This window comes from Lolium perenne, chromosome 3, assembly GCF_019359855.2.
Source record: "Lolium perenne isolate Kyuss_39 chromosome 3, Kyuss_2.0, whole genome shotgun sequence".
Classification (NCBI taxonomy): Eukaryota; Viridiplantae; Streptophyta; class Magnoliopsida; order Poales; family Poaceae; genus Lolium; species Lolium perenne.
The window spans coordinates 237,798,884-237,869,538 of NC_067246.2; the positions used below are offsets into that span (position 1 = coordinate 237,798,884).

Consider the following 70,655-nt stretch of genomic DNA (forward strand, 5'->3'; position numbering starts at 1 on the left):
TTTGAGAGCAAGGTTGTGTGGCGCTTCATGGTTGTGTGAGGCTTCATCAACACGGTTCATTGCCATGAGCCTCTTTCCCGCTTTGGCCATGTTTTCATTGGCGGCCACATAGGAGACTAGATCATCGGAGTTGAGGTCGGCACTCTTGGTCATGATTTGCAAGTTGAGTGCGAGATTGGTGTCTTCTTGTTTGACGGCAATCATAGCAATGACCTTGGACTTTATGAATGCTTCATTCATCTCGAAGCCGTCATTGTACTTCTCAACACCAAGTCCCTTGACCCTTACTCTAAGAGCACCAAGTCTTGCATAAGCATCGGCCACGGACTCTCCTTCTCGAATCATGAATTGATGGGCCTCTTGCTTTGCGGTCTCATAAAGAGCGGATTGGATCAAATCGGTTCCCTCTTGGAGTACTATGATTTGATTCCACAACTCTTTAGCGGAGTCTATGTCATTGACTTGATCAAGGAGCTTGCGGTTGATGCCACTCCTAATCTTGTCACGTGCGGAGGCGTTGAGTTGACGGTTGTAGAATTCGGTGGAGGTCAACCGAATGGGATCTTGTGGCTCCCGGTATCCATGAACAATGATCTCCCACAACTCCACGCTGCAGCTGCGAATATGAGATTCCATAGAAGATTTTCAAAAAGAAAAGTGAGTTCCATCAAAATGGGGAACATTCCCACTATGGTTTATATGAGGCATGGGTGAAGTGTTTTTGGGATAGTCATGGTTGACTTCGCGATAGGGCCCTAGGGAGGCCGAAGCCGTACTAGGAGACCCATTAGTCAAGTTCTTAAGCATGATAGACATCTCTGCCATTTGGCTTTGTAGCTCATCCTCCCTTTTCTTCTTCTCGGCATCATATGCCAAGAATCTAGATTTCATCTCTTTAACCGAAAGGTTAGAGTCTTCATCTAGACCCTCGAATAGTTTATCCATCTCACTCTTAAGGCGGTGAAGCCCTTAATAAGAGTCCAGGCTCTGATACCAATTGAAAGTATAGAGATGGTAAACCTAGAGGGGGGTGAATAGGTTTCTACAGATTTTAATTCTTTCTTTGCAATATTAGGCTTTGCGGAATATAAAGGTGAGCCTAATGCAAACTAGGTGAAACAACCTATATGAGGATACAACTAACTCGAGCACGAAGGCTCTCTCAGGCAGTTAAATCACAAGTAAGGAGTTCGGTTAGAGATAACCGATAGCACGCGGAGACAAGGATGTATTCCCGTGTTCCCTTCCTTTGCAAGAAGGTACGTCACGTTTGGAGGGGTGGAGGTCCCACGAAGGATTCCCCACGCCACGAAGGCTCACCCTATTCTCCGGAGCCTATCCCACGAAGGAATAGCTCACTCACTTGTGGTAGACTTTGAGGTAGCCTCCAAACCTTCACAATCTTGCCCGGAGCAAATCCACAGCCCGGATGCTTCCGGACTCCTCTTGCCCACCTAGGGTTTCCAAGGAACCCTAGGAAGCAAGCTTCTTGATGAATACAAGGGGGAATGAGATTTGGCTTGGTAGAACAGTAGATCGGGTCCTCCTCTAGTGATTCCCCGGAGGGATTTGAGTTTGGGTGGAGGAGGAGGGAGATCGGAGGCTTTTGGTGTTTCTAATAATGGAGTAAGAGAGAGAGAGAGCTCAAGAACAGCTTGTAGTGTAGTGCCTGAGTGTTCTGAGGTAGGAGAAGGCCTATTTATAGTGTACTTCGAAATATGGCCGTTGGTCACTTGCCACCTCAGCTTTCTTCTCGTCAAACCCGGTCAACCGGACCAGTGACCGGACTGTCCGGTCAGTAGTCCGGTCCGACCGGATGATCGGACGGCCGGTTGTGACCGGATCTTGGGCCGGATTCTCTTTTTCTTCGTCCAGGAGCTCCTCCGGTTGGCGCCGGTTAGCGTCCGGTCAGCCGGACCGTGCGCCGGACTTCGATCTGAGCCGGTGATCGGCGGCAAACCGGATTCTTCCGGCGTTGGTTTGCAGCCCGGTTGGTGCCCGGTCGACCGGACCGTGCGCCGGACCAGCCGGTCTGGGGCCCGGTCCAACCGGGTGACCGACCGGATTTCTTCTGTAGACCCCTTTTCGATTGTTGTTGAAGTGGGGGGTCTCCTTTAGCCTTCTTGTTCCTTTGATACACCATTTATGCCTCATTGCCTAATACCTGAGATAATCCTTATAAACGTATTAGGTCAATTACTCTAGCACGGTGTCATTGTTACCAAAATAATGGATAAGGGTAAAATACCCTTACAGGTGTGCATGCATACGTTCATATGAGTGGGTGTACGTGCGTGTTTGTGAGCGCCTGCGTTGTACCGTGTTCTAAAAAAAACCGAAGATGTCTCACTTGCTAGAAGTTCTATATGATTTACAACTCAAGGAAGCAATCCATATAAATTTTAGAGGTTTCATTAATTCAAATTTAATGGACTCTACAGAAAAAAAAATCTTGTACGTGTATAAATTTCCTTTTTTAAATTCATTCGAAAATCCAAAAATGGGTACATGTTGGGGATGGTTGACAAACTATCGACGTGAACCAACGGGCTGGTCGGATGTCGCTAACTCGCTATGCACAAAACTTTAGTCTTATCCTCTCAACCGAGACGGCGATGCGTTTGCTTAATCAACACACCAAAAAGGAACGGCACGGACTAATCAATCCCTTCTTCCTCCTTTTTGTCTGACGGAAACCTTCTTCCTCCTCCCCTCACCCGCTCCCCATCAACCACCCTTCCCCTCCCCTCCCCTCCAAGCAAGCGCGCCGCGCCAAAACCCTAACGCCGCGCGCGATGTCCGGCTCCGGCGCCCCCGCAGGCCGGGGCTCCATGGGCGGCTCCCGCAGCTTCGACTTCGGCACGGACGACGTGCTCTGCTCCTACGACGACTTCGCCGCCCCCTCCGACCCCAAGCGGCCCGATCCAGTCGACAAGGTATACCACCGTCTCGCCCCGCAATAGCAGTTCCCCTACCCGTTAGACCCCTTTTGCGAGCGCTTGTGGTTGGTGCGCCAAGCTTCGATCGAAACTTGGGGGCTGAATTTCGGTTCTGGTACGGAAATCCCCCCCGTTCCATTGGAGGATTTGGAACCAGGAAAAACGAAACTGGGCTAAAATGTTTTGGTTTCTTCGTTAGGTGATGATTCCGCACGGATAGATCTCTATGTTCACTGTTAGTACATACACATCATATGTGGTTCTGCCTAGGGTATTAATCAACAGTTTTTCTATCATGATTGTCTGATGGAGGGAAACTCGTGACATTCTTATACTTGTGTAGAAAGGTCAACATCCAATGTTTTAGATTTTTTTGTCTTAATGTCTCGTGGTTTAATTCCCACTGTGATATAAATTATGAGGTTCTAAAGTATGCAGTATACTAGGAAACAAGTAGTCAGTTTATAGTTCATGTCAGGTTATAAGCTGAACGATCTAGTAGATTATTGCTGTTAGGATTTAGGACCACCACATGACAATGCTGCTGCTGGTTAAAATAAATCGCATGCCACCTATTTGATCAAACCCTGCAGAGGTTATTGTTTCGATGATGCTAAGTTGCTTGATAGGAAATTACGAGGGACCAGCTTCAATCAAAACTATTTTGACTGTACTGGAAATTTCATTGCAATGCCGTTTGTACTGTTGGATGGTGGATACCTGGTAGAATATAGGTCATCAGATGTCACTGCTGACAATCTGAAAATTTCAGCGAGCTATTGCCACTCTAAATGATAACTTTCATCCAATACGCTGATGGCTAATTTTGTTATGGCTGTGGATAAAATGCTCATCTTCTATTTATTACTTTTAATGCCCATTATTGTGGCTTCGCAACAGGACTTCCATGACAGCAGATATGGGAGACCATCAGTAAAAGTTTATGAACAAGAAAGTTACGCCAAAGAGGATGTACTATCTGCTGTTGAGAGATGCATGAAGAAATATGCCGACAATTTGCTAAGATCTCTTGAGGGAATTACTAGTCGGCTTTCACAACTGGAGATTTATTGCTATAAGCTTGAGAGGTCCATAGGCGAACTTCGAAGTGATATGCTTCGTGGTGAGACTGATCTAAGATTGAAGTCTCTTGAAAAACATCTACATGAAGTAAGTAAATATTAGTATATAAAGTAAAGATTGCTTTGAGAACATAATTTTTTCAGTTGTACGATCATGCTATGTGTCCATCTATATATTACTCTATCTCTATGACTTCCTTGATATGTATGCAGTATCTGTTGTGTCTTTAGATGTTACTGGATATTATTACATCAGAATATTTTATTAGGGAGTAGAGAGTACAGAACAGATGCACACAACACACCACCACCATTGCACAAATAAGCGTGTCTGTGTGCATTCCCAATGCATGCTAAATATTGGAGGCTCTGTTGCCCACGCTTAATGTGACGTGTACTCCAACAAGTTTGGCACATCTGATCTCATCAGTCATGCATCGAACATGGATGATTGGGAACACACATTTTCTCTCCCACCATTAGGTGGAAGGCCCATCCATTGCATGAAACATTTTATGTCACTTAAATGTGATGTTGCTCCTTTGCTCTGTAAATGTTTTCTCCAGCTTGTTCTCCTGATGTGTTTATGGATGGTATTGATCATCTAGGACGTGTTAGGTTACAGCGTTGCTTGTTTCTTCCGCTGTAGTTTTTGTAGCTCATATGTTTCTGCAGTATAACTATTACTCGCTGTGTTTTCTTTTGATCCACTCCAAGCCGTATTTATTGGTTAGTTGTAACATATTACAGCATGCATCATATTCATCTTAAAGCAACGTAACAGTGCCGTGCCATGCCTTAATTTTAAGGCATTTGTAAAATGGTATGAAATAGTCATTGTTGGCCTGAATGTAATCTTGTCATGGTGTGACCTGTCCACACAGGTTGTGTGCAGGCTGTAGTGTGAATATCACACATAGGTTGTCTGCTTGCTGTGTGTGAACAGGGCACATGAGTTGTGTCCTGTGTGAGTGAACAGTGCACATAGGTTGTGTACTGAATTATAGAAGTAATCTTGTCAATGTAGTTGGCTAGTAGAAGGAACTAGCTTAGACATGAAGTGTCTAGGGTATGTAGGGAGAACTCTAGAATTAGGAATGTTCTAGATTAAGATTCTATACCACTATCTAGTACAGCAGTTTTTTAATCTACATCTGGGTTTACAGTGTTCCCGCTCAATTAGAGAAATTTTGGCAGTCAATTGAATGAATCAGACGGTGAAGACATGAGCGAATCCCTGCAACCTCAGCTGTTCATTTATTCCATCCAACGGTTGTTATTTGTAGAGAGCAGTGGTCATCATGCATACGGACGCGTGGTAGAAACTGGAAACTGCTAGATTCAGTGACAAGGGTGGCAGAGCACCACGTGGGAACTGTGCAAATCGTGTTTTCTTTTTCCTGTTGGGTCCCATTGTGCTTGTTCTCTACTAGCTACAAGGGAGTAATTGCTAAAATAATTAAAAGGGATTAATTTTTGGGTCAGCTCAAAAGGCTTGGCTGGGTACTCATGCTGCTATAGTTTGGAGTATGCATGCCACACTTACACCGAACATCTCCACTAATCCATGTCTTTTTTTAAGGACTAAAAATCCATAAACTATGAATGTCAGAACGGTATGCTAAAATAAATACAGTATCAAAACGTTTTCAAATGACCATGCGGATAAAAATGAGTCCTACAAATTCATAATTATTACTCATAAAGGAGTTTGTAATGCACGTACACCTTACTAGTATTTAGTAGTATGAAATATCTAGAGTTTGTAGAGTATTCTAGAAGTATGGTGTAGGGTTTGGATTGTGCCACATGGAAAACAATCTAAAGGGTCATGTACAAGTATAAATAGGTCCTAGCATAGGTTGCTGGGGTAAGCATGGGTTGTTAAGTTCTGTAGGCATTTGTTGCTGAGTAGTGTAGCATTCGTTGCTACAACAGCTAATAAAAGAAGAAGGCATCTGTTGCCTGAAACTATCGTGTGTTCTTCTCTGTAGTTCTAGTCCTTCATTTTCTGCTTTTACTCAAGAGAGAGAACAGAGAGAAGGAGCAGAGAGGGAACACTAACAGTTATCGACTGTATCCTTTATACTTCCTTGCCTCGATGAAGGGGTAGCACAGATTGGAATGGGTACTTACTGGTAGCCAACCCAGTCATTTCTCACATGCGGATCAAGCGTTGCCCAAAGTTCAGGGTTTGGCTCGGCCTATCTTACATCTCACTTGATGTGCCCAAATATTTGAAATCCCAAACTGAGCTGGACCTGAACGTTTATATGGTTCACTAAAACCTGTTGGGTCCAATGTGTGATGGTTTACTATGGCTTGGTGGTTTGCATAGATGATTTATCTTAAGAGGAATATGCCTCAAGCAATTTTAAGCACTAATTCACAGAATTGTCGAGAAAGTTCCATGGTCACTTGGCATCCATGGGGGAGCTTCACTCGTGTTCCAATATTTATCGAACCTGTGGTCCTGCCTGAGTTACTAAATAAGAAGTCAAATCATCACAGCGACACTATAAATCTCTAGTCTTATATGTAACCGTGAGGTATCACAAGTATGCTCAGGCTTGATTTCATACCCATGGTACTCCATGGAAGTTACTGTCTTTGATGCTCTAAGCTATTCTCCTTCAACCATTGATCTAGTTCTACACTCTTTTAGTAAGGCATCAAGTATACTGCATGTTAGGAGTCAATATTATTTGTGAAGAACAATCAGTTAGGGACAGCTGGACTTGCTTTGGCCTTCATCTTATTGTGCCCTGTCCATTAACAGGGCCTTCATAAGTCGTATTTGAGGAGGCAATTATCAAGTATGATCTCTATCTGTCTTATCTGCACCTTTGAGATTGTAGACATTGGTATCTCAACGTAGAGCTGCCACAACTGATGATATTTCTCTAAGGAAACACATTAGGCCAATCCATGGACCGTGATGCACCAGAGGATATAAGCATCCTCAATGTTGCTGATAGCTGAATGCACATGAAAATTGACATTTTCTTACTTATGATAAGCCAGTTTCATTGCCCGTTTATGCACTTCACTCATCTGATGTATATTATGTCTCTGTATACAATTGGAAGCTGCAGTTAAAGCACACATTCTACAACATTTATATTGTTTTGTACTTTTATTAAGAAACATTTTGCGAACCCTGCAACTATGGAAATTTAGAAACTGACTACATATTGTTGCCCTTACGTATTAAGAAATCTGCAAACCCTTAGATTATGGAAATTCAGAGAATTTATGTTATACTTCACATTGGTGCTTATGTATTTGATAGATGTAGAGCATTGATTCTGTTTAATCTTTAAACTGTGATTAAGATTGTACATAATGCAGGTACACAGGTCTATTCAAATTCTTCGTGACAAACAAGAGTTAGCAGAAACTCAGAAGGAACTAGCCAAATTTCAACTTAAGCAAGATGAATCTAAAAAGAAAGAAGATGTGCCAATGCCTTCTGAGCCTAAGAAGCTTGAAGAAAAGCGGGAACAACAGCTGGCACTTGCTTTACCTCATCAGGTGAACTCTCCGTCGCTTGCACCAAGAGCTTCTGAACCAGTTCAACAGTACCATGATCAACCTGTGCAGCAGACAGCCCCTAGCTCTCTTGTACCACAGCAGGACCGTTATGTTGTTAGCCAAGCCATTGCTTACTACCCACAACAGCAAGCTCCAGGCAACCATGACACACAGGGGCAGCAAGTACAACCAGAGGTGCAATACTTGCCAGCAAGGCCTCAAGCTCAAGATGTTCAAGCTTCATCCCAGCCTCAGTCAGCAAATCAAACCCAGCCCCCGTCTTACCCTCCTTACCAGCAGCAGTGGCAGCAGCAACCCTCTCGTTCATCTCCTGGACCAGCGGCTCTGCCTCAGCAGACTTACTCGCAGCAGCCATTTCCTCCACCTGTGCAGCAGCCACTTCCTCCACCTGTGCAGCAGCCACAACTATCTAATGCCCAGCAGTTCGCAACACAACCACTGCAGCAGTCCCAGTTGTCTAATCCTCAGCAGTTCCCTCCACCACAACTGCAACCACAGCAATCCAACTCTCACCTTCCTCAGACAGTGCAACCACAACATCCTCAGGTGCAAGCTCAGATGAGACCTCAGACTCCACCAAACTACTCCCGCTATCCACCCCAACAGCCATTAAACCCTTCCCCGGAAACGCTGCCTGGCAGTGCATCTATGCAAGGACCGTACAGCGCCGCTGCTCCATCAGGTGGGATTCATTCTGAAGCGCAATATTCATACGGTGGACCTGGCATCCCACCATCTCAGCCACCCCCTCAACACAACATGCAAAGGCAGCAGCTACCTCCTCCAAACCAGAGCTCGTACGGGCCGCCTCCAAGTAAGGGAGCATATGCCGGCCCTCCCCAATACGCGCCGCAGGGGCATTCACAAGGTTACAACCCAGCATATGGCTACCCGCCAAGCGGCCCTTCAGCAGCCCAGGCACCACAGATGCCTCCAGGTGGCGCTGGTATGAGCCATCCAGGGTCATCGCAGCACATGATGCGCGGCCATCCGTATGGTGAGATGATTGAGAAGGCGATTACCATGGGATATCCAAGGGACCAGGTGCTGAATGTGATCCAGAGGATGACGGAGAGCGGCCAACAGATAGATTTCAATGCATTGCTCGACAGGCTGAACGAATCAGGGTCCGGACGTGGGTGGTGATATTTGGGGGCCGTTTCCGCTGGGCGCGTGCTCATATGTGTGGTATCGTGCTTGTCTAAATAAGTGAGATTTGATATGATGCCGTCTATTGCGTGTCCGTCCGTACAATGTACATATAAACACTGATCTTAAATTTGATGCGTCTCCTGGCGTTTGCACGTGCACAACCAACTTGATTTCAAACTGGACTATTGAGATCTCCATATTCTGAAGCAAATTGATTCTGGGCATCTTGTCATTTTGTGGTGTGTGAGATGGCAGTTGATGTTTGCTGCGTTCTGTATTTGTACTTTTGTAGTATTCTCTCCATCGTGCCGAGCCAGCTTTGATGTGTATCCAAGGTCTTTCTCATGGTATGTACTCCCTTCAGTAAATTGTAAACTCATGTAGCTCGATGTGCACCTTTCTTTTCTTTTCATACACATGTGATTTTTTTTCGAGACTAGACACTGGAAGATGTGTCAATCATAGAAGAGAGGCCAAGACGGCATGCACAACGCCACTCCATGGTGCCACGCCACGCCATGGTACAATGCTAAGCTGCAAACAAACCTTGCCCAACATTCCACCACGAATGACTAGAGGAATTGGCGAGGAGGAGGTAGGATCCGGACGAACTCAGGGGAAGACGTGGATGAAGATGTGTCGCTATGTCGTACATTGCGCCCCTGAAGCACAAGCCCAGGGCATCAACCAACATCGATAGCGCCTCATGGCCGTTGTCTCCAATTGTCGCACCAGCCCTCCCCTGATGGCCAAGACAACGTCTTCAAGCTGACGACACTGTGGTGCCGCCGCCTAGACCGGTCGCTAGACCTAGGGTTTCCACTGGCATCTGATGGGAGAGGGGCACGGTGAAGGCCATGAGTACGCCTTCAAGAAGGAAACTGCGCCCTTAGGCATCGCCGTGATCAGCTTCGGCTTCCGCCAAGCAGGGCTTTCGCCCCGCCATTCACCGTGACCACACCGTCGAAGCTGGACTGGAGATGGAGGGTGATGAAGAAAACCACATGCTTGGGCCACCATCGCCAAGAGGAGAGGAACACCAGCGTAGGAGAAGGGCGTCGACCAACACCGGCACCTTCACGGCCACTGAAGCCTAGACCGCCGTCGCTAGCACCCCCACGGTGCCAGCCGGCCAAGCGCTATCGGCGCCGCCACTGCGCATACCTTTCGCCGCGGCTAGAAGCGCCGGCTCGCCCAAGCCTATCTGGGCTCGTGCCGGCCCGGAGCTCACTGCCACTCCAGTAGGAGCGCCTCCACGGACCACGATGGCCTTGTCGGGTCAGGTCCGTCGACGTCGAAACGTGCTCGCCGGCATGGGAACCTCGGTGGTGGGAAGGGAGACGGGGGAGGAGGTCGGGGGGAGGGGGCAGGAGTTTTCCTATTATAGAAAGCTCACACATGTGATCTTTTCCTTTGTAATTTTATTCAGTCCAAAAAATAAATCACGAGAACATCTGAGCATGGGTGCCTACCTACCTGTCTTTACAGCCCTTGTGCACGTCAGCGAGCGTGCGGAAGCATTGCCTGGCTTGGACCGGAGTTGGATTTGAAGAGAGAAGATATTTTGACGGCGCAGAGAAAGAGAGAAGATAATTGATGCGGTACAGTTGGGAGTTGGAACCTGTGCAGCGTTCGGAGAGAACAAACCGAGCCACTGAGTTACCGGGGCCCACACAAACAAGAGCACCCCCAAAGCATCTCCGCGAGGAACGAACGGAACGGAAGGAACGAAACGTCTCAAATTCGCTAACGGCAGGAAGGCCGGGCAGGTGTCGACTGGCGAGCGAGACGCCGGGGAGGCGGCGCTGCGCAGGGGAAAAAACAAGAGGAGAGCACGCGCACAGGACAGGAGGAGGCCAGCAGAGTGAGGCAGCGGGAGAACTGAGAAGACAAGCCGGTAATGAAATCCGTCTCTCAATTGCTCTCCCGAATCCCTTCCTTCTTATACAGAGGTCAATCTTAATCCTCAGATATTTTCCCTTTTGTTCTCCCTCTCTTTATTCAGGTGTAGAGCCTCTAGAGGCGAAAGAAGATTGAGCCGCCGCAGCAGCAGCCAGGCATCTCAACGGAGACGGCCAGCGGAGGAGGCCGGTACTCGCCGCCGGTCGATTGAGCAGGTGAGAGTTCTAAACCCTTTCTTCCCACCCACCGGCACCAGAATTTACGGCCTCCGTAGATCGCCGTTAGCTTCGAGGTTTCCCCAGCTCCGAACGGTCGCCGTCGTCCTCCGAGCCGAGCGGGGCCTCAGTGGCAATTCAGTAAATTACTATCCCACTGCCGTTACTGTTGCTAGCACGTCCCGACTCCCGTGCGGCCGTGCGCCACTCCAAACGGCGACTGGACGATACGACGTGTTCATCTCCTGAGATGTCGCCAGGTTTCGCAGCCGTTTCCAGCGTAATCCATGGCGGCCACCACCTCTCCCCGAGCATCCAGGTCCCACGTCTCAGTGGCCCGGATCTTCGCTCGTGTCGCGCTGATCTTGTGGCGCCTCTGGCCAACTGAGAGGCGGGCCCCTCGCCCACGAGGGGTGCGCTGGCCCACTTGCCATTCTATACTGACGCAGACTGCTCTCCCTGCGGCGTGCGTATCGCCTTTTCGGTCATGGCGTCAAGCAATCAAACAGCGGCGTGCGGGCAGGGGATTTAAAATAGAAACCAGGGTCACTGCCAGCAACGTCTAGTCTAGGGACCGTGGGCATTTCAAATCTGCAAGCATTGTTGTGCGCTGGTGGGGACCACCGGGAGAAAAAAAAAGCGTATAAAGAGGTGTGTAGTCTTTTTCTTTTTGAGAAAAAGTTTGGGCTTCTTTTTCACATCAGGAATTTACCAAGGGCATGTCGTTCCCTTTTACCCCTTCCCTTTGAGGCCTTGTTTGGTACTCCCTCTCTCACAGTTTATAAGGCACGCGCGTACCCCTAGGTCGCAAATTTGATCAAGTAGTTATATGTTATAAAAATTATATCATTAGAAAGTTCAGATGTTCTATTTTCTAATGATATAATTTTTTATATTATATAATTTAAATTATATAGGTTAAATTGGTGACCTAGGGGTATTATCGGAAGGAGGGAGTACTAGAGTTTTAGTGGGGATTATCGGAATAATCCGCTCCAAACTTTAAATCCCCACTTATCTCCAATGCATGTTTGGTGCTAGAGTATGAGCGAGTTTAATCCCCACTTTTCCCCAAATTTAGTGTAATTTTTTCAATCCCCAATACTCTACCCCTACCTAGTGGATCGGGGATGGTGTTTTGTGAGGATTGGGTGACAGTAGTGATTCATCCAATACTCTAGAGTATTATCCCCACTGAAACACTAGTACCAAACAAGCCCTGACGGTGATGTAGCGAGGCTGTGGTTTCTTCTGATCAGTACCAAGATTTTAAACAGTAGGGTAGCTTTGTGTTAAATTAATAACGCCGATTAGGGCAGATACCAAATACTTACTAACAGGTTGATAGGCGACACAAGCAAACTACGGATTACGCAAAAAAAAAAACTGGCCGGTACACCTAGACCATAGCTCGACGTCGAGAGGACACCTGGAAGGCAGCGAGGTCTTGGGGGAGGCCACCGAAAATGTGTCATCATGCTCCAACCAGACATCAAGCCACAAGCTCCGCTGTTTGTCTTCACCTCTGGAAAGGACCCGATGTCCGTCTCCTTGGATTGAAGGGCGTTGCAACGTCGGGACGCAAAGAGATTACCCTAAGAAAACGACAAAACTAAAAGAACTATATCGTCGGTGGAGAAGCCATCGGAGACACCCATGAAGCTTCACCGAGAACACCACCCCCAAGGGCTCAACCGCAACACCGAACCGAAGATGCTAGACGAAGATGCACCAAAGAAGACAGGCCGCCACGACTGCTGCTCGACCAACACCTCTGCAGTTCCCAAGATTGCGCCTTCGAGAAGGCCAACAACATCGCAACACCATGGTTGTATGCAAGGAGAACCACTCCCAACGGAGCAGCCTTGTGCCGGGACCTTCGGCCACCAACTGCACGCCGTCCATGCTGCCGAGGGAGAAGGACAACACACCACTGCCACAACCGCCCGCAGGGTCGACACTGTCCTTAACCCCTGGTACCGGTGTTCCGTAACCCTCCACCCAAGGCAAAGCGGCGAGATCCCTCTCGCCACCTTCACCGGTGCGCACGCGCTTGCCCTAGCCCCCCTAGCTGGGGAAGAGGGAGTGGAGGCTAGGGTTACTAGGCACCTGAGCTGTGGGAGACGACGCGAGGGACGGCCAAAAAGGCCAAAGCTCTTGATCGATACTGTGCAAACACTGACAGTGAAAAGCAAACAGAAAGCGTTGTTAGAGGCTTTTAAGAGAAGTATTATGCCCGGAAAACAAGCGTCACGAGGACAGGTTCCCCCAAAAGCAGTCGCTGGCCATCGGCGATAGATACACCATGAACTTTCGGAATTTTGGTCTGCCCTTTTTCCCTCTAGTGAATTTCAGCAGCCTTGAGATCTTGATTGACGTTCGAGTTTTAACTTTTAATATGTGCCGTGCCGTGCACCGCTTTCAGGCTGCTAGCACTGCTGTACCCCAGCGCTCGCGGTCTGGTTCTTTTGGGCTGTCAAGCGGGGACACGGCACGTGAGCAGAGCATGTAGGCAAGTGTTTCCAATTGTAGAGCAGAAGTAAACAAAAGTCTGATGGATTCTTATGCCATATGGCTCCAAATTAAAAGTTCCCTTTGCTTTCTCACCCACAATTCAAAAAGTTATCACACACGGAGTCCTTTTTTCCACCCATATCTGGAATAGGAGTGAAAGGTCGCTCCAGTTTCAATGTAAGATTGACCACCGAAAGCGTTTTGTAGACGAGTTCGCTAGGATTTCCAAACACGGGAAAAAAACATGAAATTGCTAGTATTGCAAATTTCGCAGCTTCACCCATTTGTAGATTTATGATGCCACCATTTCCTTTTTATTATTTTTTCGTTCGTAAAATCTGCTGTAGATTGCAATCTAGCATTAGAAGAAACTGCTGGAGAAGATGATGAGACGCCACACACAGATGTGATGTTCACTTGCTGACCTCCCTTTCTGTACTTCCCGTTCATTCTTATCAGCGTCATCATTATCCCAACCGAAAAACACAGCGCACGGAAACACTAGCAAAGCTTAGAAACCCCAGAAGCAAAGCAAAGCAAAGCAAACCAACCCCCTCAAACCCCAATCAGCCAAGAACACAAACGAATCCTGTAGAATCGAACAAACTCAGCCATCACATGATTCTCCCCTCAATAGCCGCATCCTAATGTACTTCCTCCTCTGCTCAATCTTGATTCTTGACTGGCTGAGACTGTGCCTTTGAATGAATGATTGCTAACGCCGCCGCCCCCTACCTGTTTTGCAGCTGCCTGAGAGATGAGCCGCCTCCGCAACCGCCGCCCGCCCGCCGGGTCGGCGGCGGCGTCGGCGGAGCAGCCGCCCGTGCAGGCGTCCTACAACATCGTCCCGATCCAGGACGTGGTGATGCACGGGCAGCACCCGTCGCTGCGGTTCCCGGAGGTGCGCGCGGCGGTGGCGGCGCTCGTGCACGTGGCCGACCTCCCGCCGCCGGCGCTCGCCCGCGGCTGGGACTCCCACCGCGCCGACCTCTTCGACTGGCTCGGCCTCACCTTCGGCTTCCAGCGCCACAACGTCACCAACCAGCGGGAGCACCTCGTCCTCCTCCTCGCCAACGCGCAGCTCCGCGCCGCCGGCACCCTCGCCCTGCCCCGGGACCACCCGCCGGACGTCCTCCACTTCTCCATCGCCCAGGACATCCGCAAGAAGCTGCTCAAGAACTACGACGCCTGGTGCGCCTACCTCGGCCAGAGGCCGCACGTCCACGTGCCCCGCCGGAACGCCGGCGTCGACGTCCGCAGGGAGCTCCTCTACACCGCGCTCTACCTGCTCATCTGGGGGGAGGCCGCCAACCTGAGGTTCATGCCGGAGTGCCTCTGCTACATCTTCCACTACATGGCGCTCGACCTCAACCACGTCATCGACCGCTCGGTTGACATCGAGACCGGCCGGCCTGCAATCCCCGCCGTGTGCGGCGAGGACGCTTTCCTCATCCGCGTCGTCACGCCCATCTACACCGTGCTCGCGGCCGAGGTCAAGGCCAGCCACAACGGGACCAAGCCCCACTCCGCCTGGAGGAACTACGATGATGTCAATGAGTACTTCTGGAGCCGCCGGGTTTTCAAGCGCCTCCAGTGGCCGCTGGACACATCGAGGGGCTTCTTTGTGCCGCCGGGCAAGTTTGGCCGCATTGGCAAGACTGGTTTTGTGGAGCAGCGGTCATTCTGGAATATCTACCGCAGCTTCGATCGGCTGTGGGTGATGCTTATACTCTTCTTTCAGGCTGCCATGATCATTGCATGGGATGGTCGCGCTTATCCGTGGCAGAGCCTCAGGTTCCGGGACATCCAGGTCCGTGTGCTGTCGGTGTTCATCACTTGGGCTGGGCTGCGGTTTATGCAGGCGTTGCTTGACGCGGGTACTCAGTACAGTCTCGTGTCCAGGGAGACTAAACGGATCGCTGTCCGGATGGTGCTCAAGGCGTTTGTTGCTGCAGGGTGGACCATCACATTCAGTGTGCTTTATGTGCGGATGTGGGATCAGCGGTGGCGAGATCGCAGGTGGTCCTTTGCTGCCAATACCAGGGTGTTGAATTTCCTTGAGGCAGCTGCTGTGTTCATCATCCCACAGGTGCTCGCGCTCGCCTTGTTCATCCTTCCCTGGATTCGGAATTTTACGGAGAAAACCAATTGGCGGATTCTGTATGTGCTCACCTGGTGGTTCCAGACCCGCACATTCGTCGGCCGTGGTCTGCGCGAGGGGCTTATAGACAACATCAAGTATTCCTCCTTCTGGATCCTCCTTCTTGCTGCCAAGTTTAGCTTCAGCTACTTCCTCCAGATCAAACCGATGGTGGCGCCAACAAAGACAATATTCACCCTCCATGACATCCGGCGTAACTGGTTTGAGTTCATGCCTCACACAGAGCGGCTCGCTGTAATCATCCTGTGGGTCCCAGTTGTCCTCATCTACCTCATGGATATCCAGATATGGTATGCAGTCTTCTCATCGCTTTATGGGGCACTTATCGGGCTTTTCTCGCATCTGGGGGAGATTCGCAGTGTTGGGCAGCTGCGGTTGAGGTTCCAGTTTTTTGCGAGCGCAATGCAGTTCAATTTGATGCCAGAGGAGCGCCTGGATAGGGTTCATGGTGGCATCCGCATCAAACTCTATGATGCAATTCACCGTCTGAAGCTGAGGTATGGTTTTGGCCGCCCGTACAGGAAAATCGAAGCAAATCAGGTGGAAGCTAAGAGGTTTGCACTGATCTGGAATGAGATCATTCAGACTTTTAGGGAAGAGGACATCGTTAGTGACAAGGAAGTTGAGCTTCTTGAGCTTCCACCAGTTGTATGGAAAATTCGTGTGGTACGGTGGCCATGCTTGCTGCTGAACAATGAGCTGCTTCTTGCTCTCGGTCAAGCAAAAGAGCTGGTGGCTGATGACAAGACACACTGGAGCAGGATAAGTAGCATTGAATACAGGCGATGTGCTGTGATCGAAGCTTATGACAGCATACGCCAGTTGCTGCTGGAGATCATTGAGGAGAGGAGTGTTGAGCACATTATTATCAATCAGCTGTTCCTTGCATTCGATAATGCTATGGTAGATGGGAAATTCTCTGAAGAGTACAGACTGAACTTGCTTCCTAAAATCCATTCATCTGTAATCACCTTAGTCGAACTGCTACTGAAGGCAGACAAGGATCAGACCAAGATAGTCAACACCTTGCAGACCCTCTATGTCCTCGCGGTTCATGACTTTCCTCAAAACAGGAAAGACATAGAACAGCTGAGGAGAGAGGGGCTTGCACCGTCAAGGCCGACTGAATCCGGGTTGCTCTTTGAGGATGCCATAACATGCCCTGGTGAGAATGATCTTAGCTTCTACAAACAGGTGAGGCGCCTGCATACAATTCTCACATCCAGGGATTCCATGAATGATATCCCAAGGAATCCCGAGGCTCGGCGGCGTATATCTTTCTTCAGCAACTCCCTCTTTATGAACATGCCTCGTGCTCCCACAGTCGAGAAGATGTTGGCATTCAGCGTTTTGACCCCGTATTACAACGAAGATGTCCTGTATAACAAGGACCAGCTTCGTCGTGAGAATGAAGATGGCATTTCAATCTTGTATTATCTTCAGAAGATCTATGAAGATGATTGGGGAAACTTTTTAGAACGCATGAGGAGGGAGGGAATGGTTAAGGACGAAGATATTTGGGCTGGAAAATTTCAGGAGCTCCGACTTTGGGCCTCATATAGGGGCCAGACCTTAGCAAGGACTGTTAGGGGAATGATGTACTACTACAGGGCTCTGAAGATGCTTGCTTTTCTCGATACTGCGTCTGAGATAGACATTACTGAAGGTACAAAACGGCTGGCTACCTTTGGCTCAGTTAGGCATGAAAATGATGTGTATCCAATGAATAATGGTCTCCAACAAAGACCTCAAAGGAGGTTAAGCAGAGGAGCCAGTACTGTGAGTCAATTGTTTAAAGGTATGGAAGATGGTGCTGCTCTCATGAAGTACACCTATGTGGTCGCTTGTCAGATATATGGAAACCAGAAAAAGGGGAAAGATCAACGTGCCGAAGATATCCTGGCTCTTATGAAGAAAAATGAGGCCCTCCGTGTTGCCTATGTTGATGAGGTCCGTCCTGAGATGGGTGATATGCAATACTATTCTGTGCTTGTAAAATTTGACCAGGCCTTGCAGAAAGAGGTTGAGATATACCGGATTAGGTTGCCAGGCCCGCTGAAACTTGGAGAGGGTAAACCTGAGAACCAGAACCATGCCATCATATTCACAAGAGGTGATGCTGTACAAACAATCGACATGAACCAGGATAATTATTTTGAGGAGGCTCTCAAGATGCGCAATCTGTTAGAACAGTACAGCTATAATCATGGAAGCCAAAAGCCCACGCTGTTGGGAGTTCGAGAACATGTTTTCACTGGATCTGTCTCTTCACTTGCTTGGTTCATGTCTGCACAGGAGACAAGCTTTGTTACCCTTGGGCAGCGGGTTCTAGCTAATCCACTGAAGGTTCGGATGCATTATGGGCATCCAGATGTATTTGATCGCCTTTGGTTTTTGACCCGAGGTGGTTTAAGTAAGGCATCCAGAGTAATCAATATCAGCGAGGACATATTTGCGGGTTTCAACTGTACCCTACGTGGTGGCAATGTTAGCCACCATGAGTACATCCAGGTTGGCAAGGGCCGTGATGTTGGGCTTAATCAAATATCGATGTTTGAAGCTAAGGTTTCCAGTGGTAATGGTGAACAGACCTTGAGTAGGGATATCTACAGGCTTGGTCATAGAGTGGATTTCTTTCGGATGCTTTCAGTGTTTTATACAACAATAGGGTTCTACTTCAACACCATGCTGGTGGTCTTGACAGTTTACACATTTACCTGGGGACGCCTGTATCTAGCTCTGAGTGGTCTGGAGGCTGGAATTCAGGGCAGTGCTAATGCTACTAATAATAAAGCCTTGGGTGCCGTGCTAAATCAGCAGTTTGTCATTCAGCTCGGAATCTTCACTGCCTTGCCAATGATCCTTGAGAACTCTCTTGAACTGGGGTTTCTACCTGCTGTCTGGGATTTTTTCACAATGCAGATGAACTTTTCATCTGTCTTCTACACATTTTCAATGGGAACAAAAAGCCATTACTATGGCCGAACGATTCTTCATGGTGGTGCAAAATATCGTGCTACTGGCCGTGGCTTTGTCGTGCAGCATAAGAGTTTTGCTGAAAATTACAGGCTTTATGCTAGGAGCCACTTCATAAAGGCGATAGAACTTGGAATAATACTGACTGTGTATGCCGTTCACAGTGTGATTGCCAGGAACACACTTGTTTACATAGTCATGATGCTATCTAGCTGGTTTCTAGTGGTGTCGTGGATCATGGCTCCATTTGCTTTTAACCCATCTGGCTTTGATTGGTTGAAAACAGTGTATGACTTTGAGGACTTCATGACCTGGATCTGGTTTCCAGGTGGTATATTTTCGAAAGCTGAGCACAGCTGGGAAGTGTGGTGGTATGAGGAGCAAGATCATCTAAGGACTACTGGCCTCTGGGGAAAGATTCTGGAAATAGTGTTAGATCTCAGGTACTTCTTTTTTCAGTATGGGGTTGTATACCAGCTCAAAATCGCAGATGGAAGCAGAAGTATTGCGGTGTATCTGCTTTCCTGGATATGTGTGGCTGTGATATTTGGTGTTTTTGTCCTAATGTCATATACTCGGGACCAGTATGCTGCAAAGCAACATCTTTACTACCGGGTTGTCCAATGTGCTATCATCATTCTTGGAGTGCTAGTGCTGATATTGTTCATGGAGTTTACTGAGTTTCAAATCATCGACATCTTCACTGGCCTTTTGGCATTCATTCCTACTGGCTGGGGTTTGATTTCCATTGCTCAAGTAATCAGGCCATTCATCGAATCTACTGTGGTCTGGGGCAGTGTTATTTCTGTGGCACGTTTGTATGAGATACTGCTTGGGGTGATTGTTATGGCACCAGTTGCATTGCTGTCCTGGCTGCCAGGATTTCAAGAAATGCAGACGAGGGTACTGTTCAATGAAGGTTTTAGCAGAGGCCTCCAAATTTCCCGTATTCTTGCTGGCAAGAAAACAAATGTGGCTTGAGGTACTTCATAATAAACTTTCTTGATTTTTCTGCATGTACCGAGCATCCACTTATATTACTAAACTACTTGCATTTGTACACTGAACTGTGATGCTGCAAGTAGTGGAACTTATAGCTTAGTGTCCTAGGAATCGTACTATCTCAGGCAATGACATCTGAAGAGTCTAGGAATGATATTTGATGCTTCTAATTGCCAAACTGATGCTTTCAGTAATGATAAAAATAGCTCTGTTTATAATGCGATTACCATGTTGGGCTGGTGGCATTGATGAGCTCAACTTCTTCGCAAAATCAAAAATGCTGAACACTAAAGATAGCTTCTTGTGTTATCTGTTTATCGTCACAGTCTGTATCATATACTGCTAAGTTTCAGATAGCACGACAGTCATTAATTTAGTTCTCTAGTATGCTCACATGTGCCTTTGTACGGAAACAAAGTTAGTACGGAACATTTAGAATTAAGTTGTTGTTCATGGAAGGGGGTAGCCCTTTGAAGATTATGCTAAATAACCTCATTCCTGCAGGGCCCTAACCTAAGTTATAATCTTGCACCGGAAAAATACTGGACGGTGCACTTTCAGAATAGTTCTAACCCTGGGTTTTTCTTGTCCTGTTCTTTTTGGCAGGTTCTAACCAGGTTGTCGCAGTTAGGCAATGATCATTCATCTCTGTACAGCTCCAATCTGGAAAGCTTTCGGTGACATAGCTTAGATCCATATTGAACTCTTTTGGTGGCGCTACTAGCGATCTAGTTTAGATGTTCAGATTGGCATAACTCGGGAGATTTAGGCGTTGGGTTTGGCACCTTTTTAGAGCTAGTTGTGTGTAGATGATTCTGCTGCAGCACCAAACATGAGCACCTTAATAGAGTTTGTTGACCTGGCTAGAAATTCCATCTCTTGTACTAGGAGAAAAGTTGTGTAATTGGTTGATGGAAATTCCTCGTTTTGCTTGATTAAAATTGGCGCCTCCATCCGCTCGCTAGAAGAGACCTGTGACAGTTATGTGGTGCTGCTGACTTGCTGGTTGCTGCTGAATGTTGCAGTCTCGGTGGTTCAATGCCACAAGATTTGCTGTGTACAAACTGCACCACTCGAGCCATCCTGTTGGTAGGGCACGCTCTTAGCCGGTTATTACCACAGCGGTGAGGATGCGTTTGTTCGGTACTGCGATTGTTTGCGGTGATTTACCTCACTAGTTTTTGCTTATTTGATTGTTGGGTTAACTAACCTTAGTGCCTCTTTTTTTCACATTGGTTACAAATGAGATCAGCACATACGGGTCTGACGAACTAGGTGCAGTCGATAGTTTGGATATTTTGTGGCAGCGGGCGTGTAAAGCAGTTGTCCCTAGAGTAGTAGTATGACTGTCATAAAGAAATTTGATTCGGTACATAAATTTAGCCGGTAGAGTTAAATTGGCCCACTGAGCTTATAGATACTAGATAGAAATCAAAGTCTATGTTGTAACTCAAATCGCCTATCTACCTCACTTAGAGCATCTCCAGTGGTCTCCAAAAATCTTTCCCCAATATTCCACTCTTCTAATGTACCATAGGACTGTAAAAAGGAGGTTTGAGTAGATTGTAGAATTACTTTAATTTCTCTTTCAAACCTAAACCAGAAGGGTAAATTCCTTCACTCCTCATGTGTTCCATTCCTTTATATCAAAAATGAATGAATAGCGTCATCGAAGTAAACATCTCGTCCTATGCATTTCCTCCAATATTCATCTGAATCAAAAGGACTCATAAAATTTCATCTGTGTCTATGACATTTCTTTTTGTGGGGAGTTTCTATGACAACTATAACATGTACTCAATAGCTACAAGTATTTTTGCATTTTCTTATTGTGCAACCGACAACATTATTTTATTGATTCTTGCATTTTTTCGTTCTTATAGGGTTTCATGTACCATGCCATTCTATTCTTGCCTTTTTCTATTAATCTGTTTTTTCAAATCTTACAAAGCAAAAAGGCCCTCAAAGGATTATTGAAGGACTTCCTTCATTTTTTTTTTGTAAAAAAAGACTCGTGTCCAAAAAAAAATCTTGTGTGTGGCCTTTGATTCACATCTTTTTAATTCTTTGGAAATTTCCTATAGATTCTTGCATCATTTTTAAAGTTAACTTCCTTCCATTCAGATGCAGATGACATAACTCTTTAAAGTAGTTGTAATTCAGGGTCTCTTTGGTTCAAAGGATTTAAAAAAAAACATTTGTTGGATTCAATAATAGATTTTTTTAATCCATTTTGGTTCATTGGAACAAATGATCAAAAGTTTCTATAGATTGCTTTCCTACATGTCAATTCATAGGATTCCGACTAGGACAACTATTACTTGTACCCAATCTCTACAAAAAAATTATACAAATTTTATGTGGTGCAACCACTCAACTTTTGTTACTCATTCATGTGTTTAAGATTCCTATACCATGTGCCATTACATTCTATTCCTCCATTTTTTTCAGTACTATGTGTTTCAAATCGGCGAACCAAAAAGGTCCTCAAAGGATTATCGGAGGATTGGTATCCATGGGTGCTTATGTGGGTGTCATTTTATTAGTAGGATTTGAATCCTGGGGATACTTTCGTATGGATTCTTATGTAGATCATTTTGGGGGAAACTTCATCCATACAAACATCTTATTATACTTTCTCTTAATCTTCATGTGTGTGGAACACTCTTTGATGCCATCTATATATCTTTTTAATCCTTTATAACTCGAGAAAAAAAAAATAACATCCTTGTTCAATATTTTATATTCCTAAATTTGAAAACTCTGTGAATTCAAACGAGCTCTTAAGGTTGAGCTTGTTCCGTTCTCAACTTTTTTTTCCGAGGTATATTCCGTTCTCAACTTAGCTGAACTTAGGGTGGCGGCGTATAGTATCGCTAAGCATGCGAAGCCAAAGATCTTTACAAGCCATTTTTAACATCATGCCAATTATACTGGATGGAAAAGAACAACAAAAAACCCATTAGAATTGAAGAAAGCAATCAAAAACCACCAGAGCCAAAAGTCTAAAAGAGGGATATTTATGTCATGAAAAAGTAAAAATAAATGGAAGAGGGATATTTCTCGGTGGGATGCACCAAGATGTCATTCAACCACAGCAAGACAGACTATATATTCCCCAATCTCCACTGATGGACTAACAAGCATTTTCGCCTTTTGGAAAGTAGAAACGGATAATGGCATTTGACTCCCCACGGTAATGTCTATGGCTCCGATAATGGTAGTAGTAGGAGTAACGCCTAATTTAACAACTCCTCCGCATCGTTAGTGGCCTCCTCGATCACAGGCCCCGTATTAAAACTCACCCCGTCCCATCTAGGGTTTCCTCCCGAGTCCAAAGCCCGCCCTAATCCTGTTTCCCAGCTTCTTATCTGTAACCTGTTTTCTCTCTCTCTCCATGGCCACGGCGGCGGCGGCGGCGAAGCGGAAACCGGTGTTTGTGAAAGTAGATCAGCTCAAGCCAGTCACGAGCGGCCACACGCTCGTCGCCAAGGTGCTCAGCTCCAAGACCGTCCTGCAGAAGGCCCGCGCCGGCGCCGGCCCTGGCCCGGTGGCCAAGCCCACGAGAATCGCCGAGTGCCTCATCGGCGACGAGACCGGATGCGTCCTCTTCACCGCCCGCAACGAGCAGGGTACGATCTGGCCCTCTTTTCTCTGTAGTAATATACTCTTGGTGGCGTCATGCGTAGTCCTTTGACTTGGGGGTTTGGTCAAAACCCGCGTGTTTATCGCTAGATACTTGGATTGGTACATCAGTGAATCGGTGTGTATGTAGGCTTATACAACTACTTTAATGGGATCTTAATGTACTATGTTGGATTATGTGAATTCACAGTTTTCACAGGTGTTCACAATGCGAGAATTGGTTGTAAAAAAACGTTGGATGTCCTGTCAAATTTTTAGCCCCTCAATGCATGATAAATAACAGTGGTCTATTGGATGATATTTTGTAGCACTGATTATAGATATAGTATCTTTGGAACCTCTTTTTGTTAGGAAAATATTTTGCGACACCCATTGTCAAAAGCCCTTGAGCTCCTAAAAGTTCGCTGAGTCTCTTTCGTCAATCAATGTTATTATATGGGAGCCATTAGTACGATATATAGACATTCAAGCACATTTTAAATTTATTGGAAGATAATTCCATTATGCTTTTAAAAAACTGATTGTTTATAAGAGTGCAATGTTGGATCGTATCGCTTTAATCATAATTTCATTTTATCTGCGACATGTTATTTTGAAAGTTTTCACATCTTACTTTATGTTCTTTCTTCCAATATACATAATGCATAAATAAATGATTATATGAAAATATACTCTGCATGTTAAAGAACATAGCAATCTAGATCGTTCTGTAATCTGTTCACTTTGTTAACCCTCAACTCATTTGTTAGGGCTGTTGGTCTGACTTCGAAACATAAATGCATCATTAACTGACTGGTTTCGTAAATACGGTTTTATGTGTGCGACGTCTAACAATCATATACATTTTGACAGTTGACATGTTGAAGCCGGGTAATACCGTTATTATTCGCAATGCAAAGATTGATATGTTCAAAGGGTCAATGAGGCTTGCTGTTGACAAATGGGGCCGTGTTGAAGTCACTGAACCGGCAAGCTTTGATGTAAAGGAAGACAACAATCTCTCGCTTGTGGAGTATGAACTTGTCAACGTGGAAGAGTGAATGCCGTGTCTATTTAGCTATTATTAATCAGAAGTGCTTTCAAAGTGTGCTGGTCAAATTCTACTTGTTGAGTTGTCAAGAATGTGAAAGCTAGAGCTTCTGAGTTTAGATTGGAGTTGTTCGCTCGAACTATTGCAAGTTCATTCTTACCATGCAAATCTATCTATGAGTCATTGTTAGTTGCTGCAGCTGTTGTGTCCGTAAGAACAAATGTCATGTGCTGATCAGTGACATGCTGGTAAAATCTTCATCTTCTAAACGGATAGATGCATCTGCTGCGTCGTTAGATTTGCATTACTTTCTGCTTGTCATATCTTCCAGTATTGCTAGCTTTGGACTTGGATTATGTGCAACATTAGCAGTTGCCTCAAAGCAAGGGCTACAGATGTTGCCACAGGAAACACCGCGCCCTTCATTTTTATTGTGCATATACACAATTCAAGATCATGATGCACACAATTCAAACTTACTTCAAATCTAAAACTTGAAATTCAAATTGAAACCTAAAACTGCAAGCATAGTGTATCGTCACAACACAAGTTCCATCACATGAAACTTAATGACCTTGCTCTCCATAGAACTTAATATTTCCTCCACAAGGTCAACACTGTTCATGAACAGCAGTCTCCTAACAAAATAAAATAGTCAAGTAATTTTGTCTGTAAATTTTTAATTCACCACCCATCTCATTAAACTTGGCACTCAAAGCAATAGAAAGAAAAAACCTCGAAGGATTTTGCTGAACGACAGCGGAGGGTACAGGGATGAGGGTGCTCATGAGGATGGGGGGCAAGGGGTGGTAATTCTCACAGTAAAATAGTGACAATTAAGTTAAAACGGATTCAACTTTAGAGCCATGAGCCAATAAGTTGCAGGTGAGTTTACAACTGATTTAGAAACAACCTGTGGTTGAGTGATTAGGAGGGCAGTGGCACCCCCAGCCTAGAAGAGTTCAAACCTAAGTTCAACACTTTGGTGTCTCATTAAAGACGGAATATTTTTTAGTGGGAGGCGATGTTTCCGTCAACAGCAAGGCACCATGTGGTGACTTCGTCAATCTCAAGACCTGAAGTTTCTTGGACGCAGTCTCTCGGAGGTGCTCATAGGAAGTGTGCGTGCGTTCATAGGTATGTATGTGCGTATATATGAGCGTTTACGTTTTTGCAAAAAAAAGGTTTACAACTGATTTTTTCAGTTGTGACTTTTCAGTTACATATGAGGTTCCATCAGGTTTATACAGCTGCAATTGAGATTTTTCTAGTTACAACTTTTGGGCTACAATTTGGCTGCATCTGAGAAAAATGGTTCACAGAGCAAAAGATATTCACAATGTACATGAGTTGTTAACGTAGTCAACATTGTGAGGATGACATCACCGAATTAAGCTAATTACCCGTCCAAATGGGGAATTAAGCTAACTATCCGTTGAAAGAGAATTAGTCACGTTTTTTGTGATCTATCTGCCTCACCCTCACGTATACTTAATGATACTACGTAGCCTATAGTGAAATTAGCGCTTGGCAGAAGATAGGCCACTAACTTCGGAATACAATTCGTAAAAAAACAGAGACTCAGTGATTGGATTGTATTGCACGTTTTTTTTACAATGCCAATCACAAGAAAGATAGAAGTCAAAACAATGGGCAGCGAACACTTTCAATTAAGCATTATTTCTCCAGGAACGCCATAATCTCAGACATGAACAGGTACAGTTCTGAAGACACTTATGCGCACTGAAATCCCAGAATATTACAGACTGGGAAGAAGGCGATAAGAATGTACTTTAAATTCAATGGGGGAGGTCTGTAGCAGCGGCTCGGGCAACAGGAAATCATCCATCTACACATAGAAATGAACAATCTAAGCTCCAGATCTTCAACTGAGATCATAAAAAGTTACAGCCATAAAAACTACTTTTGCTCCATCTCCACAAATTCCATTTTGCATGAATGAAACAGAATAGACATGGCAAAAATAAATAGCATGTGTCTTCCTCCCAGACGACCTCCATTGTCACTACTCACAAGTCTATAGAGATATAAAATGGGTCAAACAGACATTCTTTTGGCTAGAAGGAGAGGCATGCAATAATCATAAGTAACATGCATCCAGCATAAAATAAGGTTGCATGTTTGCATTACATGGCACATGATCGTGAAGAATCAATTCAAGATGTTTCCAGAAGCCCTATTAGCCTAATATTTCTTCAAAATGAAAGAAAACAGAACCCTAACATATTTATGTACTTCTCATGTAAGGATACTAATGAGTACCAACTTCACAAGAATTGTAAATGAAATGCGATAATTTTAAAATAACTGGGAAAGTGGGGAGGGCCTGAGTTCCAATATCTATGTTGCTGTGTCCATGACTGATCAGATATCTTTATCTACCACATGCAAGAAACAACATAGTTTTGCACAGCAGATCTGGTTTTCCATAAAATGCATCTTGTAAGGATCTTGACCTTGTGTTTCCGTGCAAACAGCAGAAGGAAAATTTATAGAACACACTACAAACATATGCTATCATGGATACTCCTTAAAATGTGACCAGACCTGTATATTTGAGGTGAGGAGATTAAATCTGCTACATTCCACCTAGAAACTGTCACACGTCATCATTGCCAGCTGGGTCAATACAAAAGAATCAGTGACCCTTAATGTGGAAATTATTATTTATGACTACTATGTGCATATTCAAATTATAACGGTTAAATACAAAATTTACATACAGCTTCAGCTAACCAAGCAAAGCAAACGGTCTCTGGAATGGCCAAAAGACGCAACAACTACAACGGTAGCTCATAACTGGCGGTATTTGGAAGATTTTATGTACGCACAACAGTTCTTTGTGAGGGAAACTCCGATCTCACACACTTTGCAGGACTAGAATAAACATAAAAGGGGAAACAATATATTTGACCATCATGAGAAAACAAAGTATTCTTTTAGACGATGTTACGTGTTTACTTGTTCAATGATCGATTCTCCGATACATGAACTTCGATGTAAATTCCTTTAAATAAATTTCTCTCTCAGTGAACCCTTCTGAACGACAAATTAGCAAAGGAACTTAACCATCAACTGTTATTACTGGGTCCTTAACGTTTATCACCTTTTGGGGCTCGATGTTCATCTATCTTGACCTACAATAAGGACCATGTGGAAGCATAAGATTGGTTTCAGCATGCCAAATTTAATGATAAGAATTTCGGTTTTTATCTATACAAAAATGACATTCATTCACACAAGTTTTGTTGACATTCACTAAATGTATGCAGAGCATTGTCGTGAGATGGGCATTGAGAGTTGAGACACGTTACTAATATAGTGTAAAAAGGTAATGACTACACGAGCCTATCTTAGGACAGGATTATAAGCATGATCGCCACTAACACACATCAAATTCATATGCACTCTTTCAGATTATGAAGGAAAAGTTGAGCTAAGCCGCAGTGAACTTTGTAAACGGTCCAAAACTACTCTGCTCTGCAGTCCATATCAACAAACAACTAGGCGTAATAACTGAAGCCATGTATGATCGCAAAACGAAAAACCATAAAAGTCATGAAAAATTACCTTCGGACAGCCAGCCGAACCCCTTGCAAGCCGGGGCGGCGAGGAGCGACGTCATGAGCGCCGACGCGGTGGCGCTGTGCATGGGCATCAGCGACTCCACACAGAAGCTGGTCATCTCCAGCGGCGACCTACAGATGCCGAAAAACAGAGACGAAACTTTTCATCCAGATCCAGAGAATGGGAAACGAAAACCTAACGTTCCTAGCGAGCCAGTAACTAAGAGATCTCGTACCTCAGAAGGAGGCGGGGAGCAGAAGCAGGGAGCCGCCTTGGGAGAGGAGCCGGCCCAGCGCGGGAGGCAGCTCTAGCCGCGGCTCCGCGGAGGGAGGAAGCGGTGGATCCAGATCGCAGGAAGGATCTCGCGGCGGCGGCGGCGGCCATTGCGACGGCGTGTGCGAGGTGCGGTGGCGCGCGGCGGTGCGAGGGGAATGGAGGCTAAAACCCTAGCTGGGCTGGACGGGGCGGCTGTTGGGAATGGTGCGAGCCATAATCACTTTATTTACAAGCCCATTTACAATCGGGTAGCTACCTACAACCTTCACGGGTTAGCCTCGCTCTGGCCCAGTTTAGTTATGGGCATGTTGGCTGCCGGCCCATCGCCGCTCCACATTCATGAGAATATTTTCGAAAAGAGCAGAACTCTACTCTATACATTGGTTAGGGTTGTAAATGTATAATCTCCATCCTAAATCCGCGTATGTATATATTTGAAGGATATGATATGTAATTATAAAAACCATGCTGGTACAGATGCGATAAAGATTTTGGTTAAACGGATATAATGGAAGATATGGTATTGCTATTATTAGGGATATGGATTCTCCGCCATATTTGATCTACTCAAGTTGAATTATTCCATTAACTAGCCTCATCGGCAAGCCCAATAACCAATTAATACATTGATCTTTGATAAAATCATCCATTTATCACCCAAGGTACATAATTAACCCTAAGTACGGCATGTACTTAGTAATCATATCTTCGTCCTATGCTTGTCGCCCTGCATTCTTGGGTCACAGGTCACACCATGGACATCAATGATACCATTTGGGAGATGGTAGATGTTCTACTATTTTTAGATGGAACCTTCTCTAATTGATTAGTATACAATATTATCACGATCAATTATAGATTATATTTATTTGCTAATAACTATAATTTCTCACCCAAATTCATAGTATGATATAGTCTAGATAGAAAATCGCATCTCATCATTATCTCTTTCGTTGCGAATCCGACAAGGCAATAAATATGCGGGGAGAAATATATGATCACACATGTTAACATCCTTAACATCAGTCGATGCACAATGACAAAGTTACAGTGGATTTGTTGAACAGGTCAGGCTACAACAAAGCAAGATTTTATTTAGCATTAACTGTCTTGCTGGCCATCCCAACAATAAAAACGAAGGAATGCCTAAATTCTAGGTGGGCCACTGCCTAGGTCGGCTCAATGTAGCTCCGCCCCAACCAACGCATATAACTATTCTTATTGCAAAAAAAAATAAGCTAAGGTCTTACAAAGTGAAAATTATAGAATACGAAGCTTAGCAAATGCAACAAATAATACTTTCTCTATCTAATGAAACATGATTAGATATATCTAAATTTAGACAAAGTTAAGACATGAGACGGAGGAAGTACAAAATATACATGACTCACTTATTTAGCAAAGATTCAATTGGTAGACCAGCATCAAAATTAGCTAACATATCATGTGTTAGCATCACCAATTCTTTTTATCCGGATTCTATAAATACTAGTGCCGGCAGACCGTGGAGAATGGAAAAAAATATAGATCTAGTGGCTAGCCTTGTGAATAACGTACAAAAAGCCTTAAAAAATACTCTCCCTATTGAGAACATCATAATCACAAGAAATTCCATAAAACCCGGCATAAAGCACACATTGTTACTCGAATTTGAGCCTTAAGCTGCACATTAATCCCTTCAACTAGTTAGCGACCATATTCATTATATTAGTTGGCATGGTCATGTGCGCAAAAGGTCTTAAATTGCTTACTCCTTGTCACAAAATCAGTGTTTCTTATTTCCATTAGAATTATGTTTTGCTAGGTTATTCTTTGTCAACATTCGGGAAGAAACACCCGTTTGAAAGGATCTAAATGTCCCATAGAGGTAGAGGTGAATATGTGTTCTAGAACAAGTATGGTTTTTTTAAATGGTGTGAAATTAACTAGCCGGAAAGTATTTTAAAGAAAACCCTAAATATCTAGGCTTCGGCAAGTGCACCAAAAGTCTATGATTACAAAAGATTTTCAATTACAAAAACAAACAAGCAATTAAAAGTCTACACAACATATATCAACAACCATTATCACCGTGGAATGTAAAGTGGACAAGATACCACCGGTGTTTCTACCGAAGTTTTGAATATCCACTGATATTATACTCCCTATTGGAGGGTACCCTTATTCCTTTTATGTATTGCGGTTGGGAATTTTTCGTTCTTCCATATGCAAGACATATTGAATTATTGTTTTTTCTAGCTCGAAACTAGCTTGAGATCGTCTCGAGATCATTACAAGCTAACTATGAACAAATTTTTACAGCGCAATCTTTAACTCGACGTAGTCTGAGCTCGCTCAAATTATAGTATGAGTAAAGATGAACCAAACTCGACTTTTTGCAACCCTACTCACAGCCCACTGCTTCCACCCGTAGATCAGCCCCTCAAGCGATGGTGGTCAGAAGAGGAGGTTGATGCCGCTGCCTGATCGTGGGTGCCGCCCCATCCACTGCACTAGGAAGCTTCCAGTAATGCCACCCTAGCAGCCCTATGGAGTCGCATCGTGATCCACCCACTCAGGCCCGTTGTCACCATGTCCAATGTTATCGGCAGTGGCGGCAAGGGTGATGCCTAGTTGGGACTTGGCGCGCTAGGGTTTGGCGGGCGAGGGGGCATTTGTTTTTTCCATAAGATGGCTACATAAATCCACCGGCGGAACAAGGAAAATAGAAACGACTATGCAACTTGTGTTCTTATCAGATGAATAGATGAACATTGATTGCTGATGGGCACTACCATATACGACGACTTCGATACTTTATTGTTAATTTTTCAAACTAAGCCAAGAGAACTTTTTCATTCAATTGATTTTTGATTTTTTGATCTGTCATGTTGTCGTTGGTCTATCGACAAAATCAGCAGCGATTAAAAAGAAAAGAGGCAGCGAACAAGAGTAGGTTTGTGGTGCCAAAACTTGCAAATAGATATGTAGGACTGTAGGGGGTTTGTACAAACTGCATGGTGGTGAAACATATCATGATCTATTTTTTTTTTTGAAATGGATCAAAGCCTCGCCTGCGCATCAACACACAACCTTTTATTGCATTATTCAAAGGAAAGGAGTTATGAAGTTGTACAACCCATGGATCACACAGAATATACATAAAGATCAACCAACAAAATAAAAGAAAAGTAGGGCTCTTAAGCTTCTTACAAGCCGCCAACCACACTGGTTGTAGATAGCCCGTGTTACCGTCTCTAGACGGTTGCATCCGGAATTTATGTGTCTGTTGCGCCTATAATAACATGTAAGACCATTTGCGGATCCAAAAACATGATCTGACCGTTGGTAGAAAATAATACGTCACCGATGAAAATTTGCAGATCTGCAGGACGTAGTCCATTTCAGGTGATATCGTTCCCGTCAAACCTTCCCTGGTGGCACCATGCGGTTGAATGCGCATCAACTTCCGAACAAAAAGCACCGAGCTTCCGAGGCCGGGTTTAATGAACCGAACGACTTGTTGTACCGAACAAAAGTGGTACAGTTCTTCTTGCCCCAGCTGTAGGTACACACAGCCGGCCGGTCATGGCCGATTGATGGCCTATAGGTCGTTGTTTGGTAGGTGCCACCAGCCACCAGCATCCGAGGCAAGCTAGCTAGCAGCAGTGTGCACTGCAACTTCGCCATGCAGCTTGTCCTTGTCGACAGGACCGATTATGGCCTACGTGTTGATTGGAGTTTGAGTTTGTCTGCTGGAATTATTGGGCACGGCCCCTTTGTGTGATCCATCAGCGATCTATGCATCGCCGTGAAGCGAGTAAATCGATTTCACAAGGTAGGTACCCTCGGAATAGAGAGGCTTCAGACGTTCGTACGAAATGGGAATCTTAGTTAGATCCAGCAAAACCCAAAATATCCGGCTGATCAATCATAGCTTCACGGATGAGACTTGATTACCCATTATTTTCCATTCTAGCACACGACCTGGGGCCCGTACGTGCACCGACAAATTGAGCAGTACGGTAGTCTCCTTTTCATACAGTATTTTTTTTGTCGCGATTTTAGTTTAACCTAAATCACGATAAGAATTATGAAACAGATAGACCAGAAAAAAGCATGTGGTAATAACTTAATATCAGTAGATACTCCATTACTCAGAGGCAATTCATCCGTACATACGATTCATCACGATTCCACATTGGCAGCTGGGTAGCTCAACCTTAAGTAGCGGAGTAGTAGTACGTAAGTAGTAACAACGATGTAGTACTAGCTTTGCAGCACACAAGGAGCAGTGATGCAATTAGGCACAGTTCAGCAATATATCACACAACGTATACGATGATCGCAAGCGGAAACGTACGCACGTGCCTTGTCTCATTCATGGATTGTACTGGTCGTTCTGGTCTTCCTCGAAGCCGTCGTCGTTCTGCTCGTTGTTGCCGTATCTCCCCGACCGCCTCTCGCCGCCGGGGCGCCCGTACCCGGAGCCGTTGTCCTCGGGCTCGGGGCGCGTCCGCACCGGGTTGGACTCGCGGCCGTAGCCGTACCTGTCGGCCTCCACGTCGTAGTAGTAGCGGCCGTTCTGGTACAGCCTCGTGTCGCTCATCCCGTAGTCGCCGCGCTTGCCCTTGCCGCCGTGGCGCATGTACGACAGCGGCCGGCCCCTGCCGCTGCCGTTCTCGGGGAACGCCGGCTCCTCCTTCTCGCCCGACGATTCTTCTTCTTGTTCTTGCACCGGGACAGCCGCCGCGGCCTCCGGCACGACGTTGGTGTTGGTGGTCGTCCGCTTCTCGGCGTCGTGGTGCACGCCGCGGCGGAAGTAGGCCGGCGGGTACTTCTCGTTCTCCTCGGGCCGGCCGTAGAGGCCGTACCCGCGGTTGCTTCCGCCGCTGGACGGCCGCGACGAGAATGCCGCCGGCGCGCTGTTGGCGTCGAACGCTTCCGTCGTGCCCGCCGTGGTGGTGTCCGCCGCCTTGTCGGCCTCGGCCACGACTTCGGGGCGAGTCATCTTGCTGAAGAACATGCGGCCGCCCCATGCCTCCACGCCGGGCGCCGCGGCGGCGAGGAGGACCGCCATGGCGAGGAGGAGGAGGTGGGACGCAGAGGAAGCCATGGGAGGAAGGAAGCGGCGATGGATCGTCGGTGGTAGCACAACGCAACGCAGCGCGCGTACCGTGTGTGTTTGTCTCCGTGCGCGCCCTCCCACCCGTATATGGCACACTTCTTTTGGGCTGCTGCTTAAGCTAGCTTGGAAAAGCAGCGGCGGACAGAAACTCCAGAAACTGTGCGCGGAGACTTCTTTGGGGCTTCTGGATTTTTTGGCTGATGTGGGTTCAGGGAGGACGAGCACGAGGTCAGCGCCGTTCGTGCAGAAGAAGCTCGAGCGATCTCGAGCTCTTGAGCTCGACGCTGGTTGGGGAGGTTGCGCCCGAGCTCGTCCGTTGGTGGTGAACAGACGACGAGGGCGGAGGTGGCCGTGGGCGGCGGCAGAGGAGGCCATTGGGCGGCGGCGGAGGAGGTCGTGGGCGGCGGCGGAGGTGGCCGTGGGGCAGTTGCAGAGGAGGCCGTGGGCGGCGGCGAAGGCGGCCATTGGGCGGCGGCGGAGGAGGCCGTGGGCGGCGACGAAGGCGGCCGTTGGGCGGCGGTGGAGGAGGCCGTGGGGCGGCGGGGGACGTGAGGTGGCGGAGGCGGCCGTGGGCGGTGACGGAGGAGGCCGTGGGGCGGCGGCGGCGGCGGAAGAACCCTAGCTTTTTACAGGGTCACGGGAGGAGACGGGAGCAGGTCGAGGCAGCGTTATGTTTTTCTTTTTTTCTTTAGAGCTCAAACAAATCGTTATATGTTGTCGTTGTTGTGTGGAGTGGCATTTGCTTGTAAATACTACTGAAAGAAAGGGGTAATTTGAGGTACCGGTTCGGTTTCCAAATAGAGAAGCTCGGGAAACTGCTCCCTACCAGTTTCTCCTATTACACTACGTAGGAGCTTCTCGGTGGAAAAAAGTCCAGATTAAGCCTGAGTGATCTTTTGGGCTTCAGCTGTCCACAACCTCGAAGCTGCTCAAGAAGCCCAAAAGAAGTCACCCTATATAGCCGTGCCGATATGCTACCACACCAGCTTATCGGTGTAGGATGATTGGTAGCAAGTGATGGTAGAGGTAGAACAGAAAGGGAAACAATTACGCAGGATAGATTGGAACGGGGCCCGTGCACGATACTGCGACGATGATCGATGCGCGGATTGCGGGGGCGAGGACGGAGGGCGTGAGTGCTTGCCTGCTTTGTACAGTCGGCATGATGGAATCGGGTATGCGCTGCGTGTGGCTGTGAGATCCACGAGACATTTGCGCAAGTCACGCATTGATGGAAGTGATGAAGTTTTTTTTTTTTTTTTGAGGGAAAGCCACCACGGCAACTTTATTAGAAATTAAACCACAATTACATCGTCTAGTAGCTTGCTCATTATACAGCTAGGAGGCTCATCGACCCAATTACAAGAATTTTTAGATTCAAAACAATACCTAGCAAGAGTATGAGCAACTACATTAATTTCCCGTGGACAATGTTTAAACTCGACTTTCCCTATAGCCGCTACAGACGTCATACACTCAACGAAGATAGCAGCTGAAGAACTCCACCAGAAATCTTCTCCATTGCAAGCATTCACCACATCCAAAGCATCTGATTCTACTTGGACCGCATTAAAACCCAAACTAGCTGCTAGAGCAAGACCATTGCGTATGGCATATGCTTCTGCTGCCGCTGCCGAATCAATATGTTGTAAATAATAGCAGGAGGCAGCTATAAATCTTCCCTGCGTATCTCTAATAACAGCTGCCGTAGCACCAGCTTGGATATCAACTTGAAAAGCAGCATCCACATTCACTTTCACAAATTTGGAGAGAGGGCGAGACCACTTCATCATACTCGGACCCGCATCACGCGTGTATGATTTCATAAAATTTGCAGTCAGTCCAAGTATGGATGTAGCACATGTTTTCACCTGTGGAACAGGTTCACCGTGAGTTCTTTTTCTCCTCAACCACCAAAGATACCAACATGTGGGGGGTGTATCAGGTGGAAACGTTCAGATCCTGAAAATCTGCAAATTTTCACTCAGGTCCGTTGGATCATGTACCAATGGTTCTGATCTGGAGTGAGCCTAGTCTGTGTCCTTTTACAAGTTAACGCCCGCTGCCACAACTAATAATAGTTTGCAGTCAGGCCCTTCATTGATGTTCTCCTTGACAAAATCAGGTTTGCCAGTACAGTAGGTGTCTCACCTTCCTGGACCTTCTTTGACTTTGGTCCTTCCTGTGCCACTTCCTCATTTCAAGATTTTTGGCTGTATACGATGACCTGATTTTCTGTTTCACAAAATTGACTAAAACAAGTATGTGCCCGTGGTAAATATTTTTCTTTAGTAAAAAAACATTTTAGCTAAAGCTAGCACCAATGTTGGCTCCCAGTGAAACAATTATTTGTATCGATGGAGAACTGAATAATAGAACTATAAAATTCCTTTACAACACTCGCAATCTAGATACTTTAAAAGACCATTAATCTTCAACACATAGGTAAATAAGTATCAATTAAGCATCATGTCTCCAGCAAATGATTTTGAAACCATCGCATGGATCAAATTGAGCATGGAATGCAGCATGGCATTAGGCATCAGGTGGCCAGTACAAAACTTCCAGATTAGTTCTACAAATCTCAACTAATACAAAAGTTCTTGTAATATACAAATATTTCGAATATTGCAAGACAACTAATATCCCGTGACGGCATCAGCTGCCGAATGGACCTAGAGATTAGTGCTTCAAATTTCTGCACATAAGCAAAAGTTCCATGAGATGATAATGAAAGCGACTTGATATACTCGTGGAATACATTGGACAGACTTTGGGATGGTCAAACTACAAATACTGATTGCACAGCACGACAGGAGCTACATAATGGATAAATGGAGCATGGAACTCAACATGTTAAACCATTGGATTCCCTTATCCAATTTGAGGAGCTTATGTCGTGCTTGAGGAGGCAGGTCATTCGAGAACTGAAACAAATACAATCTGCCGCCACAAATCCATCAGTTCCCTTTGCAATAGAGTATCATGAAACCTAGTACATGTACATAGCTTCAATTTCCAAGATAAAAAAATACGATATCATTTAAATATGCATTCTGGTTTGTTTCCAGTGGAAAATAGATACCCCTGCCTGAATGTGAGGGCAAAAAAAGAGCTCAATAAGTAACTCTGTTACAGATAGCATTGACACAATTTAGTTTTGCAAACTCGAGCTAGCATTTTCACATAGCAGAAATATTCACAGAGCAATGGTTTATATCTCACTAAAAAATGATAGAATCAAAACCAGTTTTAACTTTCTCATTGCATCTCACATCAAGTGTCTAAGCGTTTACAGACGACTCCATCACTGAATACTCCAAACTTTTAATAGACAAAGTATCAATTAGCCTACTTTTGTTTTCCCAGATTAGGCATAGCAAACCAAACGTGCAAACTCAATGGGTTCTGTATATATCACTGAATCTCTTAAGACTAATGCTCCACCAATAACTCAAAGGCAACATGAAACCATCATATGGATCAACAGATCATGGTTAAACTACGTATAGTGATTGCAAAGCAAGAAATTTCTGCAAGGTTAAACTCACCCCGTGGTGGACGAACTGAATAGAGAACCCTAGGTTCAGGTGTGCACGCGTACATCTTGCAGCAGGGCGAGGACCAAGCAGCGTGCGGCAGCGGAGAAATGAGGCCGCAAAACTGCCCAGCAAGGACCGCGAACTGCCTCGCGCTGGCGAGCTGGGCTTGGCCGGTTTGGGCAGCGTCGCCATGGTGGTCGTGCTCAGATCGGGACCGGGGAGAGATGAGAGAGATGGGGAATTCGTTTGCTGTACAGGACACAGAGGGACAGGGACTAAGGTGACAGAGGAATAGATCTGTAGGGGTTCTGTACAAAGTGCACGGTGGCTGAGGCGTACGACGAGATCTGACCACTTGTTGCTGATCCGATGGCTATGGCGCGCATTTGCAGATTTGCAGAAACTGATGCATTTTCAGGTGATACGTTCCCCCAACATGTGACACCAATCAACTCTTGAACTCGTATTTGAGGCATATTTGGCATAGAACTAGCTGGTTGTCTCAGCAAATATGCCCAAGAAGACCACACGCATGAAGTTAATTTGCCCAGCTCGATGGAGCACTTGGCTGCGTGAGGTTTTTCCTTCTATTCGCTCTGGCTGCGTGAGTTCATGAATGCCAGTTGGGCTGGGCTTGGTGGGCTGAGATGCTCGTAAGCGCGCCAACAACTAAGACTCTCTTTTATAAAATATCGGTTATAAGCTGGATATGATGAAAGCATATGATCGGATTCAATGGGACTATTTGGAGGCCATCATGACAAAGTTGGGATTTTCTCAGCAATGGATTTCTGTGATCATGGGGATGGTGAGATCTGTCTCTTTCTTTGTTCTGTTCAATGGTAGTAAATTGGAGAAGTTTAAACCTACAAGAGGTATTAGACAAGGTGATCCTATTTCACCCTATTTGTTCTTGTTAGCAGCGGAGGGCCTTTCGTGCCTATTAAAAGTTTATGATCAGTCATCTCACCTTGGTGGAATTAAGGTGGCTCCATCAGCACCACCGGTGAACCACTTGTTATTCGCGAATGACAGCCTGTTGTTTTTCAAGGGAAGTAGAGAGGGAGCGGAGGAATTGTCTAGCCTTTTGGAGATCTACTGTCTAGCTTCTGTACAGAGGATTAACAGGGGAAAATCTTCAGTTTTTTTTACTAAAGGTGTACCTCAATTGATAAGATATATGGTCAAACAAATCCTTGAGGTGGAGAACGAAGACTTGAATGATAGATACTTGGGAATGCCCACAAATGTTGGAAGCTCAAGGTACGAAACTTTTAAATTCCTGAAGGATAGGGTGTGGAGTAAGATCAAAAGGTGGTTGGAGAAAATCCTCTCAGCGGGAGGAAAGGAGGTGCTTATTAAGTCAGTTGCACAGGCTATCCCGGTATATTCAATGGCATGTTTCAGGCTGCCCCGTGGTTTATGCGAGCACATTAATTCACTCATCCGCCAATTCTGGTGGGGAAGTAAACATGGGAAGAGGAAAGTGGCATGGGTATCTTGGGAAGACATGACACACCCAAAACACATGGGAGGTCTTGGTTTTAAGGATCTGGAGCTGTTTAATTTATGCCTTTTGGCCCGGCAATCATGGAGGATTTTGCAACAGCCAAACTCGCTTAGTGCTCAGATTTTGAAGGCGTCATATTTCCCTTGTTCGTCAATTTTGGAGGCTGAGCTCGGGTCTCATCCCTCTCAAATATGGCGATCAATTTTGGATGGCAGAGAGGTGATGGTTCAAGGTTTAATAATGGGGATAGGAGATGGCACAACGACCAACATTTGGTTGGATAACTGGATGCCGCATGATAATATGTTGAGGCCTATTGTGTCTCTTAAACCAAACCCACCTCAGCTAGTTTCGGGATTGATCGATGAAACACAAGCAACCTGGCGTGAAGAGGTAATTCGCGAGTTCTTTCTGCCAATGGATGCCGCTGCAATTTTAAGTATCCCTTTGAGTACTCGGAGACAACATGTCTTCAGGGCCTGGCACTACGATCATAATGGCATGTTCTCAGTAAAATCGGCATATCGCATGTTGATGGTAACAAAAATGCATAGAGAGAATTATTAGGGGAATCTCGGGCCATCCAATTTAGAAGCTGGGGAAAAGGGTTGGAGCTCTCTATGAAAAACTTTGGTACCTTCAAAGGTTAGAGTGTTCCTATGGAGATTAGCCAAACAGTCTCTTCCAACTGCCAATCTTCTTCAACATCGCAATATGTCTCATTCTAGTTCTTGCTCGATTTGTGGTGCTATGGACTCTTGGAGGCATTCTTTACTAGAGTGTATATGGCGGCAAGTGTATGGGCTTTAGCGGATGATCTGATGGTAGAGAATATGATGATGAATAGTGAGCCAAGTGCTAAACAGTGGTTGTTTTATATATTGGGGTCACTGCCACATGATCAGTTCACACGTCTAACTGTCACACTATGGGCAATTTGGACGACTCGAAGAAAAGCTATACATGAGGAGATTTTCCAGAGTCCTTTGTCTACCCATAAATTTAAAAATTCTTACTTGATGGAGTTGAGAAGCCTAGAGAAACCACTGAGCAGTGTTACAGCCAGGATGCCTATTCCTTCTAAGAAGAATCACTGGATCCCACCTCCTGGTGTGGTAGCGAAGATCAATGTAGATGGAGCTGTTGCTAAAATAGCGAACAAGGGATCGACATCTGTTGTATGTCGGGATCACAATGGTATGTACTTAGGCTCGTGAGTGATGATCTTAGATGGAATAACGGACCATGCTTGTCTCGAGACATTGGCATGCACGGAAGCTCTAGCGGAGGACCTGATTCTTTCAGTGATATATGTGGCGTCGGATTGCAAGCAAGTGGTCAAAGATATACATGAAGGCAGTATGGGTAGACATGGAGCAATTGTTTCTGAAATAAATCATAGGACTACTTTGTTCCAGGAGTGTAGTTTCATTTTTGAAAGTAGAGCTTCGAATTTTGAAGCACACAATTTAGCCAAGCATAGTTTAGCTCTTGGGGTTGGCCGTCATATATGGCTGGGAACTCCTCGTTCTGTGACAATCCATGTAATTGTTGATTTCGTTGAATAAAGAGCTTGGCTGATTGTCTGAAAAAATCGGTTGTTTTTCCAAACAAATTACTCCGTCTGACCCATGCTAGTTACAACTAATATAGATGTATCTATGTATATCTTAGTTATAGATACATCTATAGTAGTGGCAAGTAATATAAATCAGAGGTAGTAATTTTTTCATAACATGCATTAAAATGACTGGACTTATACCTAAATAAAGCCCAACGAGGTTTATAAGGATACATCACACAACATACAGATGTTACCGGCTTTAGCTTATAGACCCGACCATCGGCCAGAAAGTTTTAGGACAAAACTACTAAGATCAACAAACGGTCGGTACAACAACAACTACCGGTCAACTCTATAAACGTTGACCAACGGAGGAATGATCTGTCCCTTGGTTATATGTTGTTAGATATGATGTGACTTCCAACGAATTACCGCTACAGATGATATCCCATTCAGTCTGTCCGTACAACGAATTACCGCTACAGGGGGATTCGAACTCAGGTGGGTTCGGCTCAACACCAGAGCACAAGCCACCAAGTTAGCACTACCAGTCAGCTCTTGGTGTACCATGGGTTTAAGTAGGGATGAAGAGTCGACGAAGCATCTTCGGCACCAGGGTATAGGCATGGCATATCTTTACACTTTGAAGGGGCACCACAATTGTAAAAAAAACATTGTTTTGAAGACAAACTCAACATGTTAATTAGGAAACTTTGAATCAATATTAAACTTGTTACAAGTGTTTCAGAGTGCCCAACACAGGGCAACAAACAAGTTATCCAAGCAAGTTTCCTAGATTACTCAGAAGGTTCTGCAATATGCAAATGAACTGTGGAAACGAGACCGAACACCAAGCATTTCATGCACACCACTCCACATAAATTTTGCTACCGCACAACTAATTAAAGAAAGTATAATCAAAATCTTCCAGCTACTCACAAAGGACCAACGATCGTTGGACGGACCATTTCCTTTATGGATTTGGTCGCCAGAACAAAGCCTACCTCTAACAAGCTACCAGCTAAAGATTTTGATTTGAGAGAGCATACTAAACAATGTTTGACATAAGGTGGACATTCACCCTTTCATATTTTTTAGGTGGGACATATGTTATGGTATATAAGAAGAATCACAAGGCTCCAGAGCCCACGAAACCGAATCAGCATCCATGCTAGGCTGATATCTTCGTTATTTTCGCAAAACCCAGACCCATTGAGAGGGCTCTTCCACGACGAAAGAGGCTAGAACTCATGAACATGACACATAAACATGTATTCATATAAGTATGAACATCTAGCTTGACGAACTTCAAAATCTTATTGATGTTTTAAAAAAATCTTACTTGTGTTGAACATTTTTTTAAGAAAATAACATTATTTATAGAAAGTACTGTTTTTTGAGATACATATGAAGCAAATAAATATGTTTATCAGATTTTACAAAAATATTTTTTCCAAGCAACCCACGAGGGGATCAAATTCCATTACCAGCATGATAACGAAACACATGCACGATGGCCTCCAGCATTCCAGTTATGTGCTACCCACAGAAAGAAAAGACCGTCGTCTACTGCTAGCGTTTTTAAATCAGGACAACAACAAAACGAACCGACAAACATAGCCATCTTGAGCAAAATTACAAAATGATCAAACCTCCTCATCGACTTCCATCCTATCATCACCAGTGTCCGGTTTCGGAGCCTCAAGAAAGCGAACAGAAGCAGACCCATTCCTCGAATCACTTGCACCCATCTCGTTGGCCAGAGTAGCAAGCCTAATAAGATTGCCGGCGCCAGACCGAATGTCCTCTGCATCGGAGAGATAAGTAAAGCTACTCAATAGTACACAAAAACAATAGAGTACTGATTAGCTCGATAGGAGATCTAATGAGCTTGCTCTGTTTTCTTAGTTTTCATATTGCCCAACCACTCATCTTTTACCTAGTCTTCTCTCCAAGGAAACCCATCTCAGCTATAGTGGTTCTTCTCGCACACACAGGAGTACCCAAAAAATTAATTGGCCATTTCCCTTTATAACAGTTGAATAGATGAGCATAACACTAAGTTTTGTCATCATCCCCCGAAATCATCATGACTTCACTTTTCTCAAAGTTAATTTTTAAGCCAAACGTAGATTCAAAAACTACGGAGTGGGCTAACTAGGTTGGCCCATATTACGTTCAGGGGTTGTGCGGCCCTGGGTAGCAGCCGACCTGGTCGGTGTATAGGAACTACAAAAGGTCTCGACTCAGGAGCCGCGAACAGCTAGAATGTGGGTTTTTGGAGGCCCATCCCGCTGTCGAAAACCTTGCTTTAGTCGAAATTTGCTGAAATATCTTTTTCATTTTTTCTCTTTCTCTTCCTTTTTCATTTCTTGTTTTTGTTCATTTACTTGTTTAATATGATTTAAAAAATATTTTTGAGAAATTTCAGATTTTATAATATCCGTTTTTTGAAAATATTATATTTTGAGAAAAAAGAGATTTGAAAAATATTCAATTTTGTAATTTTTTTATAAAATATGTTTTGATTTGACCAAATATCAAGGTTTTAAAAATGTTTAAAATAATTTTGAAATAATTTTTTTTTATTTGAACAAACTTTAAAATATTTTTTTATAATATCCATGTTTTAATAAATTGAACATTTGTTAAGTTTGATTTTTTTGAAATTTGAATATTTTTTGAATTGAACAAATTTTGGATATGAACTTTTTAAGTTTAATTTCTAAACATTTTTTAAATCTTGATATTTTCGAATCTGAAATTAAAAATAACAAAAATATAAAAGAAACATAAAAAAGAACAAATGAAAATAAAAAAACAGGGAAAAAAGAAACACAAGAGAAAATAACGAAAAAGGAGGAAGCCCGCGCCTAACTGGGCCGGCCCGTACCGTGCGCAGGGTGTACGCGCCGCACCTGGTCGGTATATAGTGTTTGCTGTTCGTTGCCCGATCCTAGAAATAGCTGTCGTTAACTTGTGCCAGCTAATTAGGCTTGGTGATAGTTGAGGTACCTACAACGTTCAGCTCCTGGGCTGGGCTGAACGAGGGACCAGGCTTCAAAAATAAGCAGCGGTAACTTGTTTCGTCACGGCCCCACGTACAGTGGAAATTATTACTAATTCATATTTGCAAATAAAGGCTCCACTTAGAGGTAAAATAATTACCTATTCAATTTTCAAATAAACATTAAAACGTTGCACCTCTCTCGAGTAGGCAATTCCACATTTGTAAAAAAAATCTAACTATGTTGTGGGCTTGTGGCTAAAGGTCCAACCTATAAATTGCCGGATAAAATTGAGAGAACCATGATTAAACTTTTCTCGATGAATTAATTAAAATTTTAAAAAAGCAACCATGGCATGTGAAAAGTACAACCTATAAATACAGACATAGCTAAAATAGAAATACAAATTTGGTTGCACTTTTATTGGTGAGGAATATTTGCACACTTTTAAAAACTGAAACCATAGTGTGCAAAAAATGCAACCTATAAAGAACCAGATATGACTAAAATTTAAAAAGTACATATGCAATGCTTGGTTGCACTTCTTCTACCAATGAGTTATAGTTGCAAAAGGCGCAATTATTATGTCACAAAAAGTGCAAAGTATATGAAAAGTAATACAAAATAATGGAAAATAATTATAGAACCATGCTTGACTGTTCTTCTTAAGGTTGAGGTTTTGTCAAAGAAAAATACAACTATGAAGGAAATAGAAAAATATTCTTTAAAAATATGTATAACAATAATGAGAAGGAATGCAAAGGAAAATAAAAACTAAAAAACACTATCATTACAAAAAAAACTTTGAATTTGCCATTTGTAATCAACAAATCTTGTTTATTTTCACGAAAAGAGTGGTTTAGCATTCTTTATCAAATTGTCGTATTGCCTTTGGACATCAAAGGAGGTCTAGTCGGGCTGGTTGTGCACTGACTTTGGAGGCATCATGAGAGGCTTGCTTCCTACTACTTGCCTCATTGTGTTTCTTAACAGACACACAAAGGAATGTGTTGTCCGTTTGATAAGGGCATCTCTAATGGGGCGACGCGACCATCTGCATCCGCGCGATTAAAAATGGGATAGCAAACCTAGCGGTCCGATGCATAGTGATTGGGTTATCTGCGGAAACGCAAACGCGGTCTAAATATGCATCGAGTTTCCGTCTCCATAGACATGATCGCGACGAGTGTCCGCAAAATCTCGCGTAGGACCCACGCGTCAGTGGCTCGAACGCTGCTAACATTCTCGCCAGTGGCCATTCCCAATTCACAAAATCAAAGTTGAATGGCGCCAACACTGCAATCCATTGATATGGACGTCCTCGTCGCCACAGCTACCATGGATTCCAAGCAAACCCTCCCAGCCACCGCCCCGGACTCCCCCATAGCCACCACCACAGCCCCATTGGAGACCGCATCTCCGGTCGACTCAAAGCGTGCCACCACCAGCGGCCAGGAAGCTAAGCCGAAGGTGCCAAAGAAGTTGTTGTCGAAGGAGGAGAAAGGCGTCAAGGCCGCGAAGCGTCGCGACCGACATAAGATTCTGAAGGAGAGGAATGCAGTGGCGGCGTCCGCCCAGCAGGTGTAGTCCGTTGCCCAAATGGCGTGGGAGATACAGGTGAAAGCCGACGCCCCACGTAGGCCTCCATCCTGGCCTCCATCCGAGCCTAGCAGAGGCCATGCTCTTCGTCAAGCAAGAGATGATTGTGGGCGTCGCTCCCCCGACCTCGTTGGTGAGATTGGTAAGTTCCCAGCTGCGTCTTGGAATGCCTGCACCCTCGCAGGTCCACGCGGTGTCACGGTTCGCCTCCGGCGTCGCGTTAATCCAGTTCAACAGGGCCCATGTTGCCGACCTGAACCGAACACCGAGGAGCGGTGACTCGTGCCCGGACGCGACACAAAAGACACGACAGGTCCTGGAGGAGAGCATGCCGGTACCCCGCACCCTATTTGAGGAAATGACACCATCTGCCCCGATGATGGACGTTGCTCTCTCGTTGTCTCGCTTTGTTGTATGTCATTCGTCTGACGTCCGATGATTCGTAGGCCTATTGGACGGTATGTAGTGAGTGCGATATCCATGCCATGGTCTTCGGCGGCGGCTTCGACACAGGATCCTGGTCTAGAGACGTAGGAACAGTGGAAACATACGCTAGATGGGACGGACATCGACGGAGAACGGTTGTTCTCCACCCAACCCACGCAGCAAACAACCGGGCCTATCCTACCCAGGGATGATGCCGGTAAGAAGAAGGGGAGAGCCACAGGACCAGGGGATTCAATGACGACGAGGACAAATGTTTGGGCGATGCGTGTCTCACGACCAACAATGACTGCATAAATGGTGCCCAGCAAAAGGGCAAAGTCTACTGGGCCAAGGTGGCCCATGAATACGAAGAGAGAAAGCACCACAAGATCTACGAGATGCACAGCAAATGTAGAAAGAGTCCATCTGAAAAATATGGACCTACATCAAAGAAGAGACCTCAACGTTCTGTGCCGCCGTCGATCATGTTGTTTCCCACCCCGAGAGAGGCACGGGCATGCTGACAGTGGTAAAGAAACAAGCATCATCACTCCATCTATGTATTTAGCATTAGCAAACTATGAACCTAACTTTTAGCAATTGCAGGTACCCAGGGCCTTGAGGAAATTGAGGGCAACTCATAGGAAGGGCTTCTATATGGTCCATTGCTGGGAAAAGCTGAAGGACGTGCCGAAGTGGAGGATTACCTATGCAACCTACAATGAAGCTGTCAAGAATGGGACAGTCACGTTGGTCGTGGACAGCGAAGACGACAAACCTAGGCAGAAAGCCCTTCCACCTCAGCCCCGGGGCCATAAGGCTACTGATGACGCGTGAAGCACACGTCCGTTGGGAACCCCAAGAGGAAGGTGTGATGCGTACAGAAGCAAGTTTCCCTCAGTAAGAAACCAAGGTTATCGAACCAGTAGGAGATGAAGGCCACGTGAAGGTTGTTGGTGAAGGAGTGTAGTGCGGCGCAACACCAGGGATTCCGGCGTCAACGTGGAACCTGCACAACACAATCAAAATACTTTACCCCAACTTAACAGTAAGGTTGTCAATCTCACCGGCTTGCTGTAAACAAAGGATTAAACGTATGGTGTGGAGAATGATGTTTGTTTGCAAAGAACAGCAGAGAACAATGATTGCAGTAAATTGTATTTCATATGTAAAAGAATGGACCGGGGTCCACAGTTCACTAGTGGTGTCTCTCCAATAAGATAAATAGCATGTTGGGTGAACAAATTATAGTTGGGCAATTGACAAATAGAGAGGGCATAGCAATGCACATACATATCATGATGACTAATATGAGATTTACTTAAGGCATTACGACAAAGAACATAGACCGCTATCCAGCATGCATCTATGCCTAAAAAGTCCACCTTCGGGTTAGCATCCGCACCCCTTCCAGTATTAAGTTGCAAACAACAGACAATTGCATTAAGTACTGTGCGTAATGTAAACAATACAAATATCCTTAGACAAAGCATTGATGTTTTATCCCTAGTGGCAACAGCACATCCATAACCTTAGAACTTTCTCACATCGTCCTGCATTCAATGGAGGCATGAACCCACTATCGAGCATAAATACTCCCTCTTGGAGTCACAAGTATCAACTTGGCCAGAGCCTCTACTAGCAACGGAGAGCATGCAAGATCATAAACAACACATATATGATAGATCAATAATCAACTTGACATAGTATTCCATATTCATCGGATCCCAACAAACACAACATGTAGCATTACAAATAGATGATCTTGATCATGATAGGCAGCTCACAAGATCTAAACATGATAGCACAAGAGGAGAAGACAACCATCTAGCTACTGCTATGGACCCATAGTCCAAGGATGAACTACTCACGCATCCGTCTGGAGGCGGGCATGGTGATGTAGAGCCCTCCGGTGATGATTCCCCTCTCCGGCAGGGTGCCGGAGGCGATCTCCTGAATCCCCCGAGATGGGATTGGCGGCGGCGGCGTCACAGTAACTTTTCTCGTATCGTGGCTCTCGGTACTAGGGTTTTCGCGACGGAGAGATTAAATAGGCAAAGGGGCAGAGTCGAGGGATGCTCGAGGGGCCCACCCCATAGGGCGGCGCGGCCAGGGGTGGGGCCGCGCCCCCCTAGGGTGTGGCCGCCTCGTCGCCCCTCTTCGTCTCCTCTTCGAACTTCTGGAAGGCTCCGTGGAAAATAAGACCGTGGGCTTTTGTTTCGTCAAATTCCGAGAATATTTCCTGTGTAGGATTTCTGAAACCAAAAACAGCAGAAAACAAGAACTGGCGCTTCGGCATCTTGTTAATAGGTTAGTGCCGGAAAATGCATCAAAATGATATAAAGTGTATATAAAACATGTGAGTATTGTCGTAAAACTAGCATGGAACATAAGAAATTATAGATACGTTTGAGACGTATCAAGCATCCCCAAGCTTAGTTCCTACTCGCCCTCGAGTAGGTAAACGATAACAAGGATAATTTCCGAAGTGACATGTGCTGCGCGTAGTTGACGTATGTCTTTCCGTTCAACACGCGTCCGTCGGGAACCCCAAGAGGAAGGTGTGATGCGTACAACAGTAAGTTTCCCTCATTAAGAAACCAAGGTTTATCGAACCAGTAGGAGCCAAGAAGCACGTCGAAGGTTGATGGCGGCGGAGTGTAGTGCGGTGCAACACCAGGGATTCCGGCGCCAACGTGGAATCTGCACAACACAACCAAATTACTTTGCCCCAATGTGACAGTGAGGTTGTCAATCTCACCGGCTTGTTGTAACAAAGGATTAGATGTATAGTGTGGATGATGATGTTTGCAGAGAACAGTAGAACGAGTATTGCAGTAGATTGTATTCGGTGTAAAAGAATGGACCGGGGTCCACAGTTCACTAGTGGTGTCTCTCCCATAAGATAAATAGCATGTTGGGTGAACAAATTACAGTTGGGCAATTGACAAATAAAGAGGGCATGACCATGCACATACATGTTATGATGAGTATTGTGAAATTCAATTGGGCATTACGACAAAGTACATAGACCGCTATCCAGCATGCATCTATGCCTAAAAAGTCCACCTTCAGGTTATCATCCGAACCCCCTCCAGTATTAAGTTGCAAACAATAGACAATTGTATTAAGTATGGTGCGTAATGTAATCAACAAATACATCCTTAGACATAGCATTGATGTTTTATCCCTAGTGGCAACAACACATCCACAACCTTAGGGGTTGCTGTCACTCCCCCAGATTTAATGGAGACATGAACCCACTATCGAGCATAAATACTCCCTCTTGGGTTACAAGTATCAACTTGGCCAGAGCCTCTACTAGCAACGGAGAGCATGCAAGATCATAAACAACACATAGATAGATTGATAATCAACATAGCATAGTATTCCATATTCATCGGATCCCAACAAACGCAACATGTAGCATTACAGATAGATGATCTTGATCATGTTAGGCAGCTCACAAGATCCGACAATGATAGCACAATTAGGAGAAGACGACCATCTAGCTACTGCTATGGACCCATAGTCCAGGGGTGAACTACTCACACATCACTCCGGAGGCGACCATGGCGGTGAAGAGTCCACCGGGAGATGATTCCCCTCTCCGGCAGGGTGCCGGAGGCGATCTCTTGAATCCCCCGAGATGGGATTGGCGGCGGCGGCGTCTCTGGAAGGTTTTCCGTATCGTGGCTCTCAGTACTGGAACTATTATCGACGAAGGCTTATGTAGGCGGAAGGGTAGGTCAGGAGGCGCCACGAGGGCCCCACACGCCAGGGCCGCGCGGCCAGCACCTGGGCCGCGCCGCCCTGTTGTGTGGGCGCCTCGTCGCCCCACTTCGTTTCCCTTTCGGACTTCTGGAAGCTTCGTGGAAAAATAAGATCCTGGGCGTTGATTTCGTCCAATTCCAAGAATATTTCCTTACTAGGATTTCTGAAATCAAAAACAGCAGAAAATAGCAACTGGCTCTTCGGCATCTCGTTAATAGGTTAGTGCCGGAAAATGCATAAATATGACATAAAGTATATATAAAACATGTGAGTATCATCATAAAAGTAGCATGGAACATAAGAAATTATCGATACGTTGGAGACGTATCAGCATCCCCAAGCTTAGTTCCTACTCGTCCCGAGTAGGTAAACGATAACAAAGATAATTTCTGAAGTGACATGCCATCATAATCTTGATCATACTATTGTAAGCACATGTAATGAATGCAGTGATTCGAAGCAATGGTAAATATAAGGAGTAAACAATTGAATCATATAGCAAAGACTTTTCATGAATAGTACTTTCAAGACAAGCATCAATAAGTCTTGCATAAGAGTTAACTCATAAAGCAATAAATTCAAAGTAAAGGTATTGAAGCAACACAAAGGAAGATTAAGTTTCAGTGGTTGCTTTCAACTTGTAACATATATATCTCATGGATATTGTCAACATAAAGTAATATAACAAGTGCAATATGCAAGTATGTAGGAATCAATGCACAGTTAACACAAGTGTTTGCTTCTTGAGGTAGAAGGAAATGGGTGAACTGACTCAACATAAAACTAGAAGAAAGGCCCTTCGCAGAGGGAAGCATTGATTGCTATATTTGTGCTAGAGCTTTTATTTTGAAAACAAGAAACAATTTTGTCAACGGTAGTAATAAAGCATATGTATCATGTAAATTATATCCTACAAGTTGCAAGCCTCATGCATAGTATACCAATAGTGCCCGCACCTTGTCCTAATTAGCTCGGATTACCTGGATTACCATCGCAATACATATGTTTTAACCAAGTATCACAAAGGGGTACCTCTATGCCGCCTGTACAAAGGTCTAAGGAGAAAGCTCGCATTGGATTTCTCGCTTTTGATTATTCTCAACTTAGACATCCATACCGGGACAACATAGACAACAGATAATGGACTCCTCTTTAATGCATAAGCATTTAGCAACAAATAATATTCTCATAAGAGATTGAGGATAGTTGTCCAAAACTGAAACTTCCACCATGGATCATGGCTTTAGTTAGCGGCCCAATGTTATTCTCTAACAATATGCATACTCAAACCATTCAACTCATGGTAAATCGCCCTTACTTCAGACAAGACGAACATGCATAGCAACTCACATGATATTCAACAAAGGGTAGTTGATGGCGTCCCCAGGAACATGGTTATCGCTCAATGAGCAACTTATAAGAGATAAGATGCATAAGTACATATTCAATACCACAATATTTTTTAGGCTATTTGTCCCATGAGCTATATATTGCAAAGATAAATAATAGAAATTTTAAAGGTAGCACTCAAGCAATTTACTTTGGAATGGCGGAGAAATACCATGTAGTAGGTAGGTATGGTGGACACAAGTGGCATAGTGTTTGGCTCAAGGATTTTGGATGCATGAGAAGTATTCCCTCTCGATACAAGGTTTAGGCTAGCAAGGTTATTTGAAACAAACACAAGTATGAACCGGTACAGCAAAACTCACATAAAAGACATATTCTAAGCATTATAAGACTCTACACCGTCTTCCTTGTTGTTCAACCCTTACTAGAAAATATCTAGACCTTAGAGAGACCAATCATGCAAACCAAATTTTAACAAGCTCTATGTATTTCTTCATTAATAGGTGCAAAGTATATGATGCAAGAGCTTAAACATGAGCACAACAATTGCCAAGTATCACATTATTCAAGTTATTATACCAATTACCACATGTAGCATTTCCCGTTTCCAACCATATAACAATTTAGCGAAGCGGTTCAACCTTCGCCATGAATATTATGAGTAAAGCCTAAGGACATATTTGTCCATATGCAACAGCGGAGCGTGTCTCTCTCCCACACAATGAATGCTAGGATCCAACTTTATTCAAACAAAACAAAAATAAAAACATACAAACGCTCCAAGTAAAGCACATAAGATGTGATGGAATAAAAATATAGTTTCACTAGAGGAACCTGATAATGTTGTCGATGAAGAAGGGGATGCCTTGGGTATCCCCAAGCTTAGACGCTTGAGTCTTCTTGAAATATGCAGGGATGAACCACCGGGGCATCCCCAAGCTTAGAGCTTTTACTCTCCTTGATCATATTGTATCATCCTCCTCTCTTGATCCTTGAAAACTTCCTCCACACCAAACTCAAAACAACTCATTAGAGGGTTAGTACATAATCAAAATTCACATGTTCAGAGGTGACATAATCATTCTTAACACTTCTGGACATTGCACAAAGCTACTGAAAGTTAATGGAATAAAAAAATCCATCAAGCATAGCAAAACAGGCAATGCGAAATAAAAGGCAGAATCTGTCAAAACAGAACAGTCCGTAAAGACGAATTTTATAGGTGCACCAGACTTGCTCAGATGAAAATGCTCAAATTGAGTGAAAGTTACGTACATATCTGAGGATCACTCATGTAAATTGGCAGAATTTTCTGAGTTACCTACAGAAACTATTGCTCAAATTCGTGACAGCAAGAAATCTGTTTCTGCGCAGCAATCCAAATCTACTATGAACCTTACTATCAAAGACTTTACTTGGCACAACAATGCAACAAAATTAAGATAAGGAGAGGTTTCTACAGTAGTAACAACTTCCAAGACTCAAATATAAAATAAAAGTACTATAGTAAAATAAACACATGGGTTATCTCCCAAGAAGTGCTTTCTTTATAGCCATTAAGATGGGCTCAGTAATTTTAATGATGCACTCCCAAGAAATAAGAGTTGAAGCAAAAGAGAGCATCAAAAAGCAAATTCAAAATACATTTTAAGTCTAACCCACTTCCTATGAAAAGGAATCTTGTAAATAAACAAGTTCATGAAGCATAATGCAACAAGCATAGAAAGACTAGACAAGCGCAACTTCAAGATTTTCAGCAAAAAGAGAGGTGTTTTAGTAACATGAAAGTTTCTACAACCATATTTTCCTCTCTCATAATAATATCCAGTAGCATCATGAGCAAACTCAACAGTATAACTATCAAATGAAACATTCTTATCATGAGTCTCATGCATAAAATTATTACTCTCCACATAAGCATAATCAATTTTATTAGTTGTAGTGGGAGCAAATTCAACAAAGTAGCTATCATTATTATTCTCATCAAGTGTAGGAGGCATAGTATAATCATAATAAAATTTACTCTCCATAGTAGGTGGCACCAAAACACCACTATCATTATAATCATCATAAATAGGAGGCAAAGTATCATCAAAGAAAATTTTCTCCTCAATGCTTGGGGGACTAAAAATATCATGCTCATCAAAACCAGCTTCCCCAAGCTTAGATTCTTCCATAGCTTTAGAAATAATAGTGTTCATACTAATAACATTTCTACTAGCATGCAAATAAGGTTCAATAGGTTTTTTAATTTTCGCATCAAACAATCCATGTCTTAACTCAGGAAATAGCTTCAAAAGCTCACTGTTACTTTCCATTATACTTAACTAGTGAAATAAAAACATGCATGATATTAAGTAAAGTAAAACAAGTAACTAATTTTTTTGTGTTTTCGATATAGTGCAGCAAACAAAGTAGTAAATAAAAGTAAAGCAAGACAAAAACAAAATAAAGAGATTGGAAGTGGAGACTCCCCTTGCAGCGTGTCTTGATCTCCCCGGCAACGGCGCCAGAAATCTAGCTGTTGACGTGGGAGTTAAAAATCTTTGTGGTGTAACTTTTCTTCGTTCCCCGGCAACGGCGCCAGAAATCTACTTGCTGCGCGTAGTTGACGTATGTCTTTCCGTTCAACACGCGTCCGTTGGGAACCCCAAGAGGAAGGTGTGATGCGTACAGCAGTAAGTTTCCCTCAGTAAGAAACCAAGGTTTATCGACCAGTAGGAGCCAAGAAGCATGTCGAAGGTTGATGGCGGCGGAGTGTAGTGCGGCGCAACACCAGGGATTCCGGCGCCAACGTGGAACCTGCACAACACAACCAAATTACTTTGCCCCAACGTGACAGTGAGGTTGTCAATCTCACCGGCTTATTGTAACAAAGGATTAGATGTATAGTGTGGATGATGATGTTTGCAGAGAACAGTAGAACGAGTATTGCAGTAGATTGTATTCGATGTAAAAGAATGGACCGGGGTCCACAGTTCACTAGTGGTGTCTCTCCCATAAGATAAATAGCATGTTGGGTGAACAAATTACAGTTGGGCAATTGACAAATAAAGAGGGCATGACCATGCACATACATGTTATGATGAGTATTGTGAAATTCAATTGGGCATTACGACAAAGTACATAGACCGCTATCTAGCATGCATCTATGCCTAAAAAGTCCACCTTCAGGTTATCATCCGAACCCCCTCCAGTATTAAGTTGCAAACAATAGACAATTGCATTAAGTATGGTGCGTAATGTAATCAACAAATACATCCTTAGACATAGCATTGATGTTTTATCCCTAGTGGCAACAACACATCCACAACCTTAGGGGTTGCTGTCACTCCCCCAGATTTAATGGAGACATGAACCCACTATCGAGCATAAATACTCCCTCTTGGAGTTACAAGTATCAACTTGGCCAGAGCCTCTACTAGCAACGGAGAGCATGCAAGATCATAAACAACACATATATGATAGGCAGCTCACAAGATCTAACATGATAGCACAATTAGTAGAAGATGACCATCTAGCTACTGCTATGGACCCATAGTCCAGGGGTGAACTACTCACACATCACTCCGGAGGCGACCATGGCGGTGAAGAGTCCTCCGGGAGATGATTCCCCTCTCCGGCAGGGTGCCGGAGGCGATCTCCTGAATCCCCCGAGATGGGATTGGCGGCGGCGGCGTCTCTGGAAGGTTTTCCGTATCGTGGCTCTCGGTACTGGAACTATTATCGATGAAGGCTTATGTAGGCGGAAGGGTAGGTCAGGGGGCGCCACGAGGGCCCCGCACGCCAGGGCCGCGCGGCCAGCACCAGGGCCGCGCGGCCAGCACCTGGGCCACGCCGCCCTGTTGTGTGGGCGCCTCGTCGCCCCACTTCATTTCCCTTTCGGACTTCTGGAAGCTTCGTGGAAAAATAAGATCCTGGGCGTTGATTTCGTCCAATTCCGAGAATATTTCCTTACTAGGATTTCTGAAACCAAAAACAGCAGAAAACAGCAACTGGCTCTTCGGCATCTCGTTAATAGGTTAGTGCCGGAAAATGCATAAATATGACATAAAGTATATATAAAACATGTGAGTATCATCATAAAAGTAGCATGGAACATAAGAAATTATCGATACGTTGGAGACGTATCAACATGCTACTATCATAATCTTGATCAATACTATTGTAAAGCATATGAGATGAATGAAGTGATTCAAAGCAATGGTAAAGATAATGACTAAACAACTAAATCATATAGCAAAGACTTTTCATGAATAGTACTTTCAAGACAAGCATCAATAAGTCTTGCATAAGAGTTAACTCATAAAGCAATAAATTCTTAATAGAAGGTTTTGAAGCAACACAAAGGAAGATATAAGTTTCAGCAGTTGCTTTCAACTTCAACATGTATATCCCATGGATAATTGTCAACACAAAGTAATATGATGAGTGCAAATAAGAAAGTATGTAAGAATCAATGCACACAGTTGATGCAAGTGTTTGCTTCTAAGATGGAAAGAAGTAGGTAAACTGACTCAACATAAAGTAAAAGAAAGGCCCTTCACAGAGGGAAGCAGGGATTACTCATGTGCTAGAGCTTTTATTTTGAAAACATGGAAACAATTTTGTCAACGGTAGTAATAATTCATATGTGTTATGCATAAAACATCCTATAAGTTGCAAGCCTCATGCATCGAATACCAATAGTGCTCGCACCTTGTCCTAATTAGCTCGGATTTCCATGGATTATCATTGCATTACATATGTTTCAACCAAGTGTCACAAAGGGGTACCTCTATGCCACATGTACAAAGGTCCAAGGAGATAAATCGCATTTGATTTCTCGATTTTGATAGATCTCAACTTGAGGACATCCATACCGGGACAACATAGAAAACAGATAATGTACTTCTCTTTAATGCTTAAGCATTCAACAACAGATAATATTCTCATAAGAGATTGAGGATTAATGTCCAAGCTGAAACTTCCACCATGATACATGGCTTTGGTTGGCGGCCCAATGTTCTTCTCTAACAATATGCATACTCAAACCATTTAATCATGACAAATCACCCTTACTTCAGATAAGACGAACATGCATAGCAACTCACATGGTATTCAACAAAAGTGTAACAGTTGATGGCATCCCCAGAAACATGGTTACCGCTCAACAAGCAACTTATATGAAATAAGATACATAAGCGACATATTCTTTACCACAATAGTTTTTAAGCTATGATAACGCGTGAAGCACACGTCCGTTGGGAACCCCAAGAGGAAGATGTGATGCGTACAGCAGCAAGTTTTCCCTCAGTAAGAAACGAAGGTTATCGAACCAGTAGGAGTCAAAGGCCACGTGAAGGCCGTTGGTGACGAAGTGTAGTGCGGCGCAACACCAGGGATTCCGGCGCCAACGTGGAACCTGCACAACACAATCAAAATACCTTGCCCCAACTTAACAGTGAGGTTGTCAATCTCACCTGCTTGCTGTAAACAAAGGATTAAATGTATGGTGTGAAAAATGATGTTTGTTTGCAATGAGCAGCAGAGAACAATGATTGCAGTAGATTGTATTCAGATGTAAAAGAATGGACCGGGATCCACAGTTCACTAGTGGTGTCTCTCCAATAAGATAAATAGCATGTTGGGTGAACAAATTACAGTTGGGCAATTGACAAATAGAGAGGGCATAACAATGCACATACATATCATGATGACTAATATGAGATTTACTTAGGGCATTACGACAAAGTACATAGACCGCTATCCAGCATGCATCTATGCCTAAAAAGTCCACCTTCGGGTTAGCATCCGCACCCCTTCCAGTATTAAGTTGCAAATAACAGACAATTGCATTAAGTATGGTGCGTAATGTAATCAACACAAATATCCTTAGACAAAGCATTGATGTTTTATCCCTAGTGGCAACAGCACATACACAACCTTAGAACTTTCTGTCACAGCATCCTGCATTCAATGGAGGCATGAACCCACTATCGAGCATAAATACTCCCTCTTGGAGTCACAAGTATCAACTTGGCCAGAGCCTCTACTAGCAACGGAGAGCATGCAAGATCATAAACAACACATATATGATAGATCAATAATCAACTTGACATAGTATTCCATATTCATTGGATCCCAACAAACACAACATGTAGTATTACAAATAGATGATCTTGATCATGATAGGCAGCTCACAAGATCTAACATGATAGCACAATGAGGAGAAGACAACCATCTAGTTACTGCTATGGACCCATAGTCCAAGGATGAACTACTCATACATCAGTCCGGAGGCGATCATGGTGATGTAGAGTCCTCCGGGAGATGATTCCCCTCTCCGGCAGGGTGCCGGAGGCGATCTCCTGAATCCCCCGAGATGGGATTGGCGGTGGCAGCGTCTCTGGAACTTTTTCCGTATCGTGGCTCTTGGTAATAGGGTTTTCGCGACGGAGAGTATAAGTAGGCGGAAGGGCAGAGTCGGAGGCGGCACAGGGGCCCCACACCATAGGCCGGCGCCGGCCCCATGCTGGCCACGCCGCCCTATGGTTAGGGCGCCTCGTGGCCCCACTTCGTATCCTCGTCGGTCTTCTGGAAGCTCCGTGGAAAAATAAGACCCTGGGCGTTTGTTTCGTCCAATTCCGAGAATATTTCCCGTGTAGGATTTCTGAAACCAAAAACAGCACAAAACAGGAACTGGCGCTTCAGCATCTTGTCAATAGGTTAGTGCCGGAAAATGCGTATAAATGATGTAAAGTGTGTATAAAACATGTGAGTATTGTCATAAAACTAGCATGGAACATAATAAATTATAGATACGTTTGAGACGTATCAAGCATCCCCAAGCTTAGTTCCTACTCGCCATCGAGTAGGTAAACGATAACAAGGATAATTTCTGAAGTGACATGCTATCATAATCTTGAGCAATACTATTGTAAAGCATATGAGGTGAATGAAGTGATTCGAAGCAATGGTAAAGACAATGACTAAACAACTGAATCATATAGCAAAGACTTTTCATGAATAGTACTTTCAAGACAAGCATCAATAAGACTTGCATAGGAGTTAACTCATAAAGCAATAAATTCTTAGTAGAAATTTTTGAAGCAACACAAAGGAAGATATAAGTTTCAGCAGTTGCTTTCAACTTCAACATGTATATCTCATGGATATTTGTCAACACAAAGTAATATGATGAATGCAAATAAGCAAGTATGTAGGAATCAATGCACACAGTTGACACAAGTGTTTGCTTCTAGGATAGAAAGAAGTAGGTAAACTAACTCAACATAAAAGTAAAAGAATGGCCCTTCGCAGAGGGAAGCATGGATTACTATTTTTGTGCTAGAGCTTTTATTTTGAAAACATAGAAACAATTTTGTCAACGGTAGTAATAATTCATATAGTATGTGTTATGCATAAGACATCCTATAAGTTGCAAGCCTCATGCATAGAATACCAATAGTGCTCGCACCTTGTCCTAATTAGCTTGGATTTACATGGATTATCATTGCATAACATATGTTTCAACCAAGTGTCACAAAGGGGTACCTCTATGCCGCCTGTACAAAGGTCCAAGGAGATAGATCGCATTTGATTTCTCGTTTTTGATAGATCTCAAGGACATCCATACCGGGACAACATAGAAAACAGATAATGGACTCCTCTTTAATGCATAAGCATTCAACAACAGATAATATTCTCATAAGAGATTGAGGATTAATGTCTAAACTGAAACTTCCACCATGATTCATTGTTTTAGTTAGCGGCCCAATGTTCTTCTCTAACAATATGCATACTCAAACCATTTGATCATGATAAATCACCCTTACTTCAGACAAGACGAACATGCATAGCAACTCACATGATATTCAACAAAGGTGTAATAGTTGATGGCGTCCTGCTGCGCGTAGTTGACGTATGTCTTTCCGTTCAACACACGTCCGTTGGGAACCCCAAGAGGAAGGTGTGATGCGTACATCAGTAAGTTTCCCTCAGTAAGAAACCAAGGTTTATCGAACCAGTAGGAGCCAAGAAGCATGTCGAAGGTTGATGGCGGCGGAGTGTAGTGCGGCGCAACACCAGGGATTCCGGCGCCAACGTGGAACCTGCACAACACAACCAAATTACTTTGCCCCAACGTGACAGTGAGGTTGTCAATCTCACCGGCTTGCTGTAACAAAGGATTAGATGTATAGTGTGGATGATGATGTTTGCAGAGAATAGTAGAACAAGTATTGCAGTAGATTGTATTCGATGTAAAAGAATGGACCGGGGTCCACAGTTCACTAGTGGTGTCTCTCCCATAAGATAAATAGCATGTTGGGTGAACAAATTACAGTTGGGCAATTGACAAATAAAGAGGGCATGACCATGCACATACATGTTATGATGAGTATTGTGAAATTCAATTGGGCATTACGACAAAGTACATAGACCGCTATCCAGCATGCATCTTGATAAGGGGTGGCCCGATCTTCTCAGTAAGCAACGGTGGTGATGATGATCACGGGGTGATGGCAGCGGAGATACACGACGATGAAGTGGAAGATAACTTGTATGACGCAACGAGATCTCTCGATTAGTCCCTGTCGCCAATGCAACAGCTCTCAACCCTGCAAGATATTCGCAACTCCACACACTTGCGCACGTAGCCGCCGACCACGAAGCGGTAAGTTGCAACCGTCTAATTCCCAATGGAACAGCAGATCACACAAGACTTTTTCAGGATCTACACAATATCAAGCAATATAGTGTAGGGATTCAATAGTTTTGCTAGAGCAAACAACTAAGAACTAGGGTTTATCTTAAACGTGGTCTAAAGCAGCTAGGGGGGCGTCCTGGGCACTTATATAGGCGTCCGGGACGAGTTCTGGTCGAAAAGATACAAAAATAACCGACCCAGAACAGATCTGGTCGAGAGAGACTCGGACAAATCCGGTCTGGAATCCGGTCAACCGGGCTAGGGACCAGGTCGGCCGGTCTGGGGTCCGGTCAACCGGGCGGCAACCGGGTGGGCCGGTCTGGGGTCCGGTCAACCGGGCGGCAACCGGATAGTTGCGAGGTTTTCCGGTTTTCATCCGGTACGATAAATCGCGTCCTGTTGGCGCCCGGTCGACCGGGACAGTGACCAGGTTGGCCGGTCGAACCAGGTGCTGGACCAGCCTGGACGTCTTCTTCTCCTCTCGCGCATGCCTCCCGCTCCTCCCTCGCGCGTCCATGAGATATCTTCATGTCCAGCTCCATGTACAGCTTCACGTCCATCTTGACGTCCGTCTTCATGTCCAGCTGCTCCTCTCCTCCTCGTGCGATGCTCGTCTCTTCTTGATACCTGATGATACATAAGTAATAGGACTTCAGTATAAAGTTCTCATCAATCAAAGTACCGTTTAGAAACAAGTTCACCTGTTGTTTAAGTAGCTTCGCACGAGCCCTTGTAATTGGTCCAATCCGAACTTCATTGGACTTGAGCTCCACAGCAGGTTCATCTTCATTTATTAATGACGGAGGTAGTGGTGTAGTAGGGATGTCCTCATCATCTCCCCCCCCCCCTTCAAAAGGCATCGACCCCGACGCTCCAAGGTCTTCTCCGTCATATGGTGTCAAATCAGCAACATTGAAAGAATTACTGACACCAAACTCATCAACTGGAAGATCTATCGAGTATGCATTATCATTGATCTTGGCAAGCACTTTGTAAGGACCAGCACCACGAGGCTTCAACTTAGACTTCCGCAGCTTCGGGAACCTATCCTTGCGAAAATGTACCCAGACCATATCACCAGGCTTGAACAACATCTCTTTGCGCTTATTATTCATCCTTGCAGCATTGCTCTTGCCTTTCTTCTCTATCAACTCTTTAGTCTTCATATGGATTTTTCGCACAAAATCTGCCCTCTTGGATGCCTCCATATTAACTCTCTCATGTATAGGCAAAGGCAACAAATCAAGTGGAGTAATGGGTTTGAAACCATACACCACCTCAAAAGGACATAGCTCCGTGGTAGAATGTAGCTAGCAAGCCGAACCCGCGGGCTAGCAAGCCGAACCCGGCGACCATGCAGTCGAATCCGGAAGCTCCCACGCAGGAGGCCTTGTTGGTCAGCGTATTCGAGATAAGATGCGTACCTTCATGGGCACAAGAATTCCTCTCCTACCTCACCGACGGTGTGCTGCCTGATGATAGAGTCCAGGCCAGGCAGATTGAGAGAAGGGCCAAGGCCTATACAATCATCAACCACCAGCTGTACAAACGCAGCGTAAGTGGGGTGTTCCAGCGGTTCGTCGAGCCGGCTGAAGGGATTGAACTCCTACGGGAAATCCATCAAGGAGAGTGCGGCCATCACACCTCATCCAGAGCCATAGTGGCCAAAGCTTTCCGGCACGGTTTCTACTGGCCGACTGCGCTCAGAGACGCATAAGAACTGGTGAAGAAGTGCAACGGCTGCCAGCGCTTCGCAAAGAAGAGGCACTTGCCGGCTTCCGCCTTAAAAACCATCCCCATCACATGGCCGTTTGCCGTATGGGGCTTGGACATGGTGGGCCCGTTCAGAACGGCGCGAGGCGGCATGACACATCTCTTGGTGATGATTGATAAATTCACCAAGTGGATCAAAGCCAAGCCAATCAAGAAGCTGGACGGCTCCGCAGCCGTCACATTCCTCAAGGAAATCATCGTGAGATATGGCTACCCCCACAGCATCATCACCGACAACGACAGCAACTTCTCCCAAGGCATCTTCTCTCGCTATTGCGGGGAAATGGGGATCCGGATGGCCCTAGCCTCTGTGGCGCACCCGGAGTCTAACGGACAAGTGGAGAAGGCTAACGGCCTGGTCCTAGCCGGCATCCGGCCCCGGCTGGTGGAGCCGCTCGAGCGAGCAGCCGGCTGCTGGATTGAAGAGCTGCCCAATGTGTTGTGGAGCCTGCGGACAACTACAAATCGCTCAGTCGGCTTCACACCATTCTTCCTCGTATACGGGGCCGAAGCCATCGTGCCGACTGATATCGAGCATGACGCGCCAAGGATCAAGCTCTACACAGAAGCTGAAGCCAAAGAAGCTCGCGAAGATGGAGTTGACTTGGTCGAAGAGGCCCGGCTGCTGGCCGCGTCTAGATCTACTATTTACCAGCAGAGCCTCCGACGCTATCACAGCCGGAAGGTCCAGCCCTTAGCATTCCGAGAAGGAGACCTAGTGCTCCGGTTGATCCAGCGGACAGCCGGACATCATAAGCTGTCATCCCCATGGGAGGGTCCCTTCATCGTGAGCAAGGCAGTAGGCAATGATTCCTACTATCTCATAGAGGCCCAAGAGGCTAGAGAAAACAAGCCGGACAAGGCTGACGAGGAAACTAAACGTCCCTGGAATGTCAACTTGCTCCGCCCATTTTACACTTGAGAGCAGGAATGTATGTATCCCTTGTACTCCTTTTGTAAGCTATGAAAAAGCATGCGCCAAGAGCGCCGTCTCCAACAAGTTTTTCGCATACTCTACTTTGCTTCGCCAGTTGGCTTACACCCTCTCACGTGGCCGGCTAAGTAACGTGATCCGGTTTCCGACAGCCGGCTTCCGATCCAACTACAGACCGAAACCCGGCTGCCCGGCTGGCGGGAGTAAGGCCTAGGGAGCCGGCACGCGAAAGACGACCAAGGGAAAGAGTGAAAGCGAATTGACTTGTAACTTTTCATAAAAGTGCCGGATTGCCGAACTCGGCTCGTTCGACTGAAATACTGTCGGCCTCACTCAGCGGCCCGCTCTTGATCCGGCGACGGATCGCAAGTCGGACGTATGATCGGCAAGAGCAAAGCCAAAGAGTGGGGCGGATGGGAAAAAGCGAACAAGTCGAAAGAAAGCAAGCCGGCACACAAATGATTAACAAACACATTTAAAGTGCGACATAATAAAAGGATAACAATATTCATACATATGCACCCGGCATTCCGGGGATTTAACGAATTGTTCTTCAAAAGCAACACCTAAGGACAGGTACATCTAAGCACCGGCTGGATTAGGACCAGCCGGAGGAGCATCAGCGGAGCCGGCTGCCGGGTCATCCTCAGGCGCGTCCTCCGCTTCCTCGTCTTCCATCTCCTCGTCCTCGCCGTCAGATGGCGGGTTCGAGTCCGGGATGAAGAGGCCCTTGTCGACGAAGTCGGCAATGGCGCAGGCTCGGGCAAGCCGGGCTGTCATGATCTCAACCGGGAGAGCATACTCCACGCCGGCCCACCGATACTCAAGCTGCCCAAGATCCACCTCGCTGTACCAGGAGAGCATGATGGACAGCGCCATGTAGGCTCCAGCGCGCGTGGCAGACTCCTTCCAGTCGAGGAAGCGATCGGGCGCCGCTCCAGCCAGGCGATGAGATTGGAGAGATCCTGCGGCAACGTCTCCGCCGGCCACAGCAGCTGGATCAGCTCCTCAGCCGCCTTCCGGAGCTCCCAGCCGAGCTTGGTGATGGGCTTGACGCGGGCGGCCATGGATGCCATATAATCTTCCATGGTGAAGTACTCCGCGCTGCCCTCGCCAGTCGCCCGCCTCCTAGCATCGCGCGCAGCGCCAACGGCTGCTAACGCCGCATCCTGCGCTTCCGGGAAGGCCGCTGCAAAGGAGAAATGCGTTAGAAATCTTTCAAAGCCGAAAAAAGCTGAAAAATGCAAATTTTCAAAGTCCTAAAGTAGGCCTGGCGCAGCCGGCACGAGCCGACTGCCCCCAGCCCGAAGACGGAGATTCCGAAGCTCTAAAGTAAGACTGGCGGCAGCCGGCACGAGCCGACTGCCCCCAGCCCGAAGATGGAGATTTCGAAGAAGAAAAAAGCCTGGCGGCAGCCGGCACGAACCGACTGCCCCCAGCCCGAAGATGAAGATAGCGAAAAAATCAGTTTCTGCTCCCGGCTGCCTACCTAAGCCGGCATCCGACAGCCGAAAGCCGGCAAAGGGGAAGAAGAGAGAAAGATAAAGGGCTTACCCGCCAGACCGCGATCAAGCGAGCCAATCTCCTCCACCCAGCGTTTGGCGGTGGCCGACAGCTCCGCAGACATGGTGGTCACCTCCTCCTGAAGCGCAAGCCGCTGCTTCTCAACCTCATGCAGCCGCTTGCTCAGGTCGTCCACCTTCTCCTTCTCAGCCGTCCTGAGGAGGGCAAGCTCCTTGAGGTGGTTCTCCTCAAGCCGGCGCAGCCGGCCCAGCTCCCCATCATCCACCTTGAGCTTGGCGGCAGCAGCCCGGCCCGCCTCCTCGCTCTCGGCGCACTGAGCGCGGGCGGCCCGAAGGTCCGCCTCCAGCTGCGGGACCCTGGCGGCTTCAGCTGCAAGACAGCCGGAAAAGGCGTCAGCCAAACAAGATCAAACAAGATATCAAGTCGGAAGGAAAAAGACCTTACCCTTGACGGCCTCCAGCTCGCGAGCCAAGTCGGCCCGCTCAAGCTTGGCCTTGTGGTAGCGGGTCACGACGTGGTTGTACAAGAAGGTACGCCGCTCCGTAACCGCCTAAGGAAAAAGAAAATCAGTCAACAAGACGAAACCCGGACCGGCTCCAAGCAGCCGGCCCACGCCTCGGAGGGCTACCAGGATAATAACCAAATTGCAAAAAGACGAAGTACTTACCTTGCTGGCTTCCTCCAGCTTGGTGAGGTTGGCCGCGGTCTCAGCAGCCCTGGCCTTGAGGTTGGCCTGGAAGCCGAAGAAGAACATCTTCACCGACGCCACGCCTGGGTTCCCCTCCCGGCTGGTCACCTCGTAGGAGTCCATGGTCCCAGCCGAGCCAAGGCTGGAGTCGGAGGCGGATGCCACATGCAGAAGCCGGGCACCCTTGGCCACGTGAAGGCCCTCCAACGGCGCCGACGGGCCCTCCATCCTCACCAACGCGTGCGAGCCGGTGTCCTCCGTGCGCGCCGGATCGTCCCTTGCCGGCTCCTTCCTGGCCGGCTCCTCCCTTGTCGGCTCCGAAGATGGAGGCGCTCCGGGCGAAGCAGTCGGCCCGGTCGGGGCAGTCGGCTCCGGCGCCTGAGGTGCCCCCTCCGGGCTCTCCTCTAACACCACCACGCTGGGCGCGCCACCACCAATCCCAGTCGAAGGCGGCGCAGCCCCGCTGGCTCCGGCTCCGGTCGCAGGCGGCATGCCCCTGCCGGCTCTAGCCGCTGGGTCCAGAAGACGAGCGCGGCGCGGGAACATATCGTCCAGAGTCGGCTGGCGCGTCGGATCACCCCGCGCGCCGCGGCCAGGCGCTGAAGCCAGAGGCACAGCGAAAGAAGGCGTCCCTGCGGGAGGCGGAGTACCCGCAGGCGGCACAACGATCGGTGGCGGCGTGGGCGCGCGCCGAAGGTTGCGGCGTTGATGGCGTGTATTTCACACGTTCGTTGGGCAACCCCAAGAGGAAGGTATGATGCGCACAGCAGCAAGTTTTCCCTCAGAAAGAAACCAAGGTTTATCGAACCAGGAGGAGCCAAGAAGCACGTTGAAGGTTGATGGCGGCGGGATGTAGTGCGGCGCAACTGTTATCACCAGATTTTGGTCAAGTCCGGAGGTGGGCCGTAAAGGAGATGGGCTTGAAGGATTACATGTAGAGGATCTCTGAATTGGCCTTATACACGAAGTTGGGCTGAATTGCCCATGTATCTGTAATATAGTAGATCGCATCTTAGATTAAAAGTTAGAGTTTTACTCGTGTATGGTTAGGTGCACGTCCGAATTAGAAAGTCCGCTGGACTATAAATATGTATCTAGGGTTTATGGAATAAACAACAACTCACGTTCAACCCAAACAAACCAATCTCGGCGCATCGCCAACTCCTTCGTCTCGAGGGTTTCTATCAGGTAAGCGACATGCTGCCTAGATCGCATCTTGCGATCTAGGCAGCACAAGCTCCACGTTGTTCATGCGTTGCTCGTACTGAAGTGTCTTTGATGGCGAGCAACGTAGTTATCATAGATGTGTTAGGGTTAGCATAGTTCTTCGTATAACATGCTTACGTAGTGCAACCCTTGCATATCTAGCCGCCCTCACACCTATCTTAGGTGTGGGGGCGGCACCCCGCTTGATCATTATTTAGTAGATCTGATCCGTTACGATTGCTCCTTGTTCTACAAGGATTAGTTTAATATCTGCAATAGTTAGGCCTTAAAAGGGGGGGAGGATCCAGCGGCACGTAGGGTGGCGTTCGCAAGTCCTAAACAGGATGTTCCGAGGATCAACTTCATGTTGGTTTTTAGGCCTTGTTTAGGATCGGCTTACGATCACCGTGCGTGGCCGCGAGGCCCAACCTGGAGTAGGATGATCCGATTATGCGGTGAAAACCCTAAATCGTCGTAGATCTCATTAGCTTTATCTTGATCAAGCAGGACCACCATATATTCGTGCACCCCGTACGAATCATGGGTGGATCGGCTCTTTGAGCCGATTCACAGGATAACCTGAGAGCCGATCGAGGCTCGTATTTAATGTTTACGTGTATGCCATGCAGGAAACTAAGCGAGGCATCCCCATCACCTTCCTGACTAGGTATAGGTCAGGTGGCACGCCCTTGCACTTCGCATCGGACGTGTGACCAGAAGAGCATTGCGGGCCGTCGCTCGGAGGGGTCTCAGCCAGCCGCAGCTCTAGGCTCTTCCCGGCTCTACCTGTGTTGACGGTCGCTGCCCGCCGGTGGGTTTTGGCAGTCAACACATTCTGGCACGCCCGGTGGGACAATCATCTACATCAACCACATCGCCATCTACATCTGAGATGGCGGACGGCACGCCAGTCACCTACGAGGAGCTGCCTGACGAGCTCAAGAAGAGATATGACGAGATCAAGGTCACCCTCGAAGCCGACCTCATCGGCTCTTTTCAGAGAACCCGTTCCCATGGCATCAGATGGAAGGGATTCTCACCGCAAGGTGCACTCGATGGGATAGACCTCTCTGCCCCGTCGGAGGAACGCACCAGGGGCCTGTGGCAGGAGATCAACTACTTGGTGGCTCACTCGCTACACCGCCACTCTGAAAACCTGGTCAACGTGTTGGAGCGTGTCGCTCTGCGCGTTATCCAGGAGATCATGAGCCACCAGTACTCGCCGTCAGGACCAGCTCTCGGGACGCATCAAGGAGAGTTGCCACTCCAGTCCCGTCCACCGCTGCCATATGCGTTGGCAGCACCAGCTGAAGTGCCGGCTACACCGGCATTCGTCGTCTACAAGATCGGTGGTGACCCTAGTGACTACCAGTTCTTGGCTGGGGCGCCTAAGGAGATCCCTCAAGGATGCGCGTGCACGTATGTGCCAGACTGTGGCAACTGGGCACTCTCAAACCAGGCCACAACATCAGGGACTCCGGCGAAAACAGGAGGAACGTCAGCGACAGAGCTTGAGAAGCAGACGTGGCTAACTAAGTACGCCACCCCGACGAAACTCCAGAGCCCAGCTCCTGCAGTTGGCTCGAGCTGGAAAAGCAAACATGGCTGGCTAAGTCGCCACCCCGGCGAATCTTCGAGTGCAACTCCTGCCGGCCGGCACGGCGGATCAGATCGGTACCATGCGAGAGACCAGATTCGGCATGGTGCCGAAAAGAAGGGCAATCGGCTATTCCAAGCCGTACCCGACGAGTACGAGATGATCCCGCTGCCACCTAAATATCGGCTCCCTGACTTCTCCAAATTCAGTGGATCAGATGGCTCCAGCTCCATCGAGCACGTCGGCCGATATTTGGCGCAACTAGGACCGGCTTCAGTGTCGGATCAGCTACGCGTGAGGCTCTTTTCACAGTCCCTCACGGGATCGGCTTTTGGATGGTACACCTCTTTGCCGGCAGACTCCATCCGGTCTTGGAAGCAGTTGGAAGAGCAGTTCCATATGCAATACCATTCAGAAGCTTCCGAGTCTAGCATTGCCGATCTAGCACAAATACGTCAGAAGCGCGGAGAAACTGTGACGGAATATATCCAGCGCTTCAGGAATCTTAGGAACCGATGTTATTCGGTTCGTATAACTGAAAAAGAAGCAGTCGAGTTGGCGAGCAGGCCTTGCAACACAGCTCAAGGACATGGCCTCCCAAGCAGATTATCCCTGTTTGGCGCATATGGTTCGAGCGTCGGCATATGAACAGTGCCACGGACTGTACCAAGACAAGTTCAAGCGTGCGATAGTCCTGGTTGATGCGAGAGGAAGACGAAGTTCCTGCGGGAGACCAAGAGGTAGCAGTGGCTGAATGGACTCGGGGAGGAACCCCCGTGTCCTGCAAATGGGTAAAGCCACCAGGCCCGCCCAGGGGATTTGATTTTGACGTGACCAAGACTGAGCAAATCTTCGACCTCCTGCTCAAGGAGAAACAGTTGACGATTCCTGAAGGTCTCAAGTTCCCCACGGCGCAAGAGCTGAACGGAAAGCCATACTGCAAATGGCACAACTCGCTCTCCCATGCCACCAACGACTGCAGGGTGTGGCGTCAGCACATCCAAGCGGCGATAGAGAAGGGGCGTCTAATTTTCAACCAGTACGCCATGAAGGTCGACACCCAGCCCTTCCCCGCCGTTAACATGGTAGAAGTCACCTACCCTGAGGGTTGCCAGCCAGGTCCCTCGTTCAGCATCAACATGGTAGGACCTGGGAACCACTCTGGCAAAGATGGAGATGAGGGCAGCTGCTCTCATAGCAAGGACACAGAGGAGGCCGCTCCACGCGATCGGCTCCATCATGATGGCAAGCGCTACGTCACAGAGGGAGAGGTGAAGAACATAAGATATCAACGACCTCTCTCTGATCACCTCCTCAACAAATATGTGAGTCAGTATGACCAACGCCGACGGTCCAACTATGATGATGAAGGAGATCGTCTGGCTAGAGAAGCCAGAAGACATCGTCGGCATGATCGCGATGAGGAGGAGCACGAGCGCCGTGCCACGGAAAAATCAAGGGAGCAAGATGACAACGCCAGACACTGGGACTGCCCCTTCTTCAGACACTGCTGGGATTCAGGAATGAGCCGATTGCCCACAATCGGCAACTGCCCAGAATGCAACCAGAAGAAGAAGGAGGCAGCCAACGTGTCTGTGTTCAAGCGCTTAGGGCCTCTCCCGCCACAAAGCAAACGCGCTGAGTCACCTCGTTGGGCAGATCTTGAGGATTCCGAAGACGAGGGACTAGAAGAAGAAGAAGACAGGTACCACCGTCCAAGGTGGTGCCCTGACGGACTCAGCCGTTCACAAAAACGCAGGGTTCAGCGGTTGCGCGGCCTGGAGGAAGCCGAAAGGTTATACCTGCATACGCTAAGGAAGGCACGGCCTGATCTGGCTGCAAAGTTTCAGCGAGCCCTGGATGAAGAGGGTCGTCCACGGAGAATGGAGTGGCGTCCCAAGCAAAAGAAAGCCGATGATGAAACATCGGCTGGCACAAACATGGTGCTCGTCTTGCCGACGGAGCTTAGTGCTCCACGATTATACAATGCACTCAAGGTGGACGACGGCAAGCGCATAAAGTCAGAGGTTGGGTTGGTTTTATCCAGCCTGACCGAGTAGCAAGAACACACCAGTGAGCAAAACAAGGCGAGGCTGATCCTTGTGATCGGCCCCATAAATTATGAAGGAGCTTACAGAACCTTCAGTCAGCACATATTCTGCTTGTGTTCAGCAACGATCTACTGGGCAGCGACCACATCGGCAGATGAAAGTCAGCATGAATCCTTATGGAGCCGACGTACAAGTGCAGTGCCCTGACTAACCATAAAAGCCGATATCTGCAGTCAGTTGGCAGATTCGGCTCGGGGGGCATATAGTCAGATGAACATGTGCAGATAAACATGTGCAAACATGTGCAAACATGCGTGCAGTGGAACATTGGGGGCCGATTAAGAAAAATCGGCCAAATAAAAAAAAAATTCAGCCGATGCTCAGCCATCGACTCTAGTACAGTCACACAAGACCAAGACCGGCTGGTTATATGCTCAAAGTTCACATCGACATCGACGGTCAGTGCAGGAAAGGAGCCGATCTGACCTGCAAGGCGCGAAAAGTAGACTGAAGAAGCTCGGGGGGCGGCTCACCCTGAAGGTTCTCTGCTTTGGGGAGCCGATTTTGTTGAAATCGGCTAACTCTGCATAGGCGGCACATTCGGCTGATCCATTACCGTTCTCGCCTCGACTGAGACTCGGGGGGCAGCTGGCCTGGTGGCTGCTCTATTTTGGAGTCCAAAAGAAAAGAAATCCGATACGTTGCTATCGGTCTTGGCATGACAGGCGGAAGGAATGAAATTGGAGTAATTGAAGGATGAATCAAAAGAACAATTTCATTAATTCAAAGGAGCGGCTTTACAAGAAAGAGCCGATGGCTCTCAAAAGAGGGATCTGGTGCCTAGTGCACTGCTACTACTAGTCCTATTCTACTAGTCGTCGCTGTCCTCGTCATCACCGCCGTCGATGTCGTCGGCGCTGCTCCCAGGAAGCTCCTCGTCGCTGCTGCCCCAGCCCTTGGCCGGGGTTTCTTCCTCCTCGTCATCATCATCATCCTCGCTGTCCGCCCAGGAGCGGAAGCGCTTGGTCGGCGGGTACCCAGCGGAAGAGGAAGATTCATCTTCCTCCTCCTCTTCTCCTTCTTCATCGTCGTCTTCATCCTCACTATCCGCCCACATGCGGGAGCGCTTCTTCGGCGGGAGCTTGGCGGAGGGGAAGGCCTTGGCCTTCGTTACTTCTCCTTCTTTCTTCTCATTGTCGGGGGAGAGGGGGTTCACCTTGGAGTGAAGGTTGTCCTCGTTCTTCTTCTTCGGCGAGGATTGGGGGAAGAGGCTTGAGAAGGAAGAGGAAGAGGAAGACATTGCTACAGGGGAAGAGGGTTTTTTGGGTGCCGATGGCTGGAACAGAGGAAGGGGATAAAGAGAGCTAATCAGTCGGCACAGTTAAATAATGAGAAGCCTGGTGGAAATTTAAGTTTCCAAGGAGATGACGCCAGAGCTATCGAATTTTGCAGAGAAGCTGAGAAGACAGGGCATAATGATAACGGATACTGCAACAGCTCTGCTCTGCCACGACATGACCCGACAAAGGAAAGCATAATGATTTTGGAAATGTTATTTCCAAAACCAGGGGGGCATGTGTTATCACCAGATTTTGGTCAAGTCCGGAGGTGGGCCGTAAAGGAGATGGGCTTGAAGGATTACATGTAGAGGATCTCTGAATTGGCCTTATACACGAAGTTGGGCTGAATTGCCCATGTATCTGTAATATAGTAGATCGCATCTTAGATTAAAAGTTAGAGTTTTACTCGTGTACGGTTAGGTGCACGTCCGAATTAGAAAGTCCGCTGGACTATAAATATGTATCTAGGGTTTATGGAATAAACAACAACTCACGTTCAACCCAAACAAACCAATCTCGGCGCATCGCCAACTCCTTCGTCTCGAGGGTTTCTATCAGGTAAGCGACATGCTGCCTAGATCGCATCTTGCGATCTAGGCAGCACAAGCTCCACGTTGTTCATGCGTTGCTCGTACTGAAGCGTCTTTGATGGCGAGCAACGTAGTTATCATAGATGTGTTAGGGTTAGCATAGTTCTTCGTATAACATGCTTACGTAGTGCAACCCTTGCATATCTAGCCGCCCTCACACCTATCTTAGGTGTGGGGGCGGCACCCCGCTTGATCATTATTTAGTAGATCTGATCCGTTACGATTGCTCCTTGTTCTACAAGGATTAGTTTAATATCTGCAATAGTTAGGCCTTACAAAGGGGGGGAGGATCCAGCGGCACGTAGGGTGGCGTTCGCAAGTCCTAACCAGGATGTTCCGAGGATCA

The 70,655-nt window shown here is 46.2% G+C and overlaps 5 protein-coding genes, 1 long non-coding RNA gene and 1 other non-coding gene across 15 annotated transcripts; 4 read left to right on the forward strand and 3 right to left on the reverse strand.

Moving 5' to 3' along the window:
• Positions 1–2,680: 2,680 nt before the first annotated feature.
• On the forward strand, positions 2,681–8,960 carry LOC127343920 (uncharacterized). The gene is made up of 3 exons (XM_051370137.2): positions 2,681–2,936; positions 3,840–4,109; positions 7,373–8,960. Exons 1-3 carry the CDS (start codon positions 2,796–2,798, stop codon positions 8,720–8,722), a joined length of 1,761 nt encoding a protein of 586 aa, XP_051226097.1. The 5' UTR covers positions 2,681–2,795; the 3' UTR covers positions 8,723–8,960.
• A 1,517-nt stretch (positions 8,961–10,477) lies between these two features.
• LOC127343919 (callose synthase 11) lies at positions 10,478–20,451 on the forward strand. 2 transcript variants are annotated; one of them, XM_051370135.2, is made up of 4 exons: positions 10,478–10,625; positions 10,734–10,845; positions 14,106–19,478; positions 20,105–20,451. In XM_051370135.2, the coding sequence occupies exon 3, from the start codon at positions 14,117–14,119 to the stop codon at positions 19,475–19,477; it is 5,361 nt and encodes a 1,786-aa protein (XP_051226095.1). In that variant the 5' UTR covers positions 10,478–10,625; positions 10,734–10,845; positions 14,106–14,116; the 3' UTR covers position 19,478; positions 20,105–20,451. The 2 variants fall into 2 exon arrangements, with proteins under 2 accessions (XP_051226095.1, XP_051226094.1); XM_051370134.2 differs by lacking the exons at positions 10,478–10,625; positions 10,734–10,845 and adding an exon at positions 13,789–14,008.
• LOC127346278 (small nucleolar RNA J33) lies at positions 17,103–17,183 on the forward strand. The gene has a single exon (XR_007879445.1). It is a non-coding gene; the product is annotated as a small nucleolar RNA J33 (small nucleolar RNA).
• A 2,256-nt stretch (positions 20,452–22,707) lies between the features above and the next one.
• On the forward strand, positions 22,708–24,371 carry LOC127343918 (uncharacterized protein At4g28440). The gene is made up of 2 exons (XM_051370133.2): positions 22,708–23,130; positions 23,996–24,371. Exons 1-2 carry the CDS (start codon positions 22,896–22,898, stop codon positions 24,181–24,183), a joined length of 423 nt encoding a protein of 140 aa, XP_051226093.1. The 5' UTR covers positions 22,708–22,895; the 3' UTR covers positions 24,184–24,371.
• A 1,452-nt stretch (positions 24,372–25,823) lies between these two features.
• Positions 25,824–28,246, reverse strand: LOC127343916 (uncharacterized). 8 transcript variants are annotated; one of them, XM_071828397.1, is made up of 5 exons: positions 27,997–28,245; positions 27,765–27,892; positions 27,301–27,331; positions 26,742–26,813; positions 25,824–26,022 (listed from the first exon to the last, which is right to left on the reverse strand). In XM_071828397.1, the coding sequence occupies exons 1-3, from the start codon at positions 28,143–28,145 to the stop codon at positions 27,318–27,320; spliced, it is 291 nt and encodes a 96-aa protein (XP_071684498.1). In that variant the 5' UTR covers positions 28,146–28,245; the 3' UTR covers positions 25,824–26,022; positions 26,742–26,813; positions 27,301–27,317. The 8 variants fall into 8 exon arrangements, with proteins under 8 accessions (XP_071684498.1, XP_051226085.1, XP_051226088.1 ...); XM_051370125.2 differs by lacking the exon at positions 27,301–27,331; XM_051370128.2 differs by lacking the exon at positions 26,742–26,813.
• A 3,892-nt stretch (positions 28,247–32,138) lies between these two features.
• Positions 32,139–33,306, reverse strand: LOC127343915 (uncharacterized). Its single transcript, XM_051370124.2, has one exon. It carries the CDS (start codon positions 33,130–33,132, stop codon positions 32,398–32,400), a length of 735 nt encoding a protein of 244 aa, XP_051226084.2. The 5' UTR covers positions 33,133–33,306; the 3' UTR covers positions 32,139–32,397.
• Positions 33,307–35,571: 2,265 nt separating this feature from the next.
• On the reverse strand, positions 35,572–37,041 carry LOC127343914 (uncharacterized). The gene is made up of 2 exons (XR_007877622.2): positions 36,696–37,041; positions 35,572–36,136 (listed from the first exon to the last, which is right to left on the reverse strand). It is a non-coding gene; the product is annotated as an uncharacterized lncRNA (long non-coding RNA).
• Between the last annotated feature and the right edge of the window lie 33,614 nt (positions 37,042–70,655).

What these genes read in the sequence shown, in the direction of transcription:
- LOC127343920 (XM_051370137.2), top strand. Translation starts at nt 2,796, where the DNA reads ATGTCCGGCTCCGGCGCCCCCGCAGGCCGGGGCTCCATGGGCGGCTCC. An exon ending in GGCCCGATCCAGTCGACAAG is followed by an intron (nt 2,937 to 3,839) that starts GTATACCACCGT and finishes GCTTCGCAACAG; the next exon opens with GACTTCCATGACAGCAGATA. An exon ending in TTGAAAAACATCTACATGAA is followed by an intron (nt 4,110 to 7,372) that starts GTAAGTAAATAT and finishes TACATAATGCAG; the next exon opens with GTACACAGGTCTATTCAAAT.
- LOC127343919 (XM_051370135.2), top strand. Translation starts at nt 14,117, where the DNA reads ATGAGCCGCCTCCGCAACCGCCGCCCGCCCGCCGGGTCGGCGGCGGCG.
- LOC127343918 (XM_051370133.2), top strand. Translation starts at nt 22,896, where the DNA reads ATGGCCACGGCGGCGGCGGCGGCGAAGCGGAAACCGGTGTTTGTGAAA. An exon ending in CACCGCCCGCAACGAGCAGG is followed by an intron (nt 23,131 to 23,995) that starts GTACGATCTGGC and finishes ACATTTTGACAG; the next exon opens with TTGACATGTTGAAGCCGGGT.
- LOC127343916 (XM_051370125.2), bottom strand. Translation starts at nt 28,145, where the DNA reads ATGGCCGCCGCCGCCGCCGCGAGATCCTTCCTGCGATCTGGATCCACC. An exon ending in GCTCCCCGCCTCCTTCTGAG is followed by an intron (nt 27,893 to 27,996) that starts GTACGAGATCTC and finishes CGGCATCTGTAG; the next exon opens with GTCGCCGCTGGAGATGACCA. An exon ending in GTTCGGCTGGCTGTCCGAAG is followed by an intron (nt 26,814 to 27,764) that starts GTAATTTTTCAT and finishes GTATTGACCCAG; the next exon opens with CTGGCAATGATGACGTGTGA.
- LOC127343915 (XM_051370124.2), bottom strand. Translation starts at nt 33,132, where the DNA reads ATGGCTTCCTCTGCGTCCCACCTCCTCCTCCTCGCCATGGCGGTCCTC.